This window comes from Zootoca vivipara, chromosome 11 (assembly GCF_965207765.1).
Source record: "Zootoca vivipara chromosome 11, rZooViv2.hap1.1, whole genome shotgun sequence".
In the NCBI taxonomy this organism is placed as follows: domain Eukaryota; kingdom Metazoa; phylum Chordata; class Lepidosauria; order Squamata; family Lacertidae; genus Zootoca; species Zootoca vivipara.
Window position 1 is genome coordinate 6560682 of NC_142594.1, and position 72089 is coordinate 6632770.

The 72089-nt window shown below is 41.2% G+C and overlaps 1 protein-coding gene across 2 annotated transcripts; it reads right to left on the bottom strand.

Annotated features, from left to right (window-relative positions):
- Window positions 1-2268: 2268 nt before the first annotated feature.
- On the bottom strand, window positions 2269-40464 carry SEPTIN7 (septin 7). Of its 2 annotated transcripts, XM_035128885.3 has the most exons (13): window positions 40350-40464; window positions 29757-29863; window positions 25975-26075; window positions 24586-24720; window positions 22901-23018; window positions 20955-21047; window positions 19795-19891; window positions 19382-19433; window positions 17965-18090; window positions 11926-11946; window positions 7178-7313; window positions 6119-6258; window positions 2269-3301 (listed from the first exon to the last, which is right to left on the bottom strand). In XM_035128885.3, exons 1-13 carry the CDS (start codon window positions 40357-40359, stop codon window positions 3262-3264), a joined length of 1176 nt encoding a protein of 391 aa, XP_034984776.3. In that variant the 5' UTR covers window positions 40360-40464; the 3' UTR covers window positions 2269-3261. The 2 variants fall into 2 exon arrangements, with proteins under 2 accessions (XP_034984776.3, XP_088510119.1); XM_088653993.1 differs by lacking the exon at window positions 11926-11946.
- Window positions 40465-72089: the final 31625 nt, after the last annotated feature.

The following is a 72089-nucleotide window of genomic DNA, read 5'->3' on the forward strand; positions in this document are numbered from 1 at the left end:
GAAAAGGGTTAGATTGTAAATGAAGGCAATCCCCATTCCGTCCCAAACATTAACAAGCACTCCCCTCCCCTCTGCCTGCAAGGTGACAATAAGTCCTTCTGTATTTATTTATTCATTTAGTTATTTATCTGGAAGTTTAGGGCACAGCTAATAGGAAGCAGTTTGTGCACTTCTGTAGGCATTTGAGAGAGCGCACAGAAGATTTAAGCAGTTATTTCCTCTGCTGGAAGTAGGTTTCTACAGGATTGAAACCACACTGCCAGGCATCTCAGGACGCAGAGAACACTGCCACCTTGTGTTTAAACTGAGGTAATGCTCCAGCTTGTAGTACCAGTTTGATTTCACACTGAAGGAAGTGAGAAAAGCCATTTCTTCAGATACGGGCTCCCTGGTCTTCCACGAAAAATGGGATTCAGTAGACCAGGAAACCCTCCAGAGAAGCTCCAGGGCCTGCAGAGGCAGAAGCTAACTGGGGTCTCCCCATACAACCAGAAATGCAACATATTTTAGCTCCAAGAGGTTTTTAAATCCAATGACTAATCTTAAGTTTAGGGACGCGGGTGGCGCTGTGGTCTAAACCACCGAGCCTAGGGCTTGCCGATCAGAAGGTCAGCGGTTTGAATCCCCGCGATGGGGTGAGCTCCTGCTGTTGGTCCCTGCTCCTGCCAACCTAGCAGTTCAAAAGCACGTCAAAGTGCAAGTAGATAAATAGGTTCGCCAGAAACGGCTTAGTCATGCTGGCCACGACCCGGAAGCTGTCTGTGAGCAAATGCTTGCTCCCTCAGCTATAGTGTGAGATGAGCGCGCTGTTAGGTTTTTCCTTTAAGACTGATGTGGTCAATGGTGCTACACAGAGATGTGTGTTTGTAACCTTGATCTGAATATTAACACACCTTTTGATAATTTGAATAATTGAAGGTAGAGTTTGCTTACTGTAATGTGATTGGGTAATTGACTATTTTGAATTCTGTATTTAAGCTACCCAAATGATTCATGGGTGTGGTGGTGATGTAGTGTGAGATATAGAGGAATGGAGTAGAGGAGTGTGTTGTATATGATTGTAAATAAAAGCAAGCAAAGATACTGAAGACGACTTTGTTATTTCGTCGACCCTGCCGCTGTTGCCACTCGGTTGGTGCGTATTGCCCAACACGCGCAACCCCATAGTCGTTTACCTTTACCCCAAAGTTTTTGAGCTTTTTTAGGATTGAAGTTGTTGCAGTTTTTTTAGGATTTTACCCCAGGAATTAAACTGCCACAGGGGCCGGATTAAACCAACCAGAGGGCCGAATTAGGCCACCAAAATGAACTTGAACATGTGGTGAGGGTTTCTCTCCCACTCCAACCGCAAGCCCTGGTTCTAACATAATGCCAAGCCATGACTCATGGTTTGTGTGCTTCCAGCTCCAGGCAGGATGGAGGAAAGTGGAGCATGTTCAGCAGCATAAAGATGCACACTGCCTGTTCACTATAAGCTGGTGTGCACCATCCTAGCATAGGTTAGATCAGGCATCCCCAAACCTCGGCCCTCCAGATGTTTTGGACTGCAATTCCCATCTTCCCCGACCACTGGTCTTGTTAGCTAGGGATCATGGGAGTTGTAGGCCAAAACATCTGGAGGGCCACAGTTTGGGGATGCCCTGGGTTAGATCAATGAAATTTTCGGGTTAGTAGTGGGTAAAAAAAATACATCCAGTATTTTTTAAAAAACAACACCTGTCTCATCATTTCAGCCTGCTGCTAGACTCTGCTATTAAGAATGCACTTTTCAAGTTACCACCTTGCTATTACCATCTTTCTCTCAGTTGGAACCATTCTCAGAAATATTCATTTTCATTGGCTGGTAAAGTACAAATACATCCTAATAGTTTTGCTGAAACCATTTTTAATAACAAGTCTATGTTCCTGCTCCTATGGCATGTTGAAAAATGTATCCGAAACCAACATGTCATGAAACACACACTCAAACACAACCACAACAACGCCTGCATGCATTTCTTCCTAATCACGCGAGTGTTTGCAAGGCAAATCCGTTTGTAACTGATATCAAATTGAAAAGCGGAATGTTTGTTAGAGTGTGTTAAATAAATATGCAAAACCAAGTTTCATCTTGCTAAATGTTCATGAATATTTTGAAGAAGTCCAGGCAAAGTCAGCTCAGGTAAATGATTAGTTGTAAAGGCAGACAAAGTTTTACTTTTAAAAGCAACGGAAAAAGGGAAATGTCATAAATTCTATTATCCAAGGAAAAGATAATCCAGACTTGAGTATGTTACATCACAACATTGTTTATTATGTGACTTTTTACAATACAAACAAAAATACAGAAATGCAGTATATGAATACAGCTAAATGTAAAATTGTGACTTTTCTTTCAAGAGGCCATGATTCTCTTTTCTAGTAGAAGACAGACTGCACACAGGTAGAAACAGGTTGGTAGTTAACTCCACATTTTTTTCCTAGAAATGACCTATAAATGCATTTTCCTGCTACTTACCATAAAATGTAAAAAGGGAGTTAAAGGAAAGGTTTTATCAACTGGTTCCTACCATATGAAAGAAACTACATTCTATTTAGCAGGGCCAATATATGGAAAAATATCTAAATTATATGTTATTACAAAAATGAAGCAGTAATGAAATTATTCTGGCTAGAGTAGTTACTAAATGAGAATAGCATATATTTAAAGAATCCAAAAAAAAGTTTTTTTAAAAAAAAGCTTTTAGGTGCCCCATAAGCCTATAAGTTTTGTTTTTCCATGTGTATTTTCAAACAACGGAAGTGTCAAAAATAGGGTCAACTGTTAGACTAAATTACATTATTATATATGCTGCACTGAATGGATTTTTTTTATAATAGAAGCATAGTTCGTATTATATTATGGCAATGTATCCTTATGGAAAACTTTCCCAAGTCCTTGTATACTGGAATATCCTGTAAACAAAAATCAAACCACCAGAACATGATTGTACAACAGTAAAATGTTATTTTGCAGTAAAATGACTTATTTTTTTTTTCCTTTTTTCTTTTAAAGGGGTAACTTAGAGCTGGTTTGTTTTCCTAAGTATACAACACCCTAAATAAATCAAGGCATCTCAAGTGCCCTCAAAATTAACCAAAAAATAATAATATTTTTTTGTCATGCTGTTAAATCCAAAGATGTGGACACAACTGGTGCAAGATTGGTGAAACAGATCCAACACACACATGTCCAGGCTGGAATATTGGCAACTAATACATAACTGGTGGTCATAAGTATATTTAAAATATCTTCCCTTTCTTCTTGTTCTTTTCCAAAGTTCTGTAAAAGAAGAAAAGGAAAAATAATTATTCAGTTATATTTACATGTGATATTTTTGCTTGTTTAAGTGCAGCGCATTACTGTAATTACAGCATTCTTCAGAGAATTGAGCAAACAGAGGAGGGGTTCCCAAAATTTCTGTGGGCATTCACATAAAATTGCCATCAAGCAGGGGGGCTCAGCCAGTCACAAAATGACTGCCTTTGAAGGTGTATTGTTGAAAGTGAAGGGACCCAGGTGGCGCTGTGGGTTAAACCACAGAGTCTAGGGCTTGCTGATCAGAAGGTCGGCGGTTCGAATCCCTGCAACGGGGTGAGCTCCTGTTGCTCGGTCCCAGCTCCTGCCAACCTAGCAGTTCGAAAGCACATCAAAGTGCAAGTAGATAAATAGGGACCGCTCCGGCGGGAAGGTAAACGGCGTTTCCGTGCACTGCTCTGGTTCGCCAGAAGCAGCTTTGTCATGCTGGCCACATGACCCGGAAGCTGTCTGCGGACAAACGCCGGCTCCCTCGGCCTATAGAGCAAGATGAGCACAGCAACCCCAGTCGGACACGACTGGACCTGATGGTCAGGGGCCCCTTTACCTTTATATTGAAAGTGGCCCTCACTCATTTACATTGTGTTTGTGTGTTTCTGGGTGCTGAAGGGGAGAAAACACGCAAACAAAACACGGACCTGCAGACCCCAGAGAAAAGGAAAAGGGCACAGTCCCTAAGTGAATATGAAACAAAAAGAAGAGGGGGTAAGAAAGCAAAGGCCCTCAAAGAAGAGGGAACTGAGCGCCAACTGACCCAGAGAGGAGCAAAGGGGAGGAATACACAAACCATTCCTTTCCTCTCTCCAACTGGTTGCCTGTCCTCAATCCACCCCCACTTCCACCAATTAGGTTCATTTTCTTCTCCTTTTCCTTTCCTCACATTTTTTCTCCCTCCTGGTCACTCTTGTCTTCTATTGGGAGGGCAGCAATCTTAGCCTGGAAAACTAGTGGAAAGAGGACGTAGGAAGGAGCAACACTTCTCCCTCTTCTCTCCAAACTCTCCATCTTTTCCAGGCTGAGATATACATCTGCGAAGTATGTTTACCATGGATATTTTCCAGGATAACTGTACATGTGGAGCAGTTCATAGCAAGGACAGATATAATACGTCACATGCATATAAGATGGCATTTTACCAAAATGAGCAGAGATAGCGTAGTTAAATCTGAAGTGGGAGCTTCCTGTGATAGCACAGAGCCAGATGGTGGTGGTGAAGCAAAAAAATGAGCTGGTGGGAGTGGTTTAGGAAGTACTGCTATAAGCAGGGTTGTCAGTCCTAAGGAAGGAATTGCGAGAAGTGGTTCGACAACAGAGGAGTGGCAATTCCAGGCAGACTGGACAGAACGAAAAGTGGCATGGAAATGGGAATGGGCCGAGGGGGATTTTCCCCTCCAACCATAGTTCTAGTTACAGGTAGGTAGCCGTGTTGGTCTGAGTCGAAGCAAAATAAAAAATTCTTTCAGTAGCACCTTAAAGACCAACTAAGTTTTTATTTTGGTATGAGCTTTCGTGTGCATGCACACTTCTTCAGATACACTTGAAACAGAAGTGTCAGACCCTTATATATATACAGAGGGTGGTGGGGGTGGGTGGGAATGGGTGATGGGCTGATGGGAGTGGTAAACCTGTAGATAGCTGTTAATTACTGCTGATGACTGCAATTAGTCCTGGGGGGAAAAAGCAAGGGCTGAGGCGCTAAAGAAAGCTTGATCATGCATAATGAGATAAGAATCCGATGTCTTTATTCATCCCAGGTGGCTCCATGGTTTTAAGCCATGTTTGGCCTGTTTGTCTATATTGGACAAACAGGCCAAACAGGGTTTGGCCTGTTTGTCCAATATAGAGAGCTGAAGGGCACTGTTGGCTCTCTATATTGGACAAACAGGCCAAACCCTACGCCAAAGGATAAATGGACATAAATCTGACATCAGGAACCATAAGACAGAGAAACCAGTAGGAGAACACTTCAATCTCCCAGGACATTCTATACAAGATCTCAAAGCAGCAGTTATATTACAGAGAAATTTCAAGAACAGACTGGAAAGAGAAGTTGCTGAATTGGAACTCATTACCAAGCTTAAAACTATGGAGCCACCTGGGATGAATAAAGACATCGGATTCTTATCTCATTATGCATGATCAAGCTTTATTTAGCGCCTCAGCCCTTGCTTCCCCCCCCCAGGACTAATTGCAGTCATCAGCAGTCGTTAACAGCCATCTACAGGTTTACCACTCCCATCAGCCCATCACCCATTCCCACCCACCACCCTCTGTGTATATATATACACTTGACACTTCTGTTTCAAGTGTATCTGAAGAAGTGTGCATGCACACGAAAGCTCATACCAAAATAAAAACTTAGTTGGTCTTTAAGGTGCTACTGAAATATTTTTTTATTATTCTCCTTCAACCAAGCAGCTTAAACATTTCTAAGGGGCTGCTTCTGGTGATATTGATATGGCCAATATGATGCCCTGTTTCAGGAGCCCTTAGAAACAACATAGGATGTGGGGGTTGGCTGAGAGGAAAAAGGCAAAATGGTGAAAATAGCCTCATTTTCTACTGACTGGAGCCTCTGCTATATCCATGTGTCTTCCGTCAGCAGAGGGATACCACTGGGATGCAACCCACAGGACTAAACACAGGTAAGCCATTACTTGGATGTGTTATCTCTGCAGGGGTTGTGCAGGGAGAGGGTATCAACTCCTGCGATGGGGGAAACTGGTAGGACCTAAAATCAGAACACTTTCAGAAAGGACTGCAGTTACGACTCCAACGCACCTCGAAGAATTCTGTTGTTCCAAAATACGTTGCTGAGCTTCCCAGTTTGCCTTTTCATCCTCGAACTGGCGGCGTTTTTCCTCTAATTCCTTGTGCTGTGCCTCCAAGTTCTTTTTCATCTGCTCATGACGCCGCTGGAGCTAAGGAACAAGAATGCAAAAGATGGTAAAGTTTCTCATCTGCGTTCAAGGGGTCCGTCAGAAAATGACAAAGAGATCAGTAATGTTGTAAGTAAAAAACAGACAATAAATGAGCACATTGGATTGGACCCAGACCACATTACGTGCACTTAATCACCACTGAACTCAATGGAACGTGAGCAATGACTAACATTTCAACTTTGATTTCAGGAGGACCCAAATGCAACTGACAATCTGGATCCAGCCCCGTATTTATTTTATTTTTAACAGGCATTTTAATGTTAAATGCTATTATTCTCACCCCTTCTCCTTTGTGATCTAGTTTGACTTTTAAAGCAAGTTTCCCCCTACTGAATAATTTCCCTACCTATCCAAACAGGAAGAAAAAGCTGCTGTGGTGTGTAAGACCAAGCGTCAAACCATGGCTGAACTCTACACTATGTACTGGCTGTTACTTTTCAATATGATATTACAATAGATCTTAATTTAGGATTTTTTTTAAAATCCCAGCTTAAGCAATCACAACAATCCTGCATTCTTGAAAGTTATGGATCTGAATTTCTCTTGGCTTCACAGAAGATCACTATTTGATACATAACATGAGTTAAAAAGGTACATTCAGCTCAAGTCATATCAGTGTAAAAATAAAATAAAAATATTGCCAAATGGTAAAATCACGGCCAAGAACTCCACAATGTGAAAAGTCATGGGACATGATGTGCATTTACAGTTGTTGGGCACACAAGAATAGGGATTTATCGATCACCCACATATATATTCCACTTGAGCTCATCTGATTTCCCCGGGAATCCACTTACAGCTGATTTTCTATTGACTCACAGTGCTAAATAAATATTGTCCTGTAATAAATATTCTAATGTTTGCTTTATCCAGTACATACTGCCACAGTAATATGTACCTCTGCTTCAGAGTCCTTCAGTTTCTGAACTTTTTCTTTGACCTTCATCTCAAAGACTTGCTCCATTTCCATTTCCATTTTCTTCATCTTCGCCACATGTTCTCTCCGCTCTTCTTCCATTTGCGCCAGAGGGCTCCTGCCATAAATGAAACAGGTGCTTGGTTATTCAATTTTCATTTGGAAATACAAGTTCCGTGAAGAGCCAATAGATACACACAGAGACAGGAAGCAAGCTACTTTTGGAAAGTGAAGTAGTGCCAACGAATAAATGAGAGTGATCAAGTGCTTCCTCGTCACATTTGTTTCAAGTTTACAAATTATTGTGAACATCTAGTCTAACAAAGAGGATGAAACCATGTGGCTGGGGTCTGTGCTTCACCTGCAATGGTACAATTTCTTAGAAATAGCACTTTGTGAAGAAGGAAAAAACCACACAGAGGTAGTGAGATTTAACACCACTGATCAGGTGCACATGCAATGGACAACCTTGGACAACAATATATTTCAAGTAGGAATAACTCGAGTATGTTATGTTGAAACAGGGCTACATCCAGAAATGTTCCTTTATGGGGCTCCAGAATTTCTGCTGGGCTGTATTTTAATACACATGCATTACAGGTAAAGGTAAAGGGACCCCTGACAATTAGGTCCAGTCGTGACCGACTGGGGTTGCGGCGCTCATCTCGCGTTATTGGCCGAGGGAGCCGGCGTACAGCTTCCAGGTTGTGGCCAGCATGACAAAGCAGCTTCTGGTGAACCAGAGCAGCACACGGAAACGCCACTTAAAAAGAACTTTGTAATTTATATGCATGGCACACAACACTGAAAACCCATGGTGCATTTACTTTTTGTGTTTGTGAACACATACTTTGTGGCTTAGAGTCATTTAGAAGCCTACACAGAGCGGCAGAAAATCCTCAGAACTGGGAGGGCAGCCTGAACCATGTTCTTTACTATATATATATATATAGTTAGCTGTTTTCATACCAGCTAACCATATAACTTTTTGCATGGCTTGAATTTCGCACTGCATAAATGCTTCTTTGGAATGCTCACTATTTTCCTGGAACCACACTCATTGTCTGGCTGCGGATTTTAAAATTCTCTTCTATAAAGAGAGCCAGGACAAGGCTATCCGCACACACCAGTTGCCCAATTTCCAATGCAAATTTCAAATTGGTCAGGAGAGGCTCCCTGGCTTGGAAGGAGCATTGGGATAGGATATAAAAGTGTGTGTGTGTGTGGTGTACATGCGCGCAGGTAGAAAGGAAGGAGAGAGGACAAAAGGGCAGAGCAGTGGCCCCGGGTGCCTTTCTTCTCGTCTGCTTCTTCTTTCCTTTCAATCACAGCCTCACTTCTAACTGCTGCATTCCTGTTTGCATCATGCATGATGGGACCACCAGGAGCAGCTGATGGCACCGCGGTTGGGGGCAGGCTGGGTTGGGAAATGAGAATGTCCTGGGCAGACTGCAAAGCTGAGGTGCACCTGAAAGGGGTTCGAGGCCTACTGGTGGTTCCAGGCATGCAGTTTGCAAAACACGGATTCACAGTCCTAAACAATCCTATCCACATGGCAGCAACGTAACTCTGACCAAGCTATAACTGTGCGGGCTACAATAAAAGCAGCAGCAAATCACCTACATTCAGAAGCCACAAGAAAGTGAGCCAAGCCACAAGTCACAGGTCATATCGCACAAGATATGCCTTATATGATGAAGGAATTACATATGTAGAATATTTTTTCTTTTTAGAAAATACATATCCATTTTAGAGACGGGGTTTATAACACCATAGCCCGCCCTAGTGCCAGTCAGCTCTCCTCAGTGCCCGAGGCCTATCCTGTGCACTTGTTCTCCACACTTAGTGCCATAACATAGGGATCTGTTGGTCTTCCCTCACTTCTTTCCTGAATACATTATTCAAAAAGATTCCCCTCCTTCCATTCCCCCACTATATTCCCCTTATTCCCCTTTCCCAACACTCTCATGCCTCTTAAAATTATTTTCCCTTGCCCCTTGCACAGAGTTCAGTGGGGCTCACACTGGTCCTGAGTAGACTTCAGCCCTAAAGGATTTAACAGTGATCAAGAGATCGTTACATACTTATATAGCATTTTTATTTTACAATTTGCCTTTGAGAATCATTTCACATTAAAAGGTTCCATCTTGAAAACTACTTGGGATTTGTTAATGGGTCATTTAGAGCTAATGGAATTAGTCCACTCCAAACTTTTGGAAAATATCTTCTTCTTTTTTTGCTCATTTTGTTCTTTTCTAAGGACTCGTCTAAGGACTTGACTCTCAAAGGGGAATTGTGCCAGTGGAGGACTTTATGGTCTGCTGCATTGTGAGAGGACGGCTTTAAGGGGACCATCACAAAGAAGTAAAAAGTCGTGATGAGAGAGCACATGATTCTTGTTGATTTGAACACAGATGGACAATTCTTTGGCTCCAGGCTCATGGTAAAATAAATTACTCTATGAGGTATTTTGAAAGGGTTTCCAAACACTTCGTTCTGATGTTGTAGAAGCAGTACATTATGTGCGGATGGGCTGAAGTGTACTTAGGCCTTTCGAGGACCTTCTCATAGCTCTAATTGTATGTTTAATAAACAAATCTGTGGCATGTTACTGACCCATATTCAACACATTTCATTTCTTACTCTTGCTAATGAATCCACTCCAAGTTCCAATCAGAACATGCTATGATCTAGTCACATCTATTACCTGAGGAGGAAAAGGGTGATGTGCCCACCAGGCCAAGTGCACCAAATACACGTTTATCATTACTAGGCAGGACATTCATGCAACATGAAATGTGGGGGCAAACTGTGTAAGTGGACAAGTAGCAAACAACATAATCAAATCCAGCCTTCACTCAACCACCTAGAATTATATATGAATGAGATTACAGCGGAACCCTAGACAGTATGATTCCATTTAAACAGCTAAGGCGTGACAGGGGGGATTCATCCCTTGTAGCTAAAGGATGCCTGGTTTGGCATTTCTTCAGCCATACTGAGACAGCTCTTCTTTTTGCTGCGGATGTCGCAATAGGAAGCACCGGTTTCTCAGTAATTCCACATCAGCCTGGATGCTAAGAAACCGATGGGGAATGTCTTCTTGAGCAATTTTGTAGTGGCCACTCTACTGTAAGAGTCCTTAAATTCTTCATCTGGTCAATATATACCGTATATTCCGGCGTATAAGACGACCCCCAACTTTCCCAGTTAAAATATAGAGTTTGGGATATACTCGCCGTATAAGAAATATACCGGCGTATAAGACGACCCCCGACTTTTGAGAAGATTTTCCTGGCTTAAAAAGTAGTCCTATTCGCAGGAATATACAGTATATAAGGAATCAACTTCAAGGAGCTAGAAAGAAGCAGCAAGTGAATTCAAACCAAGTTTACGAAGGATGATGAATGACGGACTGAGCTTAAGGGTTACAAAAAAAGCTAGAAAGGAAGACAATGTGAAGTTAGGAGAACCTAAAAGCAAATGATCATTTCATGGAAGCAGCCTCCATGAGTTCATATGTCTGAGGTTCTGCTGTAATATAAGTTAAGCCACACCCAATGTTTATTTGAAAGATTTTGTACTTTTATCCAATGATCAAAGGGACAAGAAAATTAAAGAACTAATTAAAACCAGCCCTGCTGTGAAGAATTCGCACATGGAGAGAGAGAGAATACATGGTGTAATCTATTTTCAATGCAGCTACTGTGGTTAACTTATTTTAATACAGAAACAAGCCCTCTCCATGGAAAATTGTCAGGATGCCTATTATCATCACTAAAAGCAAAAAAGGATTTCAATAAATGGAATTTTATTGCAAGGTTGCATGTTTACGTATTTGTCCAAATAAATGCTGTTTTTAAATGCACACACTGAATATAGATGTTTCCAGTGCATTTAAATATGCATAATCCCCCCTTCCCCCGTTCAAAAATGAGAGCAAACCTCAAGAACTACTCAAACAGACACACAACACCTATTTGAGTGTTATATTCCAGAGAGGACTCTTGACCTGGTGAGAGTCCCTGGCTCTTTAATGCTACGGAAGATGGAAATGAACTAGACTGCCCATGCTTGAACGTGGAATCTCTCAGAGCCAATTTGTTCCCTGGAAAAGGAGGGGTTAAAGGCAGACAGCTAGGGGCATGCTATGTTCAAACAGAATGCAATACCACCCAATCCATCAATCACTACTTCCTCTCCATGGTGAGGGGAATGGGTGCATATGCCTAGCTGACATTCATGTCATTTTGACTATTCTTTCTGGGACACAACATCTGAAAAGAATGAAATCTGAGCGTCTGCAAGCTACTGATATGATATATCTACATTTTTGCCTTCTTTATCAGTACTCTGATTTGATAATTTTGGCACTTTCAAATGCCGTGGTAACCAACTGCAGCTTCAGAGGGAAGAAATGAAGCTAACAAGTTCTTGAGGATCATTTCACGTACAATCAATCACTGTGCTGAAAAGAAGCAAATTATGAGGATTTCATATCCAATTAACTGCTAAAATGGTCTTCTGCTCTCTCTGTGAATAAATGTGCTCTCACAGTAGATGCCACTAAAAATATTTATGTTAGGGAATTTTATAATAAAACATTAAAAGCAAAACAAATGCAATCGCTGAAAATAAAAAGTTTTGAAAATTACACTCAACATTAAAAGCCTTTTTTTTTGTTTTAAGCCTTGTCTTAAGTCTTTTGAAAAATTTAAATGACCACTTACATGCCTTCAACTGTGTCAAATCTAAAAAACAAAAAATACAGAAGCTTAGCATGCTCAAATAAAACCACAAAAATAAAAAGCAATAATTAAAAAGCAAATTCATTATGGATTTGAAGCTACTTTGGTTTGTAAAGTGACAGGTTGTTAGTTAAAGCTAGTTAAGTTTTTTTGTTTTCAATAGTCTGTTAGTTCAAGTGCTCTACACAATTAATGCAGACCTGATGTGCAAAGCTTTTTACCTGTGTTTGTGTGCAAGGAATAATGCATGCTCTTTAGATGAAAACTTAAATATTTTAGTGACATTTGCTTAACTTCTCAAAATAAACACCAATTCACAACTGTCTCAAGGCCTATTGCTGCTAGTATGCATATTCAAAATGGTCAACAGCACCATTTAACTCGCCAGCAGAGGTCTCAAAAGGCTTCTCTGGAAAATATTTACTATAATTAAGATCAGATGATAAAATGGGAACTGTAAGAGTCACTCTACACTCTGCCTTGTACAGTATTTCAAAGATTCTTCCAGGTTTATAAACCATTCAAACTATTTCACAGATTACTTCTAAGTTCTAATATCAAAGCAGGGCCGTCTTAAGCATGTCAGGCACCCGGGCGCCGTGATGCGATGATCACTCCAGCACCCCCCCCCGTTTCTCACCGCAGCGGGCGGGCGCAGCGCCGCTGCAGCGGGCACAGCCGCGCGGCGCCCCCTGGCGCCCCAGGCTTGTCTTAGAGCTGGCCCTGTATCATAGCTACTCAGGAATTTCTGAAAGGAAAAAAAAAATCTTTTGACCCCCCCCCCCAATAGCTCAACCAGAACATGGTGGAAACCATATAATCTATTCAAACAATGTCCCTATTTGTATGATCATATCTTGGCTTAACAAAATGAAGCCCCTTGCAACTGAACAAACCAAGAAGTCTTCAGTTAAAAAGTAATTTCCTATTTTCTGTTCCAGCTGCAGAAGCCGGATAGGACTGTTTTAGGTAGGTGCTGTTACACTGATGCACTACTGTCACAGCTAGATACAAAACAAGATGTGTGTGCAAGGAGGAGTTGGCAAACTATATACAGTAGCAATTTAACTTTGACACCAGGATGAGAATTATTTGTTGCATTGGAACAACACTGACTAAAAAAAGCTCAAATGCATTTTCAAGAATTTATACATGCAGCTCCCGCTATTTGAATGCTTGTTATCCTAAATCTCAGTTATCTGAACACAAATAATTATACCCAAACCTAGCTACACAAATGGCTGATTCAGGTAGCTGAACAGTCAAGAGTTTTCCCCACTTCCTTAGGTGCTTGTGTTTTGCTGGTTGGCAGAGGGGGAGAGATTGGGCAAATGAGGGATGGGGGAAGATGGGACAAATCAGTTTTCTCTTTTGTTTGGCTTTTGCCAATTGGCTGCAGCAATTTCAGGAAGAAAGCAGGGAGGGACAAATCATGGAAATGTTCACATAGGAAATAATTAAAATCATCAGTTTGATACCCGAATGCTCACCTAACCAATTATCTCTTGGAAATGCATTGTGTTCAGAAAGCAGGACCTGCATGTTTCTCAAATCATGGCTCATATCCTCATTGTTGCTCTCTAAATTTTAATGGTTAGGAGATTCAAGTTGTGTAGAGCTATGAAGAAACTCCACCCCCTTCTGCTACCTCAGAAGAGAGATCCCATTCTCCACAGCATGCACAAGGACAGAGTCTTTGTGATCGTAAGATACAAGAAACAACAGCAAACAGCTTGCCAGCACCATTGTACAGTATCAGAAATATGACTACTTCCCTAGCAGAAGAGTCATCTGAAGTTGCAGCAAAAGCCAAGCAAATGAAAGCTTGTGGGTCCTGTCTAATGTCTCCTACAGCTGCTAGACTTTAAGGGAGGGCAGAAATTAAATGAGGAATGACCTACACAGTAGCTGCATTTTGCTGAACTTTAACATTAGTTATACTGAGTTCCTGACTGCGTACAGAGTATTTATTAGATTGCATCACTGTAAGTAGTTATCTTAGCAGGATTACATAATTGTTCTTCCTAGCTTTTAATACCTGAAGATCACCCTTTGATATTTAGTTTTATTAGAAAATATTTATAGGCTGGCTTTAGGAGCCAAACTCTCTCTAAATGAGGCTTGCACACAAATAGAAATCCAACAGTAATAAAATAAAATCCAAAACGTTCACTGTAACCACATTTTAAAAAGCAGAATAATAATAATAATAAATCCTTGCAACTCAGCAACTGATTTAGAACCAAAGCAGTATTAACAGATTCAGCAGCCAAAAGAAGAACAGTAGCAAGATGGAATATTCCTCATGGGGAAAGCATTGTGAAAAAGTGGTTTGTCAGGACTTTCTGAAAATCTGTAGTGTGGGAACACCATGCCTGACAACTTGGCTGATTTTGGTGATGGGCAAACAAGGAAAACCTCTGCCCCTGATTATCATGTGCGGGCAGGCTGGTAGTCTTTCATTTAACTCAGACCCAAAGGCTTTAAACGCTAAAACCAGCACTTTAAATTGGCCCCCAAAATGCACAACATGGTTACCTGGCTTGCTTCACACTGCAGAACTGGAAGCCCAGCCTAGACAGCTAAACAATGCAACAAACAGTTTGGGCTTTATGGTATCACCACTATGACATTATTTTCAGAAATTTCACAATGTATGCAACCATTTTCCCCTTTGAAGCACTCTGAATATTTTAAGGACCATGGGAAGCAGCCTCATGCTGTCAAACCAAATGCTTTGCTTCGTTAGCATACTGATCAAAGGAATGAAGGGGGAAAAGCAACACACCAGGAAAGGGACAATTTCCCTGAAATTATTATTTACGATAGCTGAGAACTATTCAACTACAACCTTGTTAACATGTGAAGATGCTGATCAAGCAGAAAGCATGGTAAAGGCTTCCTGGTCCAGAATAGGAAGTCATTTTCCTGAGCGCTGCAACGAAGTGTAGAGCAGAGCACAGGGATGATTCTCCCTGTGCATCTTCCTACTCGAGAGTCCAGCAACATCTGGAGGGCTATATGTTCCCCATCCTGTGTAAACAATGCTTTCTTATTCTGAGAATGAGCTGCTGCAAGCCTCAGCGTCGCATCCTCTTCCAATGAAGCCAGATGGACTTCAGAAACTTTCACTTTTCAAACCAATTTAAGTATGATCTAAAAACAACAACAATGCAACATGCTTGGGAGGTTCCAACTTCCTGGGAGAAATGTGAAATACAATTAAGAGTTTGTTCATAGTGAAGCAGCGTGGATTGTGCACAGATGTAATTTACACTATGATTTATGTTTCAAAAAATATACTGCAGACCAAAATATACTTGAGAATCTGACTCCCAACTTCTGAATGGCACAGAAATGTTAACTCTCAAAAATGTTTAAGTTTGTATTTGGGCACAGGACTAATGCCAGACCCTTTAATGGTCTTACTGGTCATCTTTATTGATGAAGAAACCATTGCAATTTCAGAATTGTACAAACTGATAAAAAGCAACAACATACTTGTGACTTGTATGTGTGAAAGAAGACCTGAGAATATGATTTATTTATTTTTTACTGTGAACTAATATGTTCCTTATGGTATTATACTTTCATGTAATTTTACTTGTTCATTTATTCCATTTTTCTTATATTTTTAATTAATGTCATTCTACGTTATAAAATTACAATAAACCCTTAGTTTCAAAAAGTATGTTTTTGGGATTATTCAGGAAACTGCCCTCAAGTATCCTGGACGTGCATTTAACCCTCCAACCCATTCCATTCGCTGTAATTCTATTCTACTGGCCTAACAATTTGAAAATGAATATGAGGGAGCATATTATGAAGAACAAATAAATTTTCTTGCAGTAAAAATATACATCCATTATGCAGTGAGAGAAGTTAGCAAAAATGGGTGGTGAGGGTTGTACCATCTATGACAGGCATCCCCAAACTGCGGCCTTCCAGATGTTTTGGCCTACAACTCCCATGATCCTAGCTAACAGGACCAGTGGTCAGGGATGATGGGAATTGTAGTCCAAAACATCTGGAGGGCCGGAAGTTTGGGGATGCCTGATCTATGACTTCAAACTGAAAATCCTGAAGCCAACTGTCTGATACAATTTGTCTGAAAAGCAATTAACCTTCCAAAAATTGACTAATGTTACTTTAAAATAACTCCTAAAAGAGAAGTTAGTACCCTCATAAGATTCAGGAACCAATAAATTTGAGTACTTTTTTCCAAAAGTGGAATGAAGAAAAAGCTTCAATTAATTCCCCCACTTTCCTGACACTGTGTATGCAGAAACTGCATGGGCTTGTTTTGTTTGACAGCTCCAAGAAGGAAAACTCCTCGGCTGGCTATCCTGCAAACCTACTTGAGGGAGCACAAAGCACAGGAGACAGACATGTGCCAGAGAGAAAGCCAAAGTTAACTTTTGAGCAAACATGAAAGTTCGCTGAACTTAATGGTTGGGGGACAAAACTTGAGATTGTCAATAGGTAACAACTGCAATTACTTCTGCATCTCTCATCATCTTCAGTCTGCATGTATATGGGAGCCAGATATTGCTGAACTTATTTCTCCAGTCAGCACCTTCTTAATGTAAGTATCAGATCTGAATCGTAGAAAAACCACTACCCTTTTGTAAGTTTAGTTACTAGAAATAGTCTCTGCAATAAAACTACTGTGTTACATTAATTACCTAATGCCCCAATTGGATTATATTGGGTTATATAGAAATATATAACCTACAAAAATAAATCTATGAAGCACACACTGTTTATTGTATGAATATAATACATATTCAGTTATTCCCCATCAGAAAAGTACAAGTCCATAAATACTTTCTGTGCACCTTTAAGCATATTTCATTCTAACTGTACTCTTCTGCACCATGAACTGTGTAATATAAAATTCCTTCTACCTTTCAGAAACTTTAACCATGAAAATGTGTTTATATACCAGAGAAGAGGACACAATTTAATTTGCAAGTGAGGCAATAGCAAGGACATATAGATTCTTCTTACAGATAATGAATAGCAATGGGAACCAGATGGAACCCTGCTGATGGCAATACAGTATAGATTGGAAGTCAGTTAATGGCAGTACTATGTACCCATATATCGAATAATGTAGCTGTTCAATTATATAAAATCGACATGCAAACGCTCCCATAATTGTCTGACATGCCCACCAGGCAAATAAAACTGCCTCAGCTGCCAAATTCAGGCTGGACGCTACACTAAAAGCTTCACGTCAGCCAAGCGTACTTGAACCTATGGTGCGACCAAGGACTATTATGTTTCCTATGAAGAAAATGTACTCTGTTGATAATCCTCCCTCAACCATCAAGCACCAGCTCAGCTGACCGAACAACAACTTTCTACTCCTGCTGATATTACAAAAACTAAAAACTTCTGCCCACCCACCTTTTAAAAATATGATGGCCATTGACTGCCAGAGAAGATATTTTGTGCATCTATCCTGTATTTTTATCTTGGATGAAGGGCGGTACATAAATTTAATAAAATAAATAAATTAAAATCAATACAATAAGTAATAAATTCCACAGCATCCTTAATGACTTGAAGTGCAGCAAATCAGACTAATTGCACCCCAAAGGCCTGAGTAAATACATAATTTTTCAACAAGTGCTTGGAAGCACACTACTGGTCTTGCTGGTTAAATCTGAAGGGAGGAGGTTCCATAGGATGGGCACGACAACAAATAAATTCCTCTCCCTGCTTACCACAAAATGGGCATATGAAGACCCAGGAGGCCCCACTCTTTTTTCTCACTGGCTGGAATGATCCATATAGGAAAAGGCACTTGTAATTTAAAGTAAAAGGTAGGTTAATGTTTCTTGTAAATTGTGAGATCTAAACAAACAACTGTAATAAATAATAGTAAGTAAGTTGTAACTATTACTTTGGTGATGTATGATCCTTTAAGGATTTGACTGGCTAAATATGTGATCCAAAACAAATTTTCCATGAATATGTGGGAAAAACCATATCACTACTTTTACTACCACTTACTTTGTTAGCTGCCCTTTGTTTTTATTGTTGTCAACTCCATTGTATGTAACAGCCGCCAATTTTCTGCTTCTGTAGTTCTCATAATGGACATTATTAGTGACGTCTTTCAGGTCCTGCATGTGAGTTCTATTTAAGAAAAAGAACAACTTATCAGTCACTTTCCTTTACTGAATAATAGCTGATAAATACAATATTTGAAATGTAAAAGTGATTTATTGTTCTTAAAGAAATATGCAAACAACTTTATGTTTAGAGAATTCTATAAATATATAATATACCTGTCAGGGGATTCTTGCGACTAGAGTAACGGCGTTCCACATGTTTGTCTTTAAACAGTCTTTATTGGTGCAATCTATTTACAGTGAAACTTGTGTGTAAAAGCATGTCTGCTTAGTCTGAAGCAGAACCCGGCACTGGACCGCCCCTGGACCTCCTCCAACATAAGAGTCTCGGGACAGCAAATCTCTTTCCCCTCCTTCTCCTGCGTAATTCCGGAACTGGAGGGGAAAAGGGTCTACGCTCCATGTTTTCCTTCTCCCCCCTTTCCCCCCCCCTCTTCCTCTTTCCTGTGTAGCAGGGGCTCTCCCTTGCTGCCAGAGCCCTGGTCCTTTCTTTCCCCTTCCTGAATGGACTCGCTGCTATCGCTGCTTGTGGAAGAGCTGCTTCTGATGAGGGGAGGGGGGTCCCTATATTCCCTTCCCCTTACAATACCCAATAGGGAAGATACAGTAATATTTTGCATATGTACTTAATAGATTTGTGGACCCAAATTATGCCTCTTAGCATAATCCCTCCCCAAAATGTCTGATGTACAAGTATTTCCCAAATTTACAGCCTGATCCTAACACACATTAAATTCAATAAATCCCTATCTAATTCAATGGAACTTGCTTTTATGTAAGTATACTCAGGATCAGACTGTGGTTTCTGCATCTCGCACCTTCTTGTTAAAACTCTAGCCTCCAAAAAAGTGCCTACATATCCCACCAACTGATGTATCAATTCCAAAATATCCAACAGCTGACTTTCACAAATTAAAAGAGATTTTCCTTTGCTTGCTTTGTTATGAAAATGTAGCCAAAGATATTCAAAGCTATATCAGGAAATATTAAGTTTTTAATATTTCTTCCTGACCTGAAAAAATCCTGCAATTGTACACACTAAAAGTGGCCACTGAGTACATGCATATATATATTTATTTTAAAAGTTCATCGTTTACTCAGATGACTTTTGGTTAAAAAGAAAAAGTATTACAATATACCAGTTTCTTTTCCAATAGAATTCACGAAAGGAATGGGCCTACTTAGCTAATCTTCCAATGTGGAAGGCCTCCCAATAGATGGAAGAACCACAACAGAACTTGGAAGGAAGGAAGGAAAACGATTCCAAAAACCAGTGCTGCACATTAGTTGCTTACCTTATCAACATATTTCTTAGAATTGTGAAGTCACAGTGTTCACCATTTTCAACTGTAGGGGGAAAAGTCACATTTTTTAAATGCAGGAAACAGACATCTGCCAGTAGCAGATGGGGTGAAGGGACACTATGGAAGTCGACCCTCTATTTACCACCATTGCTACTAACTTTGAAGGAAAAACAGTAGAAAGGGAAGCCATTCTAGCTATTTGATGTTGCACTACTGTATTACAATGTCACTATATGTTATCATATGCTCAAATAAAAAACCACAAAAGCTACTGTAATAACGTTAAATTGTTGGCTGGCTTGAGTGTACTACTGGAAAAGCAGAATATAATCAAATCACAACGCTATTAATGTTTTTTGGTATTACAGGGAAGTTCACACACACATGGCCTTTTGTGCACTTACCTTCTGCAACACCCCAAGGATATTGCCTTCCTCTAACCCTCTTGCCGTTGACTTCAATGATAGTATTGCTACCTACTACAGCAAGAGGTAAACGGTCCTGGAGGACAGAAAGTATATTTTGGGGGTGTAAGTACATAGTTTTACTCCTGTGAATACATGAAATATCCCAGTTGGATATAAACAAAAGGGACTTTTGAAACATTATATGGGAAAGGCCATAGCTCAATGGTACATATTTTTCATGCAAAGGGCTCAGGTTTAGTTCCCTCCATTTGCTAAAAACCAAACAGAAAATAGATTGCCATTGTTCCATTGATCCTAGTATTTTCCAAGTGGCATCATCTTTGCAATGTTTCAAGCAGAAATCTTTCTCTACGTTTCTATCTGAGATACTTTCCCCATTATTATGCTTTTGTAATTCTACAGAGCAAGCTGTCTCATACCAAGTAAAACCACCCAGCTTAGTATTTTCTATGCTGGCTGGAAGTGTCTTTTCAGGATTTCAGACAGGTGTGATACCATTGAGCTATGCCTCTTCACATTAGAATAGCCCCCACAAGGCATCCCCCATGTATCATACAACAGAAAGTCTGAAAGAATTTACCACAACTGCCCTAGGTAAGCCACAAGCACACACCAGCAAACAAAAGGAGAACAAGGTTGTAAAATAAACGAGGAAGAGAAAAACTGAGATGTTAGAAACCTTCTGAGAAACATATTAAGATTTCCAAGTGCTGATAGAAGCATAGAAAATGACTAACCGTAGTTGAAGTTAGCCAGTTTGTCCAGGTTTGGGCAAATGGCAAACTGCAGATTATCTATAAATTTAAGCAAAAACATACCGTACTTCCCTACAAAGCCAGTGTTGTTACACAGCAATGTCTGGTATGTTCAGGCACTTTTGGGGGGGGCGGGGTTGCATGCAAGGGTTCCCCCAATGCCTTCAATAGAGTAATTCTGTGTTCAAAGTATAAAGTTCAAGATGAGATGTTATACCAGGCATCCCCAAACTTCGGCCCTCCAGATGTTTTGGACTACAATTCCCATCATCCCTGACCACTGGTCCTGTTAGCTAGGGATCATGGGAGTTGTAGGCCAAAACATCTGGAGGGCCGCAGTTTGGGGATGCCTGTGTTATACACATTTCTAAATTTTTGTACCTTTATCTTTTTAACCAGCTTATTTTCTTCTTCATCATCTGTCTCTGGGAATTCGTATATTTTAATTTTGTGCTCTTGAATTTCTTTCATTATCTGAAAAAAATATTAACAGAGAACAGAAGCAATGTTTTTGGCATGCTTATGAAGCATACATAGATTTGCAAGTTACTTTAAAAACCCCTCAAATAAACAAAACAACCTGCCTGACAAAGGACCTGTGAGGTTCCTGGATATATGAAAGGTATGTGGCAAATTAACCTGTAAGAAATACTAAAAATAATTCATCCAATTTTCTGAAAATCAAATTTGCTGATTCACATTGAACACCAAATATGGGAACTCCGGTCTGTGGTATTAGCTTGGCAGGGATGAGAAGGACATGTTTCTGTCTACTAAAGTTATGCCAGAATCCTTGGATTTCTCCATTGTTCTTATTTCCTAATCGTAAGTTGGGTATACTGTACACATTCATTGAATGCACCTATATTTGAGCTCAAGAGGCATGAGGCATGGAGACACAAGAGATGTGGAGTGTTATGCTGCTGGTTGGGGAAATAAAAATAAAAGGGAGGGCAGGGCAGAGCAGAGGGGTAACTGGCCTAGGCAAGCCCCCAACAGTTTAAAGTTAGCATCGTGTGGATGAGGAGAGGTGAAGTGTGTTGGAAGATGCATGCTTGGATATTTAGAAGACAAGGATATTTCAAAGATGAAGTCAAAGAGAAAGGACACACTATGGCATTAGAATGCTCAGCTTCAGGGCTAGATGCCAGCAGCAAACCAAAGTCTTCTAGCACTATATAGCACAACAGAGGAATGTTGGGGTGGGGTGGGGGTGATGAGGTGTCCCATTACACTTGCCTGAAACTCTGCCCTTCTTCTAAAGCCCTGAACAGCTTTACATGGCTCCTGTCCCAATGGGACTGAAGCTTTGATCAGGAACATTTCTACTGCAGTATTTTGCTTCAAGTCCCAATTGCACTCGTGAATTGTTTATTATCTATGTTAGCCAAATGCATTTCATAGGATTTAGAAGCTTTCTACAAGAGCTGAAATATCCTCTCACTCTACAGTAGTAAGCCACCATACCATATTTCTGTATGCTGCCTTCTCATTTTTATTCTTTTTATAATCTTTTTATTTATTTTTCATGGTACAGAAGAAACATTTTGAGAACACAACTGCTACAATGACAAACAGCTGGTCCCAATACAATTACAGACTTTTGCCAGGCTATGTAACAATGTTTCACTTGATTACTCTAAAATATCATGCTACAATTTCCCATGAGCATTGGGTGGATGCCTGCCGTAGTCGGAACAATTTATGTATTCAACAAACATTTGCCATACATTATGAATACCCTGCCATCTCTTGAGAGATGCATTACTTTTACAGATTTGACTTAACTATGCTTAAGGTCTCCAACCTGCCTTACAGGTAGTTACAATCTGGCAATAAGAAACCACAAGGAAGTTCAATGTATCATTTTCAAACCACAATTACATTCCACATCCACCTTTTAAATGTAAACTTTACAGCAGTGATTAAGTATTACTGTGTAACAAAAACAAAACAAAAAACGTACTGACAAATCCCTAAAACCCTGCACAGGCCTGGCAAAAAAGCAAACATGTTTTAGATGGAGATTGTCATATTTATTCTACCTGGTAATTAAGAACATTCACTTTTAACAAAAATGGAAAGAACTATCATTTTCATTGATCAGTGAACACATTTTCCCGTGTCAGGAGCTGTATTCATGTTTTTTTTACTTCTGGAAAAAAGTTAGCTTACCACTTCCAAAATACTTATCTTGCTGAGATGCTAGACATCAATTTGAGGATTAAATTCTTAACACTGTGAAACATAGTAAGTATACATACACCCACACACACCTCTATTTAATATTTAGTTCAGTTTTTTTCATAGTAAAAGTTTCTATTCACCTGTTTTTTAAACTGTTGACATTCTTCAGGTGTGAGCGTGTCTGCTTTGGCAATAAGTGGAATGATATTCACTTTTTCATGCAGGCGTTTCATAAACTCGATATCCAAAGGCTTGAGTCTTTAAAAAAAAGTAGTGATTCAGCAAAATATGGCTCTCAGCTAAGAAAGTCCCTTCTGAACACCTACACTACAAAAAATTGTATAACCAAATGCCAAATTCATTTTCCTATTTAATAGCTGCAATGATATGTGTCATAGAGGAATAAGCCAAGCATTTTTTCAAGCATTACACTTGCAAACTTATCAGAGTTTAACACTGAAAACTAGCTTTGAAATAGAGAGGATTGTATAATACTGATACTACATTTCTGACTTGGATGTTTCCTATCTCACCCAACTGATTAAGCACTAACCTGGGACCAAAGACAAATCGCAATCCCAGTAGTAAGGTCAGGAAAACTGACACCGTCCCCATCAAGTTAATTTGGATAAAGGAAGCAAAGCTTGTTCAAATACTGAGACTGACGCAAATTTCTAAGGAGGGGTTTGCTATTCAGAAGGGAAGCTCCCATTTAACTGGAGAAATAGTACAACATAATTCAAAGAGGAATCAAAACCATCTATAAATTGCCAAAACAAGTAATTTATTTTCTTTATTAAATTTAATCACATCATCATAATGTTAAGAAAGCAGATTAATTTTAAAATAGACTTATTTATATTATGCAGTTTATTAAGCCATTATCTAGTAACCTTTTTAGTAAGCATCTATTAAATGACAATTAACAGGCTTCAAAAAAGGCAGCTTTCAGTGAGCCACTTCCTTTCTTTCATCCAGCTCTTGCCTTCTTGAGGCTGATGCTGCAAGCCACGCTGTCCCTGTATCTGGCTCTATCTAATATGGGGACTGGATGGAAGAAACTGAATGAAGCTGAATCCACATGGAGCTGAGAAAAGAAGGTTGGCAGGCACTATGGACTAGGAATGTGTTCAAGAACCAGTGACCTAGGTCAGCTCCATGCCAGCAACTTTATCCAGGATCATAGTGTATTTTAGATTTTGTATCTGAAGCTATTACTTTAAGCTGCAAGTGCTGAAATTAAAAACTACAATGATCTGAGCATACCGAGACAAACAAGGAAAGCTGAACCTAGTGCTATTTGGGTGGCCCCTGGAACAACCATTACATCTGTGCTGAAAAAATGAATGCAACCCTTATAGCAAGCCTGGTGTCTTCCAGATGTTGCTGGACGACAACTCCCATCTAATGGGTGTAGGTGTTTAACATCATCTGGAAGGCATAAGGATGGCTCCTATGCTTTAAAGATAGATAATAGCATGCCAATGACGCTGTAAAAAGGACCCCTAAACAACAAAACAACGTAGACTGTTGAACGGGATATTAGAAATCGGCAGGTTAAACATGGGAGAACCCCTAACAAATTCAATGGATTTAATTTTGGTCAAATTAATGCTAGGTTGTTCCAGATGTTAGCTAGCACATCAATCTGCTTTTTCTGAAATAATATAACCATATCATCTGCATACAGAATAATCCTGACCCTTCTATTTCCTACGGCAGGTAGGCATGCATCCAGTTTCCCAAGCAATCTAGCCAGATCATTAACATAGAGGCTGATACTGAATGTCAGAAAAACACACCCCAAGCTACATTTCCTACTGACCCGTGTCCTGATGGAGCAATGAAGTATAAGCAACACTGCACCCTGTTGTCTGGCATTTGGCGTCTGTTCACACGTGATTCTGCATTAAGATAGTCTTCAAACTTGCTGTCAATGTAGTCGATAACCGGCTGCCAGCTAGAATATGCAAATGCACATTTTTTAAGAACCATCATTGACTTGTAACATCAGTAGCATCACAGCAAATTGTTTAGCTTAATATTAACTAACCTGTATATTAATTAACCTGTTGATGATGTACTGATCACAAACATATAACTGCTTCTTTTAATTTTAATACTTCACATTAAGGTGTTTGCAATCACCTGGTTTGTACTTATTTTCAGTAAATAGGAAGTGGTATTATAACAGCCATATGATTTTCCCGTTGGGTGGTTTACCACAGGCAACTCTCAAGTTATGCAGGGATAGCAGGGATAGGGCAAAAAGCCAAAATCACGTATAGTCAAAACACACACTCTCTGCACCTCCAAACTCCAAATGCAGTGGTGATTAGGATTGCCAAGGTCCTTTTCCTTGAATGCATACCCCATTTCTAATCTTTTTTTTATTAAAAAAAATTCCAAGTGTGTGAAGCTAAACGCAAACAAGTTAAATGTGCTTAAGTTGCAAGTCGACTGTAACCACTTGCTCCCAAGTACATGGCTAACTTTACGATACCAACCGCATGTAGAGTAGAAGTCCTACTGAAATTAATGAGGCTTACTCCCAAGTAGAAGTAGAACTGCAGCCTAAGTGCCTAAGGAGAGGTGTACTCCCTGTGCCCTTTATTCTCTGTTTTCTCCTTCTGCCACCATCTCGTGTGTTGTCTTTCCCCTCTCCTTCTTACATTTGCTGCTGCTAGAATGCAGAGCGGTTCTTACAGCAGCAGCAGACCATTATCTCTCATTTCCACCAGACTCAGGCTTTAAGGTAGGGCTGTGGGAAACCTATGGTCCTACAGGTGTTGTTAGACTGCAAATCTCAACATTCCCAACCATTAGCCATTGTAATTGGGCTTGAGGGGAGTTGGGAGTACAACACTATTGGGCACAGGCTCCCACCTTGCTTTAAAGAGTGGCCCTTTAAAAGTCAGGAGGGAGAGCTTGCACAGTATTTCTCTGGCTACAAACACAGGGCCAGTGGTGCAAATGAGCACAAGGTTATTGACAAGGCTGTGGGGTAATTCATAAAAATAATAATTAAAGCTAGCTATCTGCCATTACTAGTCCTGATGCACAACATGTGGCAGCAGACTGAGAGTTTACTGTTTAAGATAGTATTTAAAGAAGAATACTTAAAGTAACCAAGGGTGTGTTCCTGACCAGTTGTAATGAAATTACTGTTGTTCTAAATTAGTAGCCACCACTCTTAATATTGGAACATGCTTACCAATTGCTATTATCCACAGCATCACCAAATCCTGGTGTGTCAACTATTGTTAGTAGCAGCTGAACACCACCTTCTTTAATTAGAACTTTAGACTGCTCAACCTGAAAATTAAAAATAGAATTACAAATTAGATATATGGGGGGAAATCATATCTTAAGCATATGAAAATGGTACTTCTTTTAAGTTAGAAACTGATGAATGAGCACCACCTTCCAAGTACAGTACATTCATATTAATTTATTCTATTCAGAGTTTGTTTTTATTTCTGTTAATTGGAAAGCATTTTTATGGAGCTCCTGCTGAGTTGAAAAATACAGAAGGAGGGAGGGAGAGCAAATTCAGTTTATGGAACTGTCTCAGATCCATTTTCCTGAGATTCCCAGTTTTTATTTTAAAAAGGGAGCAAGATATGTTTGTGAGAAGGTATGCTTGAAACTGTATGGACCAATCATGGCTGCCAAGAGGAATGGAATGAGGGTAAAAATGTTCTGGGCCCACAGCCAGCAGGGGGCGTCGATTCTGAGCTCAAAGTCCCCTTATGGAAGGAGATATAAAATGGCTGCCTATCTTCAGTTGACTGGCCCAAGGAAGGAATGTGAAATTGCACATCTTCAGAGCATTTTTGTGGCTGGTGTTTATCAAGATTGCCTAACTGGTTTAGTTGTGTTTTGCTGTAAAATATAAAGAGTGGAATGAAGGGAGTGCTTGCTTTCCTGGACCTGTGTGGTTTTATTTCTATTATCTCATCACATCCTTTTGCCTCTGAATCCTATATTACATTTATACGGGTGCAAATGTTCATTTTAAACATAAAAATAGGTCCTCAAGTTGCCCAAATGCAGCACTGCTGTATTTACTCTGAGTTCTTTGCTCAGGAGTCAGTAAAGAAGCAGCAAATTACATTGCCAGCAGCCTGCTCCTGTATGTAAAAGAAGCACCAATCAATCTTGCTCAGGGCAGAGACAAAGAGATTCCAGCATTCTGGGGGTAACCAGAGGAGGAGTGGAGGCACCAGAGCTGGTGTCTGGTGACACTGGTAGAAGGTGTGTCTGCTACTACTTCTAACGGGCCGCAGTGCTTGGCTACTTGGGGGACAGCAGCCTTAGAGAACCTCCTCCTCTTCACACTGAGGATATCAGATACATCCTCCTTAGGGGTGTCAACGTCCAGCAGCAGGCTGTGCTCCCTGCTCCCCTCTTCTCCCAAAAGGAAAGACCCCTGACAAGCTGCTGCCAGTGCCTACTGTCTCTTCAAATAGCTTCCTGACAGTTGAACATGCTTCCTCCTCCCACCACCATGAGCAGAGCAGATTAGCCTGACTATGCGTGAACCAGTCTGGTCACTCATGCTTCTGCTACGGTCAGCACCTCTGCAGCCACCACGGCTACTATGAAGATGCCTCGTTCCATGTGCTGCGTAATGTGTGTTGCTGCACTGGCTCTGTGCATGTGTGCAATGCTTGGTGTACTCATACAAGAATTACACAATACACATACGCCCAAAAGAAGAATCCACTAAGGCACACATAACAGAACACAGCTATGACTGGAGAAAGGGGATGAAACACTAAGATAAAGCACAGGAAGTACACATTTTCTTATTTTAAAAATTACTATGTGAAGGATGAAACTGATTAATTGGGAAGGCCCCCAAACAAAATGACCAAGCCCTTTCAGATGTTCTCTAACAAAAGAGTAAAGCCAGTTTGGGGGGGGGGAGAAAATAACGGTTTTAAGACTTCACTGTATCTCCCCTAAAATTACTGGAGAGTGTGAAGTTTTCTTCCCATGAACTAGAAAGCAAGAGCTGTCTCAAGAAGCTCCCCACCCTGTTTTAGCCCTGGATTGGAAGGAAAGCTTGTCAATAGGCGAAGCCCAACTCCCCTCCTATAGAATTTACAGAGATTTCTCTATACATTTCTAGAAGATTAATTCGATGGTTTCTAAATTAGAAATTGTGCTTCTGAAATATTAGTCATTATTCTAAACATATTATCCAATTTAATCTTCAAACTAGAGTTCATCACCATTTCATTCCTCTTAGTAAGTTTATTTTTTTTCTTTATTAATTTTAAGGAATGTGTGTATCCATACATGGTCAAATTCTCAGAAAACAGCCTCAACTGGAAGGAATCCAGAAAACAGCTGTAAACTAGTGTCAATCTCTTTTAAGAGCTCGAATGAATCCTATCTAGTTTTAGAAGTACCAGTATTCTCAAAGGGTTCAGGGAAAATAAATTAGCTCCAATCCTGGAATGTAAAACTTTCCTTAGCAAGTCCATTCCAAATGGCTATTTTCCCATGCACAGCACTTAAGCAGGTCACACAGATCAAGTTCAAGTTAACAATATTATGCCAGACTGTGGAATATTAAAGCTCTCTTGCTTGATCACCCATTTCCTAAAGGAAGACACGTTCTCTGGTGCCCCCCCTTTCAAAAATAAGTTTCAAATGTCTATTTCACAGGATATGATTAGGTTCATGTTCAGTTCCCTGCTATGAAGCCAGTTCTAAACACACCCAGGAATTTGAATACTGTAGTCTTAAAACCCATAGGAAAGCAAAAACCAATTTACAGAGAAGAATAAAGGCTTATTTTTATGTAAGTTGCATCAGCTTTAAAAAATACTTCATGCAGTTTCAAATGTACTTCAAAATGTTTCTTTTCTTAAATTTAATATCTACTTATTGCCTGGGAATTAATGAAGCAGCAACAGAAAGAATTGGGACTTGTTTTCTTTCAAAGGCAAACAAGATCAACATACAGCGTTTCTAATGTTTAGACTTACCAGCTTTTTCAAATACACTTAACAATATGTTGCATCCCACATTCTCCCCTATCCCCATTTCCTTATTATAAAATATTAGCAATATTTCATAGCAGTATCAAGGGTAATGAAAGTGAGGAAAGACTAAAGAGATCAGGGGTCAGCAACCTAAGGTGCCGCTCTGCCCTATTTCTGGTGCCCAGACATGGGCAGAGCGGCACCCAAATGGAGCCTCCCTGGCAGGTAGGAATTCCGGGGGATTTCCGGGATTTTTTTCTATTTGGGATAACAGCGGGAAACGGATTAAAATCCGGGGGTTTCCCGCAAAAAAACGGGAGACTTGGCAGCTATGCCACCCGCTCACACACTGTGCTAAATTGGTGCAGCACAGCACGGGGACTCACTTCTGCGGCACCGAAAATCACGTCCGAGCAGACACCGAAAACCAATTCCCCTATCAGCTAACAACACAATTCTGGCAACATCTTTTCAGAAGACAGTCCTAATGAATTCAGTGGGTGTTACTCAAAGGTAAGCAGCATTCAGATTGCAGTCTAAGCCGTCAGTAATCACAAATGATTGAATAATGTTATCAGAAGGTACTCTTCAGATATGTTGGAACAATTACTTCACAGCTAAGATGCAATTGCAGTAATATATATGCATATATATTACTCATGCTACTAGTCAACATGCTTCTAGTATCCTAACAGTAGCCTCCATTTGCAGACCAACATATACAGTGGTACCTTGGTTTTTGAACTTCTCCGTTGACGAACATTTTGGTTTTCGAACGCTGTAAACCCGGAAGTAAAAATGCTTTGGTTTTCAAACATGCCTTGGAAGTCGAACATCCCACGCGGCTTCCACTGAGTGCAAGATCTTGAGGCCTACCTGAGTTTTCGGTTTTCGAACATTTCAGAACTCAAACGGTCTTCCGGAACGGATTACATTCAAAAACCGAGGTACCACTGTATTAGAATAAAAAATATAATATATATTTTTCCATGCAAACCTGCACAGTCTTTTTAATTCTATGTGAAGGTCCTGGATACTCTGAAGAATACAGGTCTGTCAGGAATAACGAGTTGATTAGTGTTGATTTCCCCAATCCAGATTCACCTATTTAAGAAAAAAAAGTTAATATTAATGCAATTAGAATGATCATATAGTTAGAATGATCACATAAATGCTTACTGGCCTATAAACAGCTCACAGGAAAAAAAATTGAATGCAGTGGAAAACAGTCGAAGGCAACATCCAGCTTGATGTAGCTGAAAGGGAAACATTGTGTTATCATTTAAAAACAAAACAACCAATAAGCCTATAACAACCTTTCCAAACATAAGTGACATTTCTATGCTAATAAGGGTTTATTGCAGCTAGCTCATACATTACAGTGGAACCCTAACCATATCTGCTCAAAAGTCCTATTGAATTCAATGGGGCTTACTTCCAGATAAGTGGGATTAGGACTGCAGTCTTATTGTTTCTTTATAAACAGAGGTCCTCTAGTTTGGGGCTGGGCTTCGTAGCCCATGTTTATTTTCTGTTAGCCAGTTGCAATATCCAATTCCACGATGATACTGATAATGATGTGGTAACAAACTTTCCTGCTCACTTTCCCTTTGTTTATAATGTAGAATCCCTACTGGCTCTGATTAGCAGTGATAATCGGTCCCTCCCACCCACCACCCACCCCCCAAACAATCTGCCCAGCTTCCTGCATGTTTACAATAGGAAATTTTATGAACTACCTCAGCCTCTCAAGCTAGGGCAGTTGCTATGGCATCTATGGTGCATGCCTTTGTGGATAACTGATGTAAAGGCTCTTGCTTCTTTCTCATCTTTTGAAGCAAGGGAAGGGAGATTTTTGAATTTTATCTTTAACAAGATCCATGAGTTCCAGACGTCATCTGAAAATCAAATTCCAGATCCACCTAGTCTTAAAATTCCAATCAACAGGAAGAGGATGACTTGCCTTGTAAATAAGTCAATAAATGTTGCCAGCATGTAAAAATGTTTTAACTAGTTAGCGGCTGTCAGAAGGAGGGCAGCCGTTTCTAAACTTGGCACACAGCAGGGATAGAGCCTCTGTGTCTCCTCCTCTAGCTGACCCACTCATATGCATAAAATTCCTTCTTGCCTATTGCTATCAAGCTATAATCAATAGAAGGCATTTTTCAAGCCTGGTTTTGATGTTGTCGGGTGATTACAGGGAGGTTACAGCTGGGGAAGGGAGAACACATTTGGTGCCCACAATACTCTTCCAGTTTATAAATGTGTCCGTGGGTTCAAAAATCAGGTGACTCCTGATTTAAATACACAGTAGGAGCGTAGCAGAACCAGTATTTTGTGTGCCAGTCAGAAGAACAACAAAACCTCAAGGTTAGCACTTCCGGTCTGCCGCACGGACTGAGCGGCGCAGAAACCTCGAGCTCCAAGGTTTCTGGCTGCGTGGAGGATTCCACGGGGGCGACGAGACACCCCCCAAAAACCCTGGATCGAGCATTCCGGGGGCGCAGATTGCTCGGCAGTGCCCCGGAGCGATTCCTCTGCTGCCCGGTAAGCTCCTTGGAGCCCTGAGAGCCAGCGGAGTTGCAGTCGCGGGAGCCATTTTGAGCACAATCGCTACCTCCACGGAGCGAAGCTCCGAGCCGACAGCCTGTAAGCGGTGGATTCTTCCCTTTAAAAAGAAGAGATTTGGACTAAGTGAAAAATTTATGAATTGGACTTTGTAATTGGTTATGGGATGAGACTTAAAAGGGAAGTCGGTCTCCCCATTTGAGTACTGGAGGACGCAGTGGAGTAATGAATTGGCCAAAAATTGGCTTTAAAATCCTTCCCTGAAGCAGAGTAAGGGGGAGAGTTGAACTGTGCTTAGATCTCTGCAAAGGACTGTGTTCTGATAAGAGGAAACCCCCCTGGAAATTGGAGTCGGGTCAAAGGAAGGACCGGATGGCCGCCATTATGTCGTCACAATAGAAAGGAATGTGTCTGCCTATCGGAGACCGAGAAACTGTGAGCTACTGACAGGCTACCTAGTATTGAATTCGAAGACTGCTCAGCATAGACTTTAAAATTGAACATTAGGAGGAAGATTAAAGAAATAGAAGTTGGAACCAGTTTGGATGGGACTTTATCCTTTTTTAAGCTTCGAAAACAAAAAAACAAAGACAATAATAATACCATTTCTGGCTGTCACACTTATGGAATTGGAGAACAACAACAAGATGGAGGAGAGGGTTCTGGATTCGGAGGAAGAAAATATACAGTGGGATTTGATTCTGGAATTTTTTTTGGAAATTAAAGAGGAAATGCTCAACTCTAATGGGAAAACATTAATCTTGGAGGAGAAGACTGCTGAACCAACAGAACTGAATTTTGAACCAGGAGATTTAAACTGTGAAAAATATAAGGAAGAAGAAGAAGAAGAAGAAGAAGAAGAAGAAGAAGAAGAAGAAGAAGAAGAAGAAGAAGAAGAAGAAGAAGAAGAAGAAGAAGAAGAAGATCACTGTTCCACCGGTGGGAGGGGAGGAACAGGGATTGGATTTGATTCGAAAGTCCCCCAAAAAAGGGAAAATCAGAAAGGTTGCCATCCCATTGAGGGGGGGGGGAGGATGTAGGTTGGGGCCAGAAAGAAAAGGAGATTGAAGATAAAAAGTTGGGAGTGCAGCAGGGGGAGAAGCGGGCTGAGCAAGGGATGGATTGGGACAGAGTAGGAGTGGGGTGAAGGTGGAATATTGATTTATTTTAATTGAGTGGATAATGACGGTCTGAACCTGGAAAGTTTTTAAGGAGCTAGCTGAAATTTCTGGAGACACCGATTCCAAGGGGAAGGGGGGATGAACTAGTTTAAAGACGGAATTAAAGAAGAAGATATAGAAAAGGAGGTATGGATATTTTTGGGTAGGGAATAATGGTTTTGAAATTGTATAAAAGTTAAGAGAATTATGATATTATAGGAGAGAAATTAAGAAGATTTTTTGTAAAGATAAATGTGTAAGAATTAAGAATTAAGGTATAAAATATGAGGTATGATGTTAAATTAAGATATTTGGAAACTGCAAAATTTAAATAGCAAAAAAATGAGCTCAAAAGGGTGATGTGAGGAAGTCTGTAGAGTTAAGAAATAAGAATACAGAATGTATCTTTTTTATGTTTTATGTTTTTGTTATTATAAAACCAATAAAAATATTATAAAAAAAACCCTCAAGGTTAGGAACAATATATCTCTTCTCTAAAATACGTTGCATTTCTAATAGAGTGTGTGTGTGTGCGGCGTTCGTTCGTGCACAGACTCCATTCAAGAGGCTGGCCTTTGCATTCAGCACTCCTAGCAAAGAAGGGGGTCATGCTGATTGAGATGGAGATGTATTGCCAGGTATTAGCAAACTAAGTAAATGAAACCAAGTCTGAAAGAAAAAATGCATCTTGTTGAGAGGTATGGCCTTCCTGCCCTAGATTCTTCTAAGACATTAGAAGTTGCGGCAAACAGCAATCTGCACTGACCTGAAGAAGTCACTAACTTGACATTTTGACTGGGCAATTTCTGTACAAGTCATCCTTTTATGGCTTTGATCACGGAGGTAGCGGTCCAAATCTATTTGTTTTCAGATATAAAACTTAAAGCCTCAGATGGATCATTGGAGAGGTTAAAGTCATAGGCCCATGAAGCCTCAACTGCTCTGGCAACCAGGTTACCTACCGTGCACAGTTTGCTAGGCTATAGTAAGGGAATAAAAACAAAAGCAACATTCTTTTTGGAATTTGAGTTAGATATGAACCAGTCAGCACTATTTATGTAGCAATTCTACAAACATCTTTTACTGGCTTTCCTGTGTACTGCAAGCTGCCTAAATCTGCTGAGTCAGCAGAAGAAGAAGAGAAGAGTTTGGATTTGATATCCCGCTTTATCACTACCCGAAGGATTCTCAAAGCGGCTAACAATCTCCTTTCCCTTCCTCCCCCACAACAGACACCCTGTGTCTTGTTTGAGAAAGTAAAGTTTCAAGTTATCCAATGCAAGCTGTATATAAAAAGTTTACTAATATTCCAGGTATCATACCTTAAACTAGCAACTACTGTCCCTTAAATTAAATTCATGTTTACTTGCGTACTGGATGCAGTCAGAATGTATATAAGAAGCCAAAAGATCAGTGTCAGTCTCAAGTCAAGCAAAGCCTGAAACACTTCTCCAGCTGTGAAGATACCCATCCCCTGTCCCTTTCAGGAACCTATCCATGAATGTCTTCCAACAGTATACTAATTGCAAGTATGATCCAGGCTATTCCCAGAACTTTTTCCACCTGGGGAAAGCAGCGATTTTTTTCAGTAGTCTCTTCTGTTGCTGCTCACTGGAACTGTTCCACTAAACTGGTTAGACAGCTTGATTTGATTTTGTACGACTCATGTAGAATAGCAACCATACCTTAACAGTGTGTTTGCAGCTAAAAAAAAATATTTTGAAGCTGCAAGTGCAAATCCTCAAAAGCAGTTCACACTTGTAATTTGTTGGCCAGTGTAAACACAGTTGCTGCTATATAAAAATTTGATGTAGGTTTTAAGTGTTATATATACACTGGTTAACATAGTTTGTTTTTAGATTGGTAAATTTCTTTAATTATGGAGGAAGATGACTTGCACTGCAATTACGGAATTACTCTTTGAACAAGCCTATGCTTTTGTGGACACTATATAATTTCCCACTGCCTGTTAGAGAAAAATGTACACTTGTATTAGATTAGCCACCATTTTAAAAGAACATTTTATGAATTAATTAGAATTTGGATTGAAACTTATTAGAAAGCAAATCATATGAAGTTAGACTTACAACATATAGCTGAAAGAGTGCAGCTGTATTTGAGACAGTACAGGCAGCGACCATTTCATGCAGTGGTTCCATTCCCGGCCCCCGCACATCAGCAGAGCACATATAAGCACGTTCTGACCCACATTCTGCCTAATTACGAGTCCAAAAGGACCCACATGTCAATTGGATACACCTAAAATGTTTGCTCCCTGTATTTGAGTGAGTTCTATCAAGCTAGATTTCAGCTCTGTTTTTTGATATCTATCGCATGACTGGACCGTTTACAGTCACAAAATCCAAAATTTTGCACAAGTTATAGTACTGAACTGTTTATCACATTTGTTGCATATGCTTTATATAAAATACAACTGGTTAACAGTACTAGCAAGTGGGGACAGGAGCGAGGCCATGTCAGTGTATAACACCTTTGTTCAGCGATCAGGACTGGTTGCCACATTCAGATTGTTAGTATTAGCATATAAAACCCTTAACAACTTGGGACCAGTTTACCTACAAGATCACCCTACGCCACATGCCCACTCAACTGTTTCTACATTTGTAAGAATTAAATTGTGAACTTGTGGCAGCACCTGAATCTTAGAACTCTCTGCCTCTTGAGATCAAGCAATTGCCTTCACTGTACTATTCGGTGCCAGCTAAAACATTCTTGTTTAGACAAGACGCGGGTGGCGCTGTGGGTTAAACCACAGAGCTTAGGGCTTGCCGATCAGAAGGTCGGTGGAATCCCTGCGACGGGGTGAGCTCCCGTTGCTCGGTCCCAGCTCCTGCCAACCTAGCAGTTTGAAAGCTCATCAAAGTGCAAGTACCTTCCGGCGGGAAGGTAAACGGAGTTTCCGTACACTGCTCTGGTTCGCCAGAAGCGGCTTTGTCATGCTGGGCACATGACCCAGAAGCTGTACGCCAGCTCCCTCGGGCCAGTAAAGCAAGATGAGCACCGCAACCCCCAAGTCGTCCACAACTGGACCTAATGGTCAGGGGTCCCTTTACCTTTACCCAGATGCTTAGAAAGTTGAGGCAATTTTAATTTTAGTATTTTAACTTTTGTATTTTTTAAAGTAGAAATGTGAATGTTTCTCAGTTTTATTGTTTTATGTTTTTGTAAAACGCTTTGAGGGGTTGTTTTCTTTTACAATCAAGTGGTGTATATATTTTAATGAAATAAGTAAGAGCCAACTGTCTAATTTCTCTCCATTGCATTTGGTAAAGTGATGAATGTTTTGTTTGTTTTTTAAAACAAGAATAGCAATTCAATTGGCTGCCAGTTACAACAATGCAACATAACTATTTCACAATTCACTTGCACACCACAAGGAAACCATTAACTTAGCTGAAATAGAAACAAAATAAAAAAAATACTTCCAGTAGCACCTTAGAGACCAACTAAGTTTGTTATTGGTATGAGCTTTTGTGCACCTGCACACTTCTTCAGAAATAGGTTAACTTCAGAAAATTGTCATTCCCTATGAATCTCAAGTTGTATTAATGACTTTAATGTTCATTTACAACTGTCCTACAGATTTGTCCTTCCATCATGTATAACCCCAGCTAACACGGGTGGCGCTGTGAGTTAAACCACAGAGCCTAGGGCTTGCCAATCAGAAGGTTGGCGGTTCGAATCCCCGTGACGGGGTGAGCTCCCGTTGCTCGGTCCCTGCTCCTGCCAACCTAGCAGTTCGAAAGCACATCAATGTGCAAGTAGATAAATAGGTATCTATTACCTTCCGGTGGGAAGGTAAATGGCATTTCCGTGCAGTGCTCTGGTTCGCCAGAAGCGGCTTGGTCATGCTGGCCACATGACCTGGAAGCTGTACGCCGGCTCCCTCAGCCAGTAAAGCGAGATGAGCGCCGCAACTGGACCTAATGGTCAGGGGTCCCTTTACCTTACTCCACTGGAAAACCTGCACCATTCTTCCTCGCAGCAAACCCTGAAGAAGGGATGGGGTAGGAAGGAGCAGAACAGGACTTACGGTAATCCTGCAGACTTCCACAAACAAGAGAATCACAGAAACATGTGAAGAGTGGAAGCTCACTAAATTATCATCATCTAAGAAACTGTCCAAGAATAAGTAGGAAGCACTCCAGGACATTCCCATAAATAACTATCCCTTGGCAAAGTTTCATTTCTATATGAACAATAGTATGAAATACTGTGATTTTTCTTTTAAGGCAGAGGCACAATAACCACCTGTCTGAGGCAATTTTAACATCCTGACATCTCTAAAGAAAACACTATTTAAAAAATCTAATTACAGGGGAACAGCCACTTACACTTGGGTTCCATTCCCAACAACTGTGAATGTCACCAGGATGCACAGGAGTGGGGATTCCCCCATTCCAGCCCATTCCGGGGGTCCCTACCCACTTTCAGAGCAAAAAATGGCACGTGTGCACATTCGTGTGTGAGTGGGGAGTTGCCAATGGTTTTCAATAGCCAGGTTGGGAACTAGTTCTGCTTGCAATCATTTGCAAGTCTACATTCCTCCAGTTTGAGTGACAATGTCAGCTTAAATAAATTCAAAGTAGACAAGACAGTCCCATATATCACACTGAAAACTTCTGACTACAGAGTTTAAACAAGAGCAGGGTTTTTTTTGGGGGGAGGGAGGCAATTTCACACATCACTGTGGGGTGAGTAACCAAAAGGCAGAGAGATCCCACTCAGCAAGTCATGCATTACATGGGGAATGCGTTTCTGCATGGCACTTTGCATAAGTAGAGGGAGCAATTGATTTACTAATATATTATGCCTACATCTTCTCATCCGACAGCTCCCAAGAAACACCATCATTCATCTACCGACACCTGCTCCATTCTCTTCTCAGTAACTTCCAGTGCATTCCCTCTAGGTCAGCTAAAAAATCCCAACCCCATTAGAACAAAGCAAAAGTTTTTCCTAAGATATATTGGGATGATGGGATAGTGAGAACAGTGTTCCCAGTAATGCGTGCTCCAATTCAGCCAAGTGTTTGAGAAAGTGAGGGCAGGAAACAAGAGGAATATAATCCATTTGAATCAGGATTCAATCCTTCCTTGGAATATCTGAAACACTGCAAGTGCCCACCCCAAAACTGAGAACCACAGCACTAAACTTTTTAAAATGTACACTATTAGATAAGCTTATGCCATACATGTACTATGTGCATAAGAGAGCCTAAATTGCTCAATAAAAAAGTGATGATAAAGAAATAATTAAGTTAAAGCGCCAAACAATGTATGGAACTGACCAGCTTTAATGTTTAAAATCAATGTTAAAAAGCCACCAACATTACGTATTTCAAATAACTGGAAGTACATTTATTAACAAACTGAAGAATGCAGTTCTACAACTACAGAGAGTGATAATATGCAGCTTTTCTAGATAAAAATATCTGAACAAGTTATTTGGCTCTACTACAGTTCTTTTGCACACAGACATTTTAGCTGACCTTTGCCTCAATCACAATCCTTTCTCTGCTTTAGTTTGAGAAATTGAAATGCAGGAAGTTCACACCCCTAACCAGAAAAGCCTGAAGAAAACGATCCAAGTAAAACTACTCCAGCTTCTGAATGAATGTAAATTAACAATTTTTACAGAAACTAAATGCAGCCATCTAGGCAACTAATAATGAGAGCAGGACAACAACTGGCACAGATGAAAAAATTCTTGGCAAATCTACAATCAACATTTCATGCATATTTTATGCATGGACAACAGCCAGTCAGATTAGGGAACTTATTCACAAACAGAAGAAAAGTGGGTTTAAAGTAGTTTTAACACCAAACTCTTGTAATTGAAATTCACAGCAAGATTATGCGCAATGAAAAGTTGCAATTTTGCCATTTATTCACCACTTTGGAAAAACGGGGTTGTCTATTTCAATGCCTTGATGAAAAGCACTTGAGCAAAGTCCTCCATGATGTTTGTTCATGAAACAACCTTCGGCCATGTCATTTTGAGGTTTTAATACCCTCTACGGCAGGCATGTCAAACCTGCGGCCCTCCAGATGTTTTGGAGTACAATTCCCATCTTCCCCAACCACTGGTCCTGCTAGCTAGGGATCATGGGAGTTGTAGGCCAAAACATCTGGAGGGCCGCAGGTTTGACATGCCTGCTCTACGGCATTGAATGCCTGCTGTCAGGTAGTAAGTGACAACCTACACCACCCATATAAATTGTAATATTGTATACTTGAAATGAATACAGAGCCGTTATTGGCCAGGTTCACATGTCCTACTAAGCCAAATTATGGCCTAGTATAGGGGTGGGAAACCTGTGGTCTGCAAATCGCCAGTGGGTCCACTTCAACCCACAAGGGTTGCCCATCAAGAACAGGATTGTGCAGCCAAGGCAACAGGATTTAATCCCCACTCATCAAAAGTGAAATTAAAAGCAGCCCTGCACTTTTAATGAGTTAGTGGGTAATGCCTCGTCTCAAGCACCCACTCTGCTTAAAAGAGAAGTATAGAGCTGCTTTAAAGAGCGCTTTTGGGAAAGGCTTTAATATAGCACTCATGCTCCTGTTTCAGCCTCCAGAGACTCTAAGGGGGTGGGGGCTGCCTTAAATACCTCTGCAAACAGCAAAAGGCTTTGAAGCTGGTTGTCAGGTATGTGGAAACCCCATATAAGCAATTTTGAGAGGTGGGTAGGGCAGGGCATTTGGAGCCGACAAGATTCTTGTAGCTTAGTGGGCTCCCAGAGAGGAGCTTGCAACCACCTGGTTTCTTTTTTGTTCTGTCTGATGCCACCCCATGCTGAGCTAAGCCAACCTTTATCCAAACCCAGGCTTGTGGTTAAGCTCTCTCTAGATTTGCCACAAACTGGTTTGGCTTAGTCAGTGTGACACATGAACCAAACCAAAAAGAAACAATGTTTTCCCTTCCTTTGCATGCTCTGATAGCTTCCAGATTGGATTAGTGCAATGTGCTCTATGTTGGGATGCCCTTGAAGATGACTTGGAAACATCAGTTGGTCCAAAATGCAGCAGCCAGATTATTTCCCGGGGTTCCACTAACATCTCATAGAACCCGTTTTAAAACAACTGCACTGCTTGCCACATCATTTCCAGGCCCAATTGAAGTGTTCATGTTGGGTGTTTAAACCCCTAAACAACTCAGGCTCCAAATATCTGAAAGACCACCTCCTTCCTTATAGACCCTCTTGAAAACTGGGATCAGCAGGGGACATCTTGGTAGTTCCTCCACCCTCAGAGGCTCAACAGCGGCCTGGGAGAGGGCATTCTTAGTGGCAGCCACTAAGCTATGGAACTCCCTCCCCGCAGAGCACCTGCCACCTTCATTGTACAGCTTCCAGAGAATGCTAAAGATGCACCCCTTTACCCAGGCCTTTGGCATTTGAGGTGTAAATTTACAGAACCCATCTTAATTTTATGATCGTAAGTTGTTTCAAACTCTTTTTAATATTATGTTTTAATGAGACCTGAGGGTGAAGAGCAGGTAATAAATAAATAAGCATTACAGTTTAAAGATTCAAGTAAATGTCTCTTCAAAGCTTTTCAACTCAACTTCTCCCTTCCACAAAAATCTAAACCTTGTTTATTGAAATCATCACAACCTGAATGCCTCGTGCCACTTGCCAAGAGCAGGGCAAGCATTTTCAAACCCTGCAATACACACTGCAACCACATTTAAACTTTCTTTCTTTGCGTACTCAAAACAATTGACGTCCAAAGTGGAATTTAAAGTATGACACAGGCAATTTGTTAATATGTACATTATCTACTATTTTTTAATAAAGAAGGCAGTCACCATTTGACACATGCTAAAGTACAACTTACCTACAACCATGAGTGTGAATTCAAACCCTCTCTTCACTGACTTTCTATAAACTTGATTGGGGAGATTTGCAAACCCCACATATCCTTCAAGGTTCTTCTGTTGCTAAGATAAAAAAATATAAAATCAGATTATCGTCTAGGACAATTATAATTTCATACTGATTATGGACAACCGTAGAAGTGCTTATTTTACATGTTAATTACCAAAAGATAGTGCCTTCTCAGCACCTCAGCTTGTAGACACACCCCTTCCTACCCCCTGAAAATATTTTTAGTCAATCACATAATTTTTGAACATCTGAATACACAATGCAAGGGCATTCAGGACTCATGACACTTCTGTTCATGGCATGAACATTCTGACTGACCCCCCAGAAGCAAACAGCAATGACTTGGAAGGTAATTCCCTGCTGGGAATGCATATTTTCAGATACCGCTCATTCTATCATCTGCAATAGGCACAGAACTTCAGCCATCTGTAAAAAAATTGTGGCTCCGTCATTTGATTGGCTCTGGCAAATGCTTCAGAAAAGCCTAGCAGTTGCCCAGGGCCAGGTGATTGGCTACAACTGCTTGCTGCGAGCCAGCTCTCATTTTAGGAAGAACTAGGAGAGTCTCAGCTGTGTGGTTTAAAAACAGTGGGTGGAGCAGCATAGTTATGGCTTCCTACTATCCGCTTAACTGTTATTTTAGATTGAAGAAATAGAATTCAGAAGTTAACAAAGATCTGTTTGCTAACATTTCCTTAAGCATTTTGTTCTCCAGAAAGCCTTTACAATGTCAGCTCAAGATTATTTTTTTAATACAAAAAGCAGGAGTTGTCAATTGGATCAGCTTTTTCACACAATACATAACTATACCTCGTCACCTATGATCCTGCTGGCAGCAGCAATAAAACTTCTCATCCCCATTTAACAGAAAGCAGGATTAAAATTTCTGAAAAGGAAATATCCTGCTCTCCTTCTTGAAAGGGGAGGGAAAAGATTTTTCTCTCTCAATTTTTTGAGGACTGTGCAAAATTCAAAGGCCAGAGGAAAACTTTAAAAAGAAGCACAGGAGTATGTGATGGAATGAACAGCAGTAATGGGGTTTTAGCCTCACTGGCAGGCCACTCACAGCAAGAAGCTCTAACAGATAAGCAAGTACATAAGGTAATTCCAATGTCCTAAATATAACGAGATGCTAACTCGACTTACATTAGTAAATGAAAACCAAAGAAATAAATTGTGTTAATTTTACAAAAGTTTCCAGCAGCCAAAATATATTTGAACTGAAAGATTCAATTAGGAAAAAATAAAGTGCCTTAAAAACTATTAAGGTATTAAGCGTACTACACCCGAAGTGATTATTATTAGATATAATCGAATATGACATTTCCTTGGTCTTAGTATTTATCTTGATCTGTCCACATAACGTGGGGAGGGGGAGCAGGATTGTACCCACCGACTCTGCCCTCAACTTCCACATACTGAACAAAATGGTATCTAGATAATGATATCTAGAATACTATGCATGTATTAGCCACCACAGTTGTACCCAAGTTCCTAACTTTAGGTACAAACCCTCTATAAATGTTGAGGTGAAGGGCAGGGGCAGCAGAAGCACAGTGGTTGGGGGGGGGGGCTCTGTAATTCTATCTTCCTTTGTTGATGGAACAAATGAAGAAGGCTTCAAGATAACTGCAACTTTGCAACTATCTAATGTTATCATGCCCATATATTAAGTTTTATGAAAAATACATTTTCAGAAATGGAATATTTTTGGGGAAATTTTAGTCCCAATGAGCACTTAAGATGACATTATCACCTCCCTCAAGTTTTTTTTTTAAAGTACAATTAAAAATAATAGGTGTGGGTAAAGTAATGTCACTCCTGAAGAGTAACGTCATTGATATTAGCCAATAGGTGCCCAGTAGCTGTTCTACATAGCATCATAGTAACAGACAAACTGAAGGGGTAGGAAAGTAGAAAAGTAAGGTTTCCTAATAGACAGATATGTTGTCTGAGTGCTGGAGAAAGGCAGTACCTTTACACAGAATAGCTACCTTGGGAAAATCCATTTGGATCCCCTGTAACAAAGGCATATATCAGGGGTCCCCAAACTAAGGCCCGGATCCGGCCCAATCACCTTCTAAATCCGGTCCCTGGACGGTCCGGGAATCAGCATGTTTTTACATGAGTAGAATGTATCCTTTTATTTAAAATGCATCTCTAGGTTATTTGTGGGGTATAGGAATTCATTCATATTTTTTTTCCAAAATATAGTCCCGCCCCCCACAAGGTCTGAAGGACAGTGGACCCGGCCCCCTGCTGAAAAAGTTTGCTGACCCTGGCATATATGAAGGAGAATGGGCTGCACACAGTTGCTTGAAAAATCAAGATACTTACAGCTACTTTGTAAACAATGTGTTTCCATCATTCCAACCATCCAGATATAGACAAGACACAGCCAAAAGTCATAGTAGGTGATGAATTCCAGCAGTTCAGCAATATCAGGCAGGTGCAGATTTTCATAAAGAAGAAAGAGAGGAAAAGAAGAGTTACTTACAATTGTTCAGACCACACAGTTAGCTATACTTTTTTTTTTAGTTCATTATCTGGTACCTAAACTACTAGTACAAAATATGCATTTGTGAACAGTTCTAGATCTGTTGCAAGAGGGTTGCAAACAAGAAAATTATAGAATTGTAGAGTTGGAAAATACTCAAAGGATTATCTATTCCATCTCCCTGCAATGCAGAAATCAGTTAAATAATCTCTGACGGCCAACCAACTTGTTAAAAAACCTCCAGTGAAGGTTTTTAATGGCATGCAGTCATCACAAATGCCAAATCAGTAATTATATTATGATAAAAATATTATTTGTGCCATTTTTCTTCCTAGGACTCACCCAGTGAAAAAAGTTTGCAGGTACTCTGTGGCACCAGACCTTAAGGGGGAATCCTTGGATGACATCCAATCACAAGTCAACAATTTATGTAAGATAAACATAAAACAACTTCAGACAAGGATACCTGAAATGGTGCTTTTGTTCCTACAGATTTACACAATCACTACTATTATAAGCTCTCCGGGTCATGTTGCAGCCTATGGAAGTACAACTAGCGACCACGAGAGGGAGGGTATTTTCTATTAAACTTCAACTACCTTCCCCAAGAACTTCTGAGACTATCCACATTAATGATGTGTAAGTGTCTTTTAAAACACATTGTGCTCCCTAGTCTTCATTTAATCAAAGAATTATAGAGTTGGAAAGGATGCTGAGGATCATCTAGTCCAACCCCCTGCAATGCAGGAATATGCAGCTGTCCCGTATGGGGATCAAACCTGTAACCTTGGTGTTAGCAACACCACACTCTAACCAACTAAGCTATCCAACTGGTCACTAGTGCTTTATCTCAGTGTGTTATAATTTTAATTCTGCCCTACTTTTCTTCCTGTATTCTAATGTTTTGGCATGCATTTCAGGGTGGATTTGATTTAAATCAAATCGATTTAAATCACGATTTAAATCACTAGTCAGTCAGACTTGATTTAAATCACTAGTCAGTATGACTTGATTTAAATCTTGTTTTTTCTTTTTTGCGGAAATACTTGTTCTTGCTGGTATAATCTTCATATTCACAACCAGAGGAAGGTTTCATTTTTAGAATATTAAATTTTCAGAGTAGTTTTTACAGTTATATCAAAAAATACTGATTTGGTTATACTATTAGAAATACATAGGCAGATAACTGAAATTATGGTGAGGTTTAAGAAGTTAACTGTTTATATTTTGATACCTTTTCTGCTGTACTGTACTTGATTGGAAGGAGAAAAATAACCATTTCCTTCATAACAATTTAAACAATTTATTTAACGAAAACAATAACATTATAGCATATGGATCTATGTTTGTTAACTGATGTGTTTAAACAATAAAAAACACCAACAACTTAGATTGAGTTTTAGCACACAAGAAAAACTTAAACCAAATCCTTATTTCCTGATGAATAGCCTTTGGAATATAATGTCACTTAAATAGAAAACTATCTTTAGAAAGATTTTTCCTCCAAAAGCATTTTATTTTAAAAATCCAATTTAAATTTAAAAAAACTAATTTAAATAAAAATCCAATTTTTAATTTTTTTAAAAAAAATCATTGATTTTTATCCACCCTGATGCATATTTATATTGTTGTACAGTGCCCCAATATGAGCAGTGTTTTTAATAAATAATAAAAAGCAATTAAGGGATTGGTAAGATCAAACAGCTGCAGGGCAAAGACAAATAGTCAATGTTACAGCTATCATAGCTTTCTGTGATGTTCCAGATTATTCTGTATGCTAGTCACTGGAAAATTCTTATGAGCTTTCTAGTACTTTGTTTCACTAGTTTGATTATGGTAACATACAATGTAATAGGTACAATTTGAATACCGTAGTGTGGTTCCTTAAACATATGCATTATGAAGAATCCCATAGCAGTCATAATATGTCTTAAAAATTAAACATGGAGACAGATTGAGAGAACAACCTGCACATTATAAGAAGACCATAAATGTGATGCAAGATGAATATACATAATAACCCTGTACCAGTCGCGTAAACCCTTGAATTGACAAGCTAGTCAAACTGCATCCTCTACTGGCAACTCATTCCACCCTTTCCATCTATTGACTCCTACACATAGCCCTTGTGTGTTTGACTGCCAAGCTTTTCCCACAATAAAGCCCAAATGGAGAACTTCTTAAATATGCTGCTGCTGAATGGCCCCATATTAGCCAGCTACTTGGTTTGCATCACACTACCTCCACATATAGTGCTCAAAGGGATGCCCCAAGCATCTTCTAGGTACAGTAGTTGGACCAACATTTATCCATTCCCTCTCACTACTTAAGTCTACATCAAGCTTAAGGAAATAACACATTTCATATGCATTTTAGAATGAGTGAGCGAGCATGTATATCCATCCATCTCTCCAAGCCTGTGCTTCAACTGTGCACTGGGGACAAAATGCCTGTACACCTCAGCAACAGAGAGCCTATGTTTACAGAACTCTCAGTTTCTCCATATGTGCAGCACCTGAAGTATGCTGTTTATGCACATGTAACTGGTCCATAGTCATAAAGTCTTCACCAGTTTGAAAATTATACAGAAGCAGCAGCAGCAGCAAATTAATACCAGGAAGGTGGAACATTATTTTTACAGTGGTACCTCGGTTTAAGTACACAATTGGTTCCGGAAGTCTGTACTTAACCTGAAACCAGGGTGGATAAAAATCAATTTTTTAAATTTTTTCGTACCCTCCAGTTTTCTTACTGACTAGTGATTTAAATCGTGATTTAAATCGTGATTTAAATCAGTTTGATTTAAATCAAATGCACCCTGCCTGAAACGTACTTAACCTGAAGCGAACTTTCCCATTGAAAGTAATGGAAAATGGATTAATCTGTTCTAGACGGGTCCGCGGAATTCTCAACCTGAAGCGTACTTAACCCGAAGTATGAGTGTAATTGGTTCTGGAAGTCTGTACTTAACCTGAAGCAAACTTTCCCATTGAAAGTAATGGAAAGTGGATTAATCCGTTCCAGACGGGTCCGCGGAGTACTTAAACTGAAAGTATTCAAACCGAAGCGTACTTAAACCAAGGTATGATTGTATTTCAATTTTCCAAACTATAAAAGAAACACCTGCCAAGTTACTAACATTTCTATCATTTGAGCAACGAATAGCAGCAAGTAAAAAAGTTAGCTGCTACAACTGGAAATAAGGAAACCTAGCTTGCAGAGCTAAAATGTTGTCATCTTGCCTAAAGTCAAGTCCAGCATTTCCCAAAGTGCCTGAAAAAGCAGATCAGTTGGTTGCCTAGACAACCAACAAAACGGTCTACTTCTGAAAGTCCTAAGGCAGGGGTCAGCAATGTTTTTGAGACCGGCCGGTCCACTCCCCAGCAGACCTCTTGGTGTGCCGGACGCCTGCTCAAACTATTTCCAGTACTCTTCCGGGTCGGAAGAGTGCCGGAAATAGTATGTGCACATAGGCGCTCCTCCATCCTGGAAGTGCACCGGAAATAGCGGTCCCCGCAGCAAGAGAAAAAATGGTGCCACGAAAAGAAAGCACAGAATCCCCACGCCAATCCACGGAACGGCCGTGGGCTGGTTCCAGGAAGCTCATGGGCCGTAGGTTGCCAACCTCTGTCCTAAGGCCTTCCTCAATTGTTCACAAGGCTTATTGTGATTTCTGTTGAGATCTTCCAATCTGAAGTAACTATCTGACTAAATCAACACAACCTAGAATGAAGGTTGAATTACGTCTTAACACAAACAAGCAGCATGCACCACCATAGGTCCTTCCCCATTGCTACCTAGTCTGGGAGCAGCAAATCACAAACTTTGACTTGCTGTGTCAAACCAATTATCCCCAAACAACCAAGTGCTAACCAAGGTTTGTTGTTGGCTTAAAGATGATAGTTTCTTTGGGGGAAACTTTGAGTTCAGGTTTGGACACGGCTTGTGGCTTGTTGCCAGGGGTGTAGGAAGATAGGGGCGGTGGGGGCGGGCCGCTCCGAGCGGCGGGCTCCAAGGGGCGCCATTGGGGGCGCCCGTCCCGCCCCCAAAACGCATGCCCTGCCGCTGGAATGTGTGTCACGCCCCTCCGGGAGGCGCGCCACACCCCCGGGAACGCGCGCCGTGCCCCTGGGAGGCGCGCTCTGTCACTGCTTGTTGCTCCAGGCACAGTACAGCAGAAGCACTGAGGGAGCAAAGCAGGACCCTTTTGTACACACTGATTATGCTTTATCATGACATGCAAACAGCAATTGACAATAAAAATAAATCATCATCAACTCAGTCATTAAAACTACATACAAATTAGCCATTTAAAAAATCTTATCATATTAATTTAAAAAGTCAATTTAAACCCCAACTGGCTATCTAACTGAAGGCATACTGAAAATGCATGGGGTCAAATATAGAGGAGGGTGTTCAATAGGAGAGGAGCCACAACAGAAAAGGCCATGTTTTCATGTTCCCAGCAGCCTGACCAAACCCGCCAGCAGGCATGCAAATAAAGCCTCAATGGGTGATTTCAGAGACCAGTGAAACTCATATGGTGTAGATATGCCAAGTTCCTTTGTGATAGCCTCAACTATAGCCTCAACTCCTAATCCCCTTCCTCCCAGCATGACTCATGCGATTTAGATGGTACAGGGATATGAACAGTGATTTGAGTTTTCTGGAAAGTTTTCTATTTTCTTAAATTTATAATCAACCAAGATTTAATCTACCATATTCATTTACAATGGTTGGACTCAAACTAAGTTAGTTTACATCAGGAAAAAAAATCAGAGTGCACTTGGTTGGAATGAAACATTTCCACATTGATTCAAAGCTTCACTTGGAAATTACTAAATACTTTACAACATGACAGCTTGATACATTATTTAAATTTAAATTTTAAAGGGGCATTGAAAACTATTAACATGCTCATTTGTGTGTGCATTTCCTAGTTACCCTAGTTTTATTAATATCAAAATCAAACTAAATCAGGAAAATGAAGGAATAAAGTTGTACTTTGTTCATATTTAATGTTGTTAGCATGGTGTACATTTTTAGATGATTCTATGGATCTCCAAAATCTCACTTGCTGAGTTTGCTAAAGCAATTTACATCATTTCTGCTCTGGCCAAGTTGTCTCACAAACATGAACTCACAAACTGATCATTGAATCATCAATGAACCATAAATGTCTATGCTCTTCCACTGCACAACATGCAAATCAATTAAGAAAATCTATGCAGAAACCGGAGGCAGAGAACTTGCAACATTAGTGGAAGGCAAAACAGTACAAAATACAGAAGCAAAGACCTTTAACAACTGCTCTAATAAAAAAAGAGACCAATAATTTTCTATATTCATCCTTCCCTCAACTTCACATTAAGCAGATGTTCTAAAAGAAGGAAAGGTACCATAAGTGCTAGAACAAAGCTGAAGTTGCTTAGCAACTTGAAATAGACATTACTATAGTTATTAAGTTGCTGTCATATAAACCTTCAAAGCGTATTTTCTTTGTCAGAAGTAGTTTTCTAATTCACTTTCCCTTAAAGCAATGGGCAGAGAACTAGTATGTGTGTTTGTGGGTATTTTAGTATGCATAATCGACAGCAAAACTGCACACACAGTTTTATTGGTTCACTCCATCCAGGAAACGAGTTTGGCTAGGGAACGTCTTCCTTCCCCCAGCTGCCATGACAGGTATTCCAGAGTGGTGACCATAATCTAGGCTTAAGGTGCCATTTGGCAATTAGCTTACACAGCTGAGTTTCTAACACTGATCAGGAGGAGCCTCCAGTGTAGCCATGCTGCTCTGCACATGGACCTCTTCTAACTGAAAACATCACAAGACACGTCACTAAAAGGGTGAAGCAGGGGTGGGACGTAATGCACTTATACACCCTACAGCAACACATGCGGGGGCCAGGGCGAAGTGGTTGTTGATTGTACTTAGGATTGGTTTCGATACATTTTTTTCTCCACAAGTATTCTACCTTTACCAACATGTGTTTAAAAAAAAAAACCCAGTCACATCACTGAATAGGGTCCCATTTGTACTTCAGACATTTCCAAGCAAAACTAGCTGTTTACTGGTTGCTATAACCATTAAGATATATTTACAACTAATCCTAGGGTCACAGTTTATTATCTCTTGCTTAAAATGCATGATATATTGCTCATTAAAAGAACCTTTTCTCACTATTAAATCAAGCTGTGCTAAGAAAGTTACTAGAATTATACAGTCGTACCTTGTTCTAACACCTTACTGTAGTTCTCAAACGTTTTGACTCCCAAACACCATAAACTCGGGAGTGAGTGTTCCGGTTTGCAAACTATTTTTGGAAGCCGAACATCCGACGGGGCTTCCGCGACTTCCAATTGCCTGCAGGAGCTTCCTGCAGCCAATCAGAAGCTGCGCTTTAGTTTCTGAATGTTTTGGAAGTCGAACGGACTTACGGACTGGATTCAGTTCGACTTCCGAGGTACATGCAATTTCTATGCTTAAATACAGCACACATTTTGACATTTCTTCAGATCACACTCATATACACACCTGAGCAAGCCCATTTACTTGTGAATTCAGTGCCTGCTACTTCTCAGAAGCATGAGCAAATAGATACTCTTCCCATTAGATGGGAAGTAATTGTCCCTTTTTGGTTGGTAGATTCACAAGCATTCATAATTTGAGATCTGAGCTAAACATAGTACTTGACATACGGGTGGCAAATATATATATAAGATCAGTGGGCCCAGCAACTTAACTTGTTAAGATATTGTGTGTATGTTACCATGTCAGTTTATGTGAACTAGATCAGAGAAAACTAGCCAACTGAAAAGAGCCAAGTTCCCATGCCTTGTAAAATATGTCTACTAAATGCACATGCCACGACTGCCCTCTGCAATATATGCATGTGCAGAGAGGCTGGTATGGATATGAAGTCAATATCCGGTATTTAACTGAGAAATGATCTTGTACACCGTATTGCAAAGCTGCAGATAAACACGATCTCTTTTCAGTTAGCACCACTTAAAAGCGAAGAGTTCCACTTTATCTTTCAGATGGCAAAATCTGAAGCTTAGTAGGCTAAACCCACCAGACCTCTCCATTTGGCAAATGTGGTAGTTTGCCCAGCTGTCAATCCCCTGACATTAGGTCACTACATTCTTTCTGCGGCACCCCTGTGGGGCTAAGGAACCCAGTTATGTCATCTCTTGCCTGCAGAGCTGGCAGCCTCTCACCCTTTTGGAAAACCTTCCTTTGTGGAGTGTGCCCTCGGCCTTCTATCCCTCCCCTCTCCTCTGGGCAGTTCTCTGGGCAGCCGCTGCCGCCGCCCCTAGTCTCTGAGCTGCCCCCCACCCCAAAGAGAGGTGCCTCCTCACACTGCCCCACAGGGGCATGGGAATGGGATGCCCCCAACCTTAGTGGCCTAACAGAGACTGGCCAAAGGTGAACGTGAGGCCAGCACCTTACCTTGGGAGACAGCAGTAGGAGCAGTGGGTGCTGCCAGGCCTGCCAGGTGGAAAGGCTTCCCTTCAGCACCGGGTATTCAGCTCCCAGGCAAGCTTTGCACACAGCAACCACAAGAAAGGCCAGCTCAGTGCATGCCTACCTGCCTGGCCTAACACCTGTCTGCCCATTCCCAATAGCAAACTTTTGCCTCCAGCCATCATTGCAAGATAAAGCTTATTGTGACTTCTGTATGCAAATCTCTCTCTCTCTCTCTCTCTCTCTCTATATATATATATATATATATATATATATACCGATAGCGTTCAAATTTGCACACAACGTCCCATGCTACTGTGAGAAGAAGCATATACCGTTTGCATAGACAAATGTCACACCTGCGCAAGGTAAAACCCCCAAAACCCTGTGTTTCAGAACACACAACTCACCCAAAAGTGCATGCTGGGAAAAAGAAGCCAAAAGAGGTTGCAAAACAGCACCCTCTAGCGGCGGCTACACTGGTATTGCAGCTAGAAAACCTTCCCTCTCCACAGCACCTCGGCTCACCTTTACAGACTAGGCTGAATGAAGGTGGGGACACGCCTGGGAGGGTGTTGGGGGGAGGAGGGGATGGAATAAATCATGGGTCGGGACAGGGTGGGGGGAATCACAGGGATGAACCGGGGGTGGGGGGGAGGAGGTGGGATAGGTCATGGGTCAGGACAGGGTGGAGGAAATCACAGGGATGAGCCAGGGGTGGGAGATGGGAGGAGACGGGATATGTCATGGATTGGGACAGGGTGGGGGGAAACACAGGGATGAGCCACAGCAACGCGTGGCTGGGCCAGCTAGTGTGTGTATAGATAGATAGATAGATAGATAGATAGATAGATAGATAGATAGAATAAGTCATTCCAGCTAACTACAGTGCATAAAATCTTTGTCAATTTTAAGTTCCAATGAGTTAAAATTAATTAAAGCAATTTCACTATTCATTCTGCTTTAACTACCATGTGATCTTCATGCTGGAATCTACTTGAGACTTTGAGATACTGGAGAGACTGCCAAAAATAGTGGAGGTTTTGCCATCAAAACTAGAATTTTAAAAATGAATAAAAATAGGAAGTATACTACGGGTTAATAACTTACAGTGGTACCTCAGGCTACAGACGCTTCAGGCTACAGATGCTTCAGGTTACAGACTCCGCTAACCCACAAATAGTACCTCGGATTCTGTCTTGGGCCCAGTTTTATTCAACATCTTTATCAATGACTTGGATGATGGGCTTGAGGGCATCCTGAACAAGTTTGCAGATGACACCAAATTGGGAGGGGTGGCTAATACCCCAGAGGACAGGATCACACTTCAAAATGACCTGAACAGATTAGACAACTGGGCCAAAGCAAACAAGATGAATTTTAACAGGGAGAAATGTAAAGTACTACACTTGGGCAAAAAAAAAAATGAAAGGCACAAATACAGGATGGGTGACACACCCGGCTTGAGAGCAGTACATGTGAAAAGGATCTAGGAGTCTTGGTAGACCACAAACTTGACATGAGTCAACAGTATGATGCAGCAGCTAAAAAAGCCAATGCAATTCCGGGCTGCATCAATAGGAGTATAGCATCTAGATCAAGGGAAGTAATAGTACCAGTGTATTCTGCTCTGGTCAGACCTCACCTGGAATACTGTGTCCAGTTCTGGGCACCACATTTCAAGAAGGATACTGACAAGCTGGAACGTGTCCAGAGGAGGGCAACCAAAATGGTCAAAGGCCTGGAAACAATGCCTTATGAGGAACGGCTTAGGGAGCTGGGTATGTTTAGCCTGAAGAAGAGAAGGTTAAGGGGTGATATGATAGCCATGTTCAAATATATAAAAGGATGTCATATAGAAGAGGGTGAAAGGTTGTTTTCTGCTGCTCCAGAGAAGCAGACACGGAGCAATGGATTCAAGCTACAAGAAAGAAGATTCCACCTAAACATGAAGTAAGAGCTGTTCGAAAGTGGAATTTGCTACCAGGGAGTGTGGTGGAGTCTCCTTCTTTGGAGGTCTTTAAGCAGAGGCTTGACAGCCATCTGTCAGGAATGCTTTGATGGTGTTTCCTGCTTGGCAGGGGGTTGGACTAGATGGCCCTTGTGGTCTCTTCCAACTCTATGATTCTATGATTAAGAACTTTGCTTCAGGATGTGAACAGAAATTGTGCTCCAGCGGCATGGCAGCAGCAGGAGGCCCCATTAGCTAAAGTGGTACCTCAGGTTAAGAACAGTTTCAGGTTAAGAACAGACCTCCAGAACGAATTAAGTTCTTAACCCGAGATACCACTGTACTTGTGTCTTGTTTAAATATTATGAAATAATTATCTTCTTTGTACCTGGTGCTTCAGGAGTTTTAAGAAACAACAACAACAACAACATGCAGTTTTAAAATCAGTGGTTGAAATCAGTGCAGTTTTTAAAGGTTCAGTTCACCAAATTGATTCAAAATGGTGTCCAATTGTATCTAAGCAGACAAAAACCTTTCCCTTGGTCAGGCATCCCCAAACTGCGGCCCTCCAGATGTTTTGGCCTACAACTCCCATGATCCCTAGCTAACAGGACCAGTGGTCAGGGAAGATGGGAATTGTAGTCCAAAACATCTGGAGGGCCGAAGTTTGGGGGGGGCTGCCCTTGGTCTTAGCAGCAACCATCAAGCAAAATCTGCTTATGATGATATCTTAAGAGCTGCCCGAATGCACATCAAACAAACAAATTTCCAACATATATAGCAGTATCAGTCAATAAAAATGCTACAGGAAAGGGTCAAATACACATTTTTAAATGTTCAATTCAACAAAGGGCCATAGAGTTTAGCCAGAAATGCCAGTCAGTTAAACAAAGGTGACAGGGGGATACGCAGTGGCATGCAATTATGTTCTACTCAGTTACCTACTGCTCTGATACACTGATCAGATCTTCTGTTTGCAAATTACTTACCAGTGCAACACCTATCAGAAATACAATTCAACAAGCATAGGAAACACACAAAAACTATATTGAATTAGAAAAAATCAGCACTCTTGTTATGTTAGATTTCTATGACTACAACCCTAACTATACTAGTCAGGGAACAAATCCCACTGAATCCAGCAGGACTTTTCAATAAACTTGCTGAAGATAAAGGTGCATGCATGACCAGAAAATGTCATCCATCAGAGCGACCAAATAAGATTCAACCCCATGGATAGGCCTGAACCTAGACTGGAAAGGATCTACATAATTTGGTCATCCAAGAATGCTTGCAGCTGCCCTGGAACCACCTTCCTCAAGAACTGGGTGATAGGTATGTAGTAGGTATTCCAGTCCAAGGGGTCCAGGGACAGTTTATTTAGGAGTGGTTGCACCACCACCACTTTCAAGGCAGCAGGCACCACCCTGTCATGCAATGAAATTTTAAACACATATGCTAGAATTCTGGCCTCTCCTGAGCCTGTACTCCAAGACACCACCTAGACTCATAGTATAATACTGATTTTAGATCACGAACAATAAACCTCATGACTCCAGATGTTGCTGGACTACAGCTTCCATTGTTCCTGATCACTAACCATGATGCTGGCTGGAGCTGATGAGAGTCCAACTCTGTTCATATCAACAAGGACTTTTGCAAGGACTGAACTACAGGGGATTAAACTGTCAGGAAATTTTGTAGCAGAAGTCTTAGATAAAACAAGCACTTCCTCTAAAATACTGAGGAAAATCCAAGTAGATATTTAGGACAAGCAAGTTTGTACAATATGGATCAGTCAAAAGTAGGAATTTCTTTTAGCTAGTGTAGGCAGTCCTTTATATTCCCTCAACCTGCAGGCCAACTTTGACATGCTGACAGGGCCACCCACATGTCAATCATCTCATGTCATCACAACTTTAGGCAATTAAATTTTCTGGTCAGAAATAATCTATAATCAAATTCAAACAACAAGTAGAAAATACTGTTTTAATTAGAACAACTGAGCATGCAGTTATAAAGGTTTCCTGCATGGAAAAAAGTTTAAGCCATGGTGCTAGCAAGACAGGAGTTAAAATTGGATCAGAGCCATGGAGTAAACAATATAAACCCTAATGGGGCTGAAAGTTACCAACTATTTGATTATGTCCAAGTGTTATTCACAGTGACTTAGAAGCTATCATCAAGGTTACATTAGCATGCAGCATCTTTACACAATTTTTTCAAGAACAGATATCACAAGCATAATGGACGACATTTTCAAACAACCTAGGGTTATTTGGCTTTGTGGGTAAACTAAAGAAGAGGATGTGGTCTTAAAAGTACATTTTAGAGCTCTACTAAACACATCCATTCAACTTCAGCGTGACTTTCATCTTCTGTGTTTCTTGGCAAAGATATTCTGAAAGGCATATACATCTTAAGGAACTTAGAACTTGGTCTGATCCTCTAGAAATCTAATACTAGTCAGAAATCGTTGACTTCCTGGGAATCTTAGATTATTTCCAGGAAGTCAACAATTTCTGACTAGTATTAGAGCAGTGTGACCAGTGGTAATGGATGATGGGAGTTGTAGTCTACCTCATATTGATTTATTCCAGCGTACCTAACCTGACGCCCTCCAGATCTTGCTGTAACTACAACTCCCATCATCCATTACCACTGGTCACACTGCTCAATAGGCACTGCTTCTCTTTAAGCAAAGTTCTCAGGAATAAACCACCTGATGGCTAAACTCATAGTGTGCACCAAAACCACCAAATATTTCAATTTCTTTTCAAGGACATCCCATCCTCCACTGCATGACGGTCTTTACACTATAATGGGTATGCACATTTACGATGCTACCAGTAATCACATGATTTAGCTGGATTAATTTAGGGTCTGACAATCATATGTACAGCAACCACAAGAAAGTGAGTTGCAAGCTTAACTCACATTTGAAAATGTAACCCAACTGAACAACCAGTAATAAATTACCAAAGTCTGGTTTAACCAGACTTGGCATGGATTGAGTAGGGCAGGATCAGCAGGACAACTGAGGAATGTTCTCATTTGAATGCTAGATATTAGGTCAACGCCATTGTAGTTAGCGATCCTTTACAATAAGGCTTTTTGTGGTCACTCTGCCCAATGTATATATAACACTAAGGAATATCTGTGCATGTTTTTCCAACTAGAAAAAGTGTATGCACACAAACTGAAAACTGAGAACAAATGAAGTTGTATGCCAGATTTTAAAAGCTGCCGTGTGAAAGCAGATGTGATGCTATGCCATTAATGACCAATTCTTCAGAATACCAAGGCATTCCCCAGGGCTTTCCTGTCTGTATATTTCCTGCTAACTTGTTGAAATGATGAAGCATATCTACAGTTATTTTTCAGAGCTGACTGATAATAAGCAATGCTTGCGTTTTAATTTTTAACTGAGTTCAGCAGGGAAACTTGCTTTGTTAGAAACCATGCAGTTAACATGAGCTGCTTTGTAACTGATCTTGAGTCTACAAAGTTAAGAATCATTTTCAGCTTTTGCAACACTGAAGGCAAAGCTTCAAGCTAAAGAACAGGCATTGAAAACATCTCATCTCTAAATTTATTACAAACTAAGAAATGTGATTTCTACAGATAGGATCAACCCTAAAAGTCAGGTAACAGAAAGTTACTCTTGAAATTATGTTTTTCTGAAGCCAATCATGGAGAATCCTTTCCCATAGCTTAACTTTTAGTAGCTCAAAATGCAGTTAGATAACAAGAAAACATGAAGCAATTTACCACGTCATAACTGCATAGCCTTCAAAGCATTCCACTCCCACCCAGCCCCCAATTATATTCCCATGGCCTACATGGAAAATTCTGTCATAAAGGCACATGCTACAACCCTGTACAAATTTTAGTTACTTCAGAGTACAATCCTTATCCACTTTGGAGTAAACACCTTTTAACTCTGTAATACTTCCAAACAAGCATAATTTCACATTCCACTTCTGTTTAGGTGCTTAGAAGTAGCATAACTGCTGATATGATAGACACAATCTCTCAAGCATCACCTGTACAAATAGCATCAACGGCAGCAATTTTGTGAAGGTATAATTGTGTTTTTCTACTGAAAGTACAGGTCTGGGATATAACTATTTATAAATACCCCACAAATATCTCAAAGATGAAATCTCAGTAAAAAATGTGTCTAAAGCAAAGATGTAGACCTCTAAAAATATTACACCTTTAGGTTTAGGAAAATTAAGTGCTTAGTCGCTGTACCATGAAACAACTGTTTGAATATGGAAACAGTATTTTTCAGTCCTACAATACACAGCTGCTTTTCCTTTAAAAACAACCATATTTAGGATGGCAAAATGAAGCAAACATTTTCACCCGTTCAATCCTAATCACATCTATACAGAAGTTGTATAGCAGTTGAATTCAAAGGAACTTACACCCAAGTAAGAGTGTCAGTACTGAGGTCTTAGTTTACCACACTTTCAGCAGATTCAAATGGCCACATATACCCATGGACATAATGATATATGCACACTGCTTCTTCATGTGCAGCTGCTTTTTCAGGGTGGGACCAGAGAACAGGCTCAAAAATCATGCTTTCCGTCTTTAAAAAAACGTGCTTCCCTCCCAAAGAAGCATCTTTCAACACTGCAGCTGCTTTTATTTAACAAAAACCGGGAGCATCAGGCTATTACTGTGTCCAGCCCCATTCACTTCTGACTAATACACCTTCATTCCTGCCCTTCCTTCTTTCCTGTTCTGAGATTTCTTTTTTCTCCGGTCCCTCCCAGCTCGGCTCATGCATATTTCCAGCGCTCCTACGATTCCTCCCATCAAATTCCATCCATCCTAAATTTGGGGACTAAACTGGGGAGACGAGGGGGGGATAATGATGCAAGGAACGAGAAAGCAGCTCTTTCTCCAAGCGTTTTTTGTTTTACTGCGTTAAAAAAAAATGAATAAGAGGAAAAGCGCGGGGTGGGGAGCAGTAGAAAAGGAGTACTGTACGCTGTAAAATACGACGCAGGAAATGGTGTGTGTGTGAGAGAGAGAGCGCGCGATGAGGTTGCAGCCAGCATTTCTTGCAAGGGTGAGAAAGATAGAGAGCGCTGCATAAGGCTAGAGTGGAAAGCATTGTAAAAAATAAATGGAAAAGGGGGGGAGCTAAGCCAGAAGCGCCTTCCAGGCGTAGAAGGGAGGAAAGAGGGAGAGAGATTTGAAAAAGAAATTTAAAAAACGAGAGAGTTCGTGAGGAGTTGGGGGCTAGGGGGCATCGCCCCCACCCTGCTGCACGGGGCTTGGGGCCCCCTCCTAAAAAACAAAACAAAATAAAACGCCCACGAACCGGATTTCGGAGGGGGAGCGGGAGGCGGGCGGTGTGGACGCGCTCAGGCGAGGCGAGGCGTCACCTTCCCCGTCTCCGCCAAGAGGGCGAGCAGGAAGCTTGAGGCACGGCCACCATGTCACGGCTTCTCCTCCTCCTCCTCCCCGCTGCGGAAGAAAGGCAGGCGGGGGCGCCTCAGGGAGGGCCAGGAGACCCCGCCGCCGCCGCCATCGCCCCTCCAACTGTCACAGGCGCCCGCCCTCAGCACCACCCGGTGCCGCCATCCCTTCTTCCCTCCGCTCCCTCAGGAGCCCGGGCTAGAGACTCACCCATGGTTGCTCTCCGAGGCGGCGCTGCTGCTCTCGCTGGCGTTCGTCCCCCTCAGCCGCGGCGGCGCGGAGCGAGCTGCCCGCCCCCTCAGTCCGTCGTCTGGCGGTGCTGCTGCTGCTACTACTACTACTACTATGCTGCTGCCGCCGCCCTACCAATTCTCCAAAGCCCCCTACGCCGTCTCCGGTGCGTAGCCGCCAAGCAGCCCGACGACGCCTACGCACACGTAGGGCTGAGGGGAGGCCTGAACGAGCGGGCGGACTGCGCTCAGCTCCCCGTCCGCAGCCTCTTCCGGCCTCGCGTGAGATCTCGCGAGAATTCCTTCTCCTCTACTCCCTCCGTTTTTCATGCTGCCCGCCGTCGCCGTCCTCCCGCCCTTCCTCACCCAAATCGCTTCGGTGTCGATGGGGTTCCGTTTCCGCCATTTTTGTCACGGGCATTCACCCCTTTCTCCCCACCCACCCCATCATGTCATCAAGTATATGCTTGTAAAGTCCTTCCCCCCCGCCCCTCCTCATGTTTCAATTGTTGGTCTTCTGTTTCAATCCTGAACGAGGATGGGGCTTCAAGGGCTTCAGGCTGAAGGAACTACTTGCCCGCAGCAAAGATGGCCGTCGGAGTTGCTGCGCAAGAGCCGCCTCGCCTACGGCGGGCGAGGCATTCTCGTACAGGCATCTGCCTCGCGGCCCTTTCGGCTTCGGCCGCCGGCTAACGCAAACGGCGGTTCGTAGTGGGAAGGAATTTGCAATCTTACGGCAGTCGCTCAAACCCGTGCACGATTCAGATCACACAAACAGGGTGGGCTTAAAAAAATCTCAAGTCAAATTCAAGGAGCAAGCAATTTTTATGTATGATCTGTGGCAGCTTCACCATGCATACCAATCCCCTGCGATTTCAATATGCTAGTCCTTCCCAGAAGGAACATACTCTCCAACATTTCTCCAACAAAACTCCTATTCCATAATAGTAATGATAATAATACTTCTATACCACCCATATGAGTGGGTGGCCCCTGCCACTTTGGGCGGCCTCCAACATATAGAAAAAACAATACAGTAAAACATGTTTTGATATACAGTGCTGCTTTCAGATGTCTTCTATAGGTCGTAGAGTTACTGATCTCCTTGGCTCCAACATTTATCTGGTGAAAATGGGGACGTCCTAAGGAAAAGGGGTACATTCTGGGATCAAATCAGAAACTGGGACACTTTCTCAAAATCTGGGGCTGTCCCTGGAAAAATAGGGACACTTGGAGGGACTGAAAGAAGCCTATCAATACCCCCCCCCAGCTTAACTGTAGTATAAATCTAGTACTGTATAACCTTGATTTCAGACTATTTAAGTAGAAATGCCTTTTTTATTTAAAAAAAACAAATGCACATAATGTATATGGGTTCCCTCATCTGTAACCCCTTTGCTGCTGTGCAAAAGGTATGGATTGTTCAAAAAGTATGAATCTGTAGAACAGAACAACACAGCATGTAATTTGGGACTCTTCTCTACAATGCACCAGATGTGACTCTTTGCTTTATATTTTAACCTCTAACAATATATACAAATGAATTTATTTTGAAATTACGATGTGGGGCATTGTTTCTTCTGAGGTTTCTCTGAGGATTTCTTCAAGAGCCTATATTGTTGGACCTGACAGTCTTTCACAGATTGTATATTATACTGTATATATATTATACTGTGCTATGGTCCATGGGGTCACGAAGAGTCGGACACGACTAAACGACTAAACAACAACAACATATTATACTGTTAAGGTAGTTGGCCTGAGCATCTTTTGTTGTCCTGAGCACTGACAAGGGATCTCGTGTGATCTGTTAGGAATACCTCCTAAAGCGCAGTGAAAGTCTTAAGAAACAGCAGCTAGTGCTCTGGGTACACTGATCTCAAAACAAATTGCCTTCCAGAAAGGATGTGAAATCAAGTCATGAAGTTGCAGAATTACCATAATAAAAATGCACAGCTAACCACAGCTTTATTTATATTATATTATTTCAAAAATTCAGGTTAGCAATCTTTTTAAAATGCACTCCTGCATACACTTGTTTGGGAGCAAGCCCCATTGAACTCAGAGGGATTTACTTCAGAATAAACACACCTGGGATCAGATGCACAGCATATATAAAATACATATATTAAAACATGAAACGGGACATAATTAAAAACAACAACAGCAGTGCATCATAGCTGAGCATCAAAATTGGATCCAGATTTAAAGGTCTTATTAAGAATGCACAGTCTTTAGTGCTGCTGGCACAACCAAGGCTGCTAGCTCCTGGCATTAATTGTCACCCATGACGTTATCCTCCTGGTGGGCACATTAGTTATCCAGGCCTAATGGGTGCTTGCCTGACATTTTTACAATCTGACAGTGTGTTCTGCTTCCAAATGGATTAGTGTGGTCGTTTTGACCCCCAAAGAGTGTGATTCTTTGCTTGTTTGTTTTTTAATGTAAATGTCAAAACAATTTGTACTAGACAATTGCAACGGGAAGAAATCCCCAACCTCTCTTGTTTTGTAGTGGGTTTGCTGCGTTGCATTAGTATACACCCATTGCCTCAATTATCTAAAGAAAGAGGCTTTGATAGTTTATGACCCGATGATGCAATCTTCGTGAGAGGCACACACATACACTTATTGTCTAAAATAGAAAAAGAGGTGTTTTGTTGTAGTTGTAGTGGTGTAGTACTGGCAAATCTATTTCTCTCTCTCTCTTTTTCAGTTGAATAGGACAAACTGTGTAATCCCTTAGTTGTGAATCTAAACGTGGTGATAATGTATTTAGAGATCCTATATACCATACTTTAAATTACTTTGTAGTATATAGCATATGGTTTGCATAAGACAGTAACATCATACCGGTACTGTACTTAAGCTGTTTAGAAAACAAAATACGTTTATTTGCATTATTTGTCTGATGATTGTTTTGTGTTGATTACACCAGACAGATACCAATGAACTGATCGTTGAGGACTGGGCAAATCATTCTTTCAGCCTTTCCAATCTCTGCAGTCTAGACTGATTAGATTTCTTCTGCCCAGGCTGCATGATTGATAGGGGCTGGCACTGACTTAGTACTCTACATCTCTGTGGTGCTGGCTTTATGCTAATTCTAGACTGAGCACCATTTTTCTGCTACTGATCTGTGGTTCTGTAGTCCAGAGTACTGTACAGTACTGACAGAATGTGGCATCATTTTATTTCCCCGTTTGGGTGTAAACATGTCCAAGGATGTGTTTGTGGCAAGAAAAAAACCCCACGTATATTTAAAGGAGAATTCCTGGATGTCAAGATCCAAGTCTGGGGCCAGTACTCTTTGGTGAGAGAACTCCAGCAAATATTTAAAATCACAACATATACAGCAAAGTGAAGCATGGAACTATAGAGTGTTAGACCTTTAAAATACTGTATGCCCTTGTTAGTTCTAAAAACTGCCTTCTTCCCCTAGCATAGAAAAAGGCCACATCTTTGATACGTTTAATATGGTTTACTTACAAACGCTTCAAAAGTCAGATTCATGTGCTTTTTAAGAAAGCATTCAGAAAAAGTTGCAGAGGCAGTAAAACTTGGTTTAGTTACAGTGTTGAAAGTTCCTAAACCTAAAGTATTGGTACAGGAACTCAGGAGAGCCTTGTAAGAGCCAAGTGGTTAAGCTGGAGCAACCAGCTCAGACCTCCTTTCATGTTGAGCTTCTCAAGTAGATTGGGAGAACAAAGGGTTGATAGGCTTAGTTCACCTTGGGGGGGACTAGGCTAACAGGACAGCTTACTCTATGGTTTTAACCCCTTCATGCATTAATTAGACTTAAGCATGTTGGTTATATGAGGCTGGTTATCCCACAGGCTGGAACTTCTGGGCAGCTTGACAATAAACAATACCTCCTTGGCCTAGGATACCTTCTGTGTGTGCCTGACTGCTCAACTGGGAATTCATAAATTTCCCACCTATCTGAGCAGGGCCCCTGTTACTTCTGTGTTGTATATACAGTATCATTTTTATTATTATTTTTAAACCACCAGTCCAGGTGGTCTCCATTGAGTTTGATTCAAGGAAATCAAATCCTGAGTAAACACAGGTACCCTGGAGTCTATTGCTGCTTGGAGATTGTGATGGCGCACAGCAATATGTTCTTATCGGGGAGGAGGGAATAGAGGCATTGAAATGTACTTTCCCCTAGCAGTGGGGCTTGTGGCCCCTTTGGCCCTGCTTAGAAAATAAAACAAAAAACAGCCGGTTATAAACCAGACATGGATAAACATCACACCCCAAATTATTACATTAGTCCCAAGTCCCAACCACCAATTGTTTGGGAACTGTCAAAGAGCTCGGCCAAAGCACTGGGTAGGAATGTCTTTGTTTAAGCATTTCTGTTGCATTTGAGTCATCAGGTTCAAAACAGTGAAGACAACAAAGAAACCTACAGCAGCTTAAGGATTCTCCCATTTATTTCAATGTAGGCTGGGAGTGGTTGGCTCAGTAGAGAAAATAATTGTCCCTCTTTACTATAGAACTTGCTGTGCCTAATTCACCACCAGCAGCACTTTGTCAGAAGTGGGTCATACCCATGCTGGTGGGATCTTGCGCTCATTTGATTCAAATCCATTTCCACTTGTGCTCTCTGTAGTACTATGACATGCCCATTGCTAACTCTGCATTGATTGACACTTTGGCCTCACTTTGTTTTCCTTTAAAAAAAAATGCTCTCTTCTCGTTATCCAGAACCTGAGAGTGCTGATTTTGTAGTATTTGTGCCGTTAGATCTTGAGGTGCAGTTAAGCATATGTTTTGTAGTTTCAACCTCTTTTGCTTTAACTTTATTTTTTTAAAATAAGCTTAAAAGGAATGGGCAAAATTAACATAAAAAGAAGAGCCTGCTGGATCAGGCCAATGACCCATCTAGTGCAGCATCTTGCTCTGATCAAGCAGACACCTTTGGGAAACCCATAAACAGGATTTGAGCATAACAGCACTGTTCCCTTCTCCGCCCCACCTCTAGTGGTTGCCAGCAACTGGTATTCAATTAAATAGTTTTCTGCTGACTGCAGATGTGTAATAATTAATTATTGTACCTAGAGCAAGATCTGCACAATTGAACCGTGAAGCCTGGGTGGGGTCATGATCCGAAAGAAATCAATGAGATTACATGGAACAAACGCAAAGCTAATACCTGCCCCCCAGAAGCCTTTTGCAGGATCAGTTCTGTACCAGGTTTGAAGTTTTAGGACATATTTGTTTTGTTGTTGTTTAGTCGTTTGGTCTGATCGCCGAAGAATTGATGCTTTTGAATTATGGTGCTGGAGGAGACTCTTGAGACTTGGACACGACCAACGACTGTGTTGTTGTTGTTTAGTCGTGTCCGACTCTTCGTGACCCCATGGACCAGAGCACGCCAGGCACTCCTGTCTTCCACTGCCTCCCGCAGTTTGGTCAAACTCATGTTCGTGGTTTCAAGAACACTGTCCAACCATCTCATCCTCTGTCGTCCCCTTCTCCTAGTGCCCTAAATCTTTCCCAACATCAGGGTCTTTTCCAGGGAGTCTTCTCTTCTCATGAGGTGGCCAAAGTCTTGGAGCCTCAGCTTCACGATCTGTCCTTCCAGTGAGCACTCGGGGCTGATTTCCTTCAGAATGCATAGGTTTGATCTTCTTGCAGTCCATAGGACTCTCAAGAGTCTCATCCAGCACCATAATTCAAAAGCATCAGTTCTTTGGCGATCAGCCTTCTTTACGGTCCAACTCTCACTTCCATACATCACTACTGGGAAAACCATAGCTTTAACTATAAGGACCTTTGTCAGCAAAGTGATGTATCTGCTTTTAAAGATTTATTTGATTTACATTTCTTCTAACTTAGATTTTAGCAATTCAATATAAGCATAAAACATACATATGCATTTTAAACAGGCACTGCGCATCTCACAAGAAATCCAGAGACTGAGCTATGTATAAGACCCAAAAATGGAGATTAAGGCCACAGTCCAACTGCAGCTGTGGGAAGCTAGTCATAGAACAACTGAATGCACTGCCTCACAGATATTTTATATATATTATCATCTAAACGCACATTCACATAGGCAACGTGGTAAAGACAACTTACATGTGCAGATCTCTCTTGCTAGATCAGGGTGAGTGTTTTTATTTTTTCTCCAGCAAGGTGTGTAAAGTGTACAATTTTCCACTTCAGAGACTCTGAAGCTAAGGTTCCTGGCCTCTGTGCTGTTTTTGAAAGCTCAATCTATTTAGCTGAATGTACGTGATATGAATAGACTAATGGATATGACACTTTCGTATCACTGGAATCAGGCGTTTGCTCTACTTTCTGAGCACATCTTTGAAGCAAGCACTGGCACCAATAGTTCTTTGAAACGGAAGTTTAGACTTGACCAGCCAAAGGGCTAATCGAGCTGAAATAGCCAATACATTTAAAGTAATTTCGGTTGGTTTTTTTTTGTAAATAGTTGTGATGAAGTTCAGTGTGTACAGTTAAAAATTGAACCGTTCTGTTTATTCACAGTGAAATCAATGGACCTATGTGCTGGCTGGCAGAATTAAGAACACACACTGATATTATTAAGCTAGCCTGGCAAAGGGATGGAGGCTTTCTGTGCAGTTGGAATCCGGAAGGCAATTATGTGAACGCACGCACACACACACACACACACCAGTTACCAACGTAGAGGCAAATAAAATATGTGGAGAAAATGATTTCAGTGACTACAGAACTTTCTTGCAAGCTACTTCAGTGCTTGGGCGGAAGCACTGGCCAAATTCAGAGCTCCCTAACTTTAAAAAAAGGATCCTTCCAGAAATGTAATTATTGAGAAGGACCTTTAGGTATAGCTAAAGATGTCTACCAAAGCAATGTTCTTACTGCTGTTGAGAGTCTTTAGTAAGTGCTTCATATCAGGAACACACATGAACCTACAATGGAACAAATTCACCCAAATTAAAAAAAATGTGACATACAAAATTGCAGAGCTTCACAATTTAGCACCTGCTGAAAGATTTAAAAATTAATGGTAATTTTCAGGACAGTGTTGATTGAGCCTAAAGAACTGCTACAGCCTAGAATCATTTTGCTCGTATTCGGAATTGCCAGGCTGCTGCTGCAAAAAAAAAATGTCTCTTCAATTTAGTGTCTTGTGCCGAATAATTTGCTAATGATGTCATGTTGTATAAATGCATGATTTTGCAAAATCATCACAAGTTTAGCACACTGGTGCTTAATCTCTTGTGATGGGAGAGCAGCATCTTACAGAGCTTGTACAGCCGAGGAGGTACAATAGTAATATAATAATAATAATAATAATAATAATAATAATAATAATAATAATGTGTCTAAAATGCAACACAAGTAGTGCCTAGAACACAGAGCACCTGGTGAGGCTACACCCCACATTGTATAACCCTTCCCTGATGAAACGTTTATTACCTCACCAAAGTGCTTTTGTTTAAGAGGACACCCTCTGTGCAAAGGAGGATTCCAGTCTGGCTACTTACAGAGTCCATATTCACACACAGCCACCACCCAAGCCATTTCCTTTTGAACTCCCTCCCTCCTCCAGTCTCCCAAAGTCCCAGCTGCATTTTTCAGTGTTGTGCCTCTCACGAGAATTCATTGTAATCCGTATCAGTTTGCAGTTCACTTCTTGAGCTCAGTAACTTTTAAAAACGGGCTTGTTTATAATATAGTGGCCTATAGAAAGACGTCGGAGCCTGCTTGCTGACCGAATGAGTCATCTTTCTGTGTGAAAGCTGAAATTCAGTTCAAGCATGGTCTCTTTAACTAGGAATATATATATAAAAAGGATACAAAGGAATTCCCATCAAGTAGGTTCAAGTGTCTTCAGTGAGGCTCCTCGGGGAAGGATGCCTGAACTTCCCCTCTAAAAAAAAATCCAAGTGCATTCCAACAGAAACGCAGTGGGCTTAATGATTGGTCACAAGCTGACATTGTCTTATTTGAGAAGCTTGCTTCCCTCTGCCTGATGGCAGGGCTGAATAAGGCAGTATAATGCTGTGAAGGAACTCCTAGCACAGCCACTCTGTCGGTTCCAGTTGGTACACCATGCAGTGGGTTCAATTTGGTTTCAGCGTTGGAGCAAAATTACAACTTAGCCTCTACTTCATATGCTGGGATCTCTGTGGTAAAACCCTGACCTTCATAACATTATAACAAAGCATAATTCCTGCTTCGGATGAGCTCATTTTTTTCCTTGGTAAGTGCAATAAGAGCATGGTACATTCTCCTTCTAGGGATGCGGGTGGCGCTGTGGTCTAAACCACTGAGCTTCTTTGGCTTGCCGATCGGAAGGTCGGTGGTTCGAATCCGCATGACGGTGGTGAGCTCCTGTTGCTGTATCCCAGTTCCTGCCTACCTAGCAGTTCGAAAGCACGCCAGTGCAAGTAGATAAATAGGTACTACTGTGGATTTGGATTTGATATCCCGCTTTATCACTACCCGAAGGAGTCTCAAAGCGGCTAACATTCTCCTTTCCCTTCCTCCCCCACAACAAACACTCTGTGAGGTGAGTGGGGCTGAGAGACTTCAGAGAAGTGTGACTAGCCCAAGGTCACACAGCAGCTGCATGTGGAGGAGCGGAGACACGAACCCGGTTCCCCAGATTATGAGTCTACCGCTTTTAACCACTACACCACACTGGCTCTCACCACTGTGGGGGGAAGGTAAACAGCGTTTCCATGCGCTCTGGTTTCTGTCACGGTGTTCCATTGCACCAGAAGCGGTTTAGTTCTGCTGGCCACTGTTAGGATCTCCTACACATGAGTAGGACCTTGGGGAAGACGAATGCCCGACTGGCATGTTCTCTCTCTCCTGGTTGATCGTTCGGGAGCCTCAAAAGCTTTCTTCAGCCCAAACATCACAGCGACTGATGCCAAGAAACATCAGCACGCTTAGGGATCCGCAGAGTCTTCGCAACTGCGTAACAGACCTCAGCAACTCAGCATTTGGCTAATCTATTTTATTTACATATAAACACACACGGAGCACTGCAACATGGCTCCCTCTCTCTCTCTCTCTCTCTCTCTCTCTCTCTCTCTCTAGCATCAGGCAGCAAAGAGAAAGAACAAAGGACAACAGTCACACTTCATGGCACACAGTAACACAAACATCCTGTCTTCGTCACATCTGACTCTGGAATGAAAACATACACCATCATGTGATAGACAACAATCCCATGACAGCAGACACGGGGGATGAATCATCTACAGCCATATGACCTGGAAAGCTGTCTGTGGACAAACGCCGGCTCACTCGGCCTGAAAGGGAGATGAGCGCCACAACCCCATAGTCGCCTTTGACTGGACTTAACTGTCCAGGGGTCCTATACCTTTATAGTCTCGTTCTCTGCCAGCTAGATGCCTGACCCCAGAAGGCAGCATGGGGGTGACCTCTGTTCCACTTCACGGCCTTTGGCTTGTGAGGTGCCATGGGGCTCCATCTTGTCCCTCAGGCTCTTAACATCAGGATTATATATGAAGCCACTGGTGGAAAAAGAAATCAGGAGGTTTGGGCCTCAGTGTCATCACATACCGTAGCTCTGCCTCTCTTTTCCACAGAGACCGTGGAACTTTTGACCTCACCAATGGCAAGCACAGCACGTGTCAGGGACACGCCCAGCAAAGAGGAATCTCCAGAGGAAGAAGAATTGGCTGCACCTGAGTCGTCAAGAAGTAAGAGGCGGAGCAAGCGATTAGAGCAAAGGTGGGCCAGCAGGAGGCGGGGAAGGACATGGCGTATATCTGGCCTTGGGAGGGGTCAGAAGCCAGCCGAGTCAACTGGCCTGGAAGCTTGGACTGCTATAAGCTTGTTATTGAGAAATAAACCTCAGCTACTTAAACTGCCAGCGTTCCGTGTCTTGTGTGGGAGAAGCTCTAAACCCGACAGCACATTTCAAAAGCATCCGATTTTGCCCCTTGTCAATAAAATTAGTCCTCCATTCTGCGTTACGGTTCCTGGTTTTATTCTGAACTCCACACAGGCATGATGAGCTACTCATGCAGAGCTCATGAGAGGATCTTAAACTGTAAGTGCTCCTTGGGATGCTCAGCCCTCGAGGCATGGCTTGTATTTGCACTGATGCTAAGAAGAGCGTAAGCCAAGTATTGCCTTAAGGATACTGCTGTAGTGGAAGCAGCAAAGCAGCAACATTGTAAAGCGTTCATTAGACTTGTCCAAAAAAAAGAGAGAGTCTTTCTTCCCCCTCACATCGAAAGCATGTTTCTGGAATAAGTCCAAAATAATGCAAAACCCAGTCTCAAAATCAATTTACTGACAAATTGCTACAGCTTTGTCCCCTTTAATCACCTGAACCAGCAGTCTTCAGTCTTTTCAGACTTGTTACCCACCCAGGGCCGGTGCTAGGGTTTTTTTGCGCCCTAGGCAGATCACCTTCTGGCACCCCCCAGGGTGTATGTGTGTGTAGGAGAGAGTGTGTGTGTGTAAGGGCGGGAGGGAGGGAGGGAGAAGGGGGTGAGAGGGAAATAGCGAGAGAGAGAGGGAATAGAGAGAGAAGGAAGGGGTGGGTAAGAGAGAGAGAGAGAGAAAGGGGGGGAAGCCTGCTCTTGCGAGAGGCAGCGGTGGGATGAGTGCCCCAAAAGGCAAGGGAGGGCACCGTCTGGGCGGCTTTCCTTTCCCCCGCCCCACAGTGAGCCGGGGAGAAGGGAGACGCGGCCGTCCGCCCCTGCGAGAGATGGCGACATGATCAGCGCCCCGAAAGCGCTCCTTTCGGGGCACTCATCCTGCCACCGCCTCTCGCAAGAGCAGGCTTACTCCCCCCCCCCCGGCAGGCTGGCCAGCGCCCCCTCCATTTTGCCACCCTAGGCAACTGCCTAGTTCGCCTAAATGGACACGCCGGCCCTGTACCCACCTGTAACCCAAACATGCATTTGGAGAAACATTTCTTAATTATTTTTCCCTATGTATTGTAGGGTGGTAGTGTTGCTGTTGCAATCCACCTTAGATCAGGCTGCAGCTCAATTGTGGATCCACCAGTTGAAGACTAATGATTGAAATCATAAAAAGCATAACACTTTGATTCACATCTTCATCCTTCTTAAAAAGGCAGTGTTATATCTTCTAGTTTGTATTGTTATGATTTATTATATGCGTGACCCACCCTGGGACTGGCAGCAATAATTTGCAGGATATAAATATTTGAAACAAATGGGGGGGGATAACGAAATAAAAATGCAAATATAAATTTGGCAGCTTCCTCAAGTATGTAGAAATACAATCATATTTTTGAAGGATGCATATTCACCTGGCACATTATTTTTAAATTTATTGTTTAGCAGCTCATTTAGACAGAGCTTAGATCTGTGAGATTAAGTACAATGTTTAAGAAGGATACCAAATTATTTGTACATTTTCACCAGCCTGGCAAAAATAATGGAAATTCAGCAGTAGAGTTTCTCTTTGTGGTAATTAGATAGCTATGAAATACGGGTAGTGTGTGTGGGGGGAGCTTGTCTGATGCAATGAGTCATTCAATAATAATAATAATAATAATAATAATAATAATAATAATAATAATAATACCCTGCCCATCTGGCTGGGTTTCCCCAGCCACTCTGGGCTGCTTACAACAGAAAAAATGAAATAAAATAATCTATTTAACATTAAAAGCCTCCCTAAACAGGGCTGCCTTCAGATGTCTTCTAAAAATCTTTCTTTTACATAAACTGTAACCAAACAAAATGGAATGCTGAAAATGTCCACACTGACTTCATTATAAGTAATTTATGGGAAGTTCAAGTAAATATTAGGTGTTTCCTTCATCCTGACCAGAAATCACCTGTACTTGTCAAAGGTACGCACACTTTTAAAATCAGAATTACATGGTTAGGCGGGTTTTCAGAAAATAAACACAATAGCTTAAATGTGGTCCACATGCCAATCAAGTCAGCTGTGTGGATGCTGTAGGGTTTAGTCTCTTAGTTTTGTTCCTAGCACTTATTCATTTTAATGACAAACAGGATGGCGAGATCAGTAGCATGAGGCCATCATATGATGTTCTGGCTGCAGACATTCTTACAAACCTAGCCTAGGAGGCAACTAGCTGGGTTAAGGTTTCAGACTCCTTATTTCTTTGTATACATTTGATTTGGACAAGAGATCAAATTTCACACTGGTACATTTTTCTCATATGAGCTACTCAAAGAGCCCGGTTTAAAATTAGCCCCGCCACACTTTACTGATGTGGCGTAGCTAGCAGAAACAATTATTTATTTAGGAATGTATTTCCTTGATTTAGCAATTCCAAATTCACAAGAAGCTCCAGGATTTGCAACAGTGGTATGACAGCCAACAATTCTGCAGTGCTTACATGATACAGGGAATCTTTCTTTTATTAAAAACATGGGTTGACCTTTAAAAACTGGTCACGAGCAAGCCCACAAATGAGAATAGGCCCAATCGAAAACACAAACTTGCAGAATGGGAAAAAGCTGGAATTATATACAGCTAGAATTACTCTGGAGTGCGTACGGTATGTCAAATATTCTGAATAGCTGTTTTATATATAATTGACAGAGAAGCGGAAGTACATCTTTTCTCATTTATTTCCCTCTTTTTCTTCTTTCTCAATTTTCTTTTCTCTTTTTTGGATTGGTTTTTCTTTACGATTGCCAATTTTCTTCATTGATTAGTTTGGATTTTATTGTACAATATGTTGAAAACTTTTAATAAAATTGATTTTCTTTTAAGAAAAAGGCTGACCAGTGAGGGCCCTGGGCGAGAGACAGGCAAAGGTTGGTCTCTCAGGGTGAGAGGATGGAAGGAGAAAGGAAAGTGCTCCTTTGTGGTTGCTAAGGACTAAGGATTACTTTTAACTTCATACTTGAAATATACTCAGAGTTGAGTGTTGATTTCATGCTCTTTATTTCAGCTCATAGTAAACAGTAAGTGAGTGCTTTTCCCCAAACCTCTTGCTATATACTGTATACATCATTTACTCAATGGGTCCCGTGTGATTGGCTGATTCAACTCCCCTCCTGGAGCCTGGTTGGACTGTTCCTGCAGGCCAATCAGGTTGCTGATTCACTTCCTCCTGGAGCCGGATTGGGCAGCTCCATCTAAATTAAGGCAATAAGTTTACATGCACTTAAAAATATTTACCATTAAGTTCAGTGGGGTTTTTGAATCTATAGAATCACCTACACTACAGCATGTCCTCTTTAAAGCCATGCAGGCTTCCCACATGATGCTTTGCATACTTAGGTTCAAATTACACTACACATAATGTTTGTCAAACGTTTCCACGCACACACATGTGCTTAACCTGGCTGCTTTATTTTGGATGGAAAAATGTTGTGCACTCCGGATCTCTAACATGCTCCTGGTCCAGATAGGGGCCATACACAGATTTTCAACTGAAAATTGCTTTTTCCTGACTTTTAATATTATTCTTACCCAAAAAGTGCAGCAGATTTTGGATCAAGGCCCTCTGACTGCTTTTCCTCCTAAGGCACCCAGATGTATAATGTGTGTTTAAATTAAATCCTCGCCGGAAGTCTCTTTAAATATATGGTGTCTCATGTAGTTTCGCCCTTAAAGGCTTATTGGGTTCCCATAGGGTTACCGCCTTCAGTGGGTTGGGGCCAGCGACATTACAACTGTATCAACAATTTAACCACTGTGCTTAAAACCAAAATATTAACTGAAATCAAACGGAAAGAAAGAGTCACAAAATGACAAGAATGTGGCTAAAATGTAGGTTCTGGCATTTGTTGATGCTTGCCACTTGAAAATTAAAAACTGGATGAGCACATTTGGGAAGTATGCATAGACCCAAAAGCTTTACCAAATGAATTTTTTTTAAAAAAGAGAGAAATAACATGTAGATCTGGGGAAACTCGTCACCATTCACATCAGAGGCACTAGCCAAGAAATTCCTATCACAACTGTGTAGCAATCATACTTTATACAGGGACTGTAAAAGCAATGCTTGAATTGGGGGAATAATTGCATTTTCCTCAATACGAAACAGTACTGGGAAAATATAGTATCCCACAACAGGGGGCTCGACCACACTTCTGCTTTACCCTTGCTTTCTAGGCATGGGTCTGAGCGGTTTCCCCATTGCCCCAC

Bases quoted from the DNA above. Each gene is read 5' to 3' on its own strand.
- SEPTIN7 (XM_035128885.3), bottom strand. The intron at 18,091-19,381 runs GTAAGCAACTAA...TTTCTTAAATAG, and splicing joins CTAAGAAATATGTTGATAAG to AACTCACATGCAGGACCTGA. The intron at 7,314-11,925 runs GTAAGTGGTCAT...CATTTATGGCAG, and splicing joins TTTGACACAGTTGAAGGCAT to GAGCCCTCTGGCGCAAATGG.